The 70715-nt window shown below is 41.8% G+C and overlaps 6 protein-coding genes across 19 annotated transcripts in view; 3 read left to right on the top strand and 3 right to left on the bottom strand.

Annotated features, from left to right (window-relative positions):
* The first annotated feature begins 12585 nt into the window (after window positions 1-12585).
* LOC103703723 lies at window positions 12586-13658 on the top strand. The gene has a single exon (XM_008786669.3). The coding sequence runs from the start codon at window positions 12730-12732 to the stop codon at window positions 13231-13233; it is 504 nt and encodes a 167-aa protein (XP_008784891.2). The 5' UTR covers window positions 12586-12729; the 3' UTR covers window positions 13234-13658.
* A 6638-nt stretch (window positions 13659-20296) lies between these two features.
* LOC103703691 (glutaredoxin-C9-like) lies at window positions 20297-20844 on the top strand. The gene has a single exon (XM_008786633.4). The coding sequence runs from the start codon at window positions 20316-20318 to the stop codon at window positions 20697-20699; it is 384 nt and encodes a 127-aa protein (XP_008784855.1). The 5' UTR covers window positions 20297-20315; the 3' UTR covers window positions 20700-20844.
* A 931-nt stretch (window positions 20845-21775) lies between these two features.
* Window positions 21776-28992, bottom strand: LOC113462512 (ALA-interacting subunit 5-like). Of its 9 annotated transcripts, XR_005506573.1 has the most exons (7): window positions 28735-28992; window positions 27403-27482; window positions 25739-25800; window positions 25585-25646; window positions 23105-23349; window positions 22736-22791; window positions 21776-22644 (listed from the first exon to the last, which is right to left on the bottom strand). XR_005506573.1 is itself a non-coding variant. In XM_039114550.1 (5 exons), the coding sequence occupies exons 1-4, from the start codon at window positions 28811-28813 to the stop codon at window positions 22737-22739; spliced, it is 258 nt and encodes an 85-aa protein (XP_038970478.1). In that variant the 5' UTR covers window positions 28814-28992; the 3' UTR covers window positions 21776-22644; window position 22736. The 9 variants fall into 9 exon arrangements, 3 of the variants coding, with proteins under 3 accessions (XP_038970478.1, XP_038970479.1, XP_038970477.1); XR_005506570.1 differs by having other exon boundaries at window positions 22736-23349; XR_005506569.1 differs by having other exon boundaries at window positions 21776-22639; window positions 22736-23349.
* Window positions 28993-46418: 17426 nt separating this feature from the next.
* LOC103703692 (transcription factor PCF6-like) lies at window positions 46419-57579 on the top strand. 3 transcript variants are annotated; one of them, XR_003384971.2, is made up of 5 exons: window positions 46419-47084; window positions 47320-47541; window positions 47673-49217; window positions 56388-56685; window positions 57273-57579. XR_003384971.2 is itself a non-coding variant. In XM_039114548.1 (4 exons), the coding sequence occupies exon 3, from the start codon at window positions 47847-47849 to the stop codon at window positions 49188-49190; it is 1344 nt and encodes a 447-aa protein (XP_038970476.1). In that variant the 5' UTR covers window positions 46419-47084; window positions 47320-47541; window positions 47678-47846; the 3' UTR covers window positions 49191-49217; window positions 57273-57579. The 3 variants fall into 3 exon arrangements, 2 of the variants coding, with proteins under 2 accessions (XP_038970476.1, XP_008784856.1); XM_039114548.1 differs by lacking the exon at window positions 56388-56685 and having other exon boundaries at window positions 47678-49217; XM_008786634.4 differs by lacking the exon at window positions 56388-56685.
* Window positions 57580-59447: 1868 nt separating this feature from the next.
* Window positions 59448-63255, bottom strand: LOC103703693 (F-box protein At5g46170-like). 4 transcript variants are annotated; one of them, XR_001879229.3, is made up of 3 exons: window positions 61723-63255; window positions 61407-61520; window positions 59448-59957 (listed from the first exon to the last, which is right to left on the bottom strand). XR_001879229.3 is itself a non-coding variant. In XM_008786636.4 (2 exons), the coding sequence occupies exon 1, from the start codon at window positions 62991-62993 to the stop codon at window positions 61761-61763; it is 1233 nt and encodes a 410-aa protein (XP_008784858.2). In that variant the 5' UTR covers window positions 62994-63255; the 3' UTR covers window positions 59448-59957; window positions 61723-61760. The 4 variants fall into 4 exon arrangements, 1 of the variants encoding a protein (XP_008784858.2); XR_603471.4 differs by having other exon boundaries at window positions 61426-61520; XR_603472.4 differs by having other exon boundaries at window positions 61429-61520.
* Window positions 63256-66348: 3093 nt separating this feature from the next.
* LOC103703725 (ornithine aminotransferase, mitochondrial) overlaps window positions 66349-70715 on the bottom strand; it is a 15253-nt gene continuing 10886 nt past the window's right edge. The window contains exons 6-10 of the mRNA XM_039114547.1: window positions 70629-70715; window positions 70295-70392; window positions 69905-69985; window positions 67713-67946; window positions 66349-66725 (exon numbers count right to left, since the gene is read on the bottom strand). The exon at window positions 70629-70715 is cut by the window's right edge and continues 66 nt beyond it. Of these exons, the coding sequence (XP_038970475.1) occupies window positions 66563-66725; window positions 67713-67946; window positions 69905-69985; window positions 70295-70392; window positions 70629-70715 (663 nt within the window). The 3' untranslated portion in view covers window positions 66349-66562. The remainder of the gene's footprint in view (window positions 66726-67712; window positions 67947-69904; window positions 69986-70294; window positions 70393-70628) is intronic.

Below are 70715 nucleotides of genomic sequence, written 5' to 3'. Positions count from 1 at the left end.
CTTGGGGGCTAGGTCCTTGGCGCACAAGATCATGAGGCAAGGCTATTATTGGCCTACCTTGTTGGAGGACTCAAAGGATCATGTACGGAAATGCGACGCCTGCCAGCGCCACGCCAACGTCCAGAGAGTCCCTTCTGTCCCCTTGGCACCAATCACTGCACCCTGGCCCTTCGCCCAGTGGGGAATGGATATCCTCGGACCATTCCCCGTCGCTTCAGCTCAGCGGAAATTTTTGATTGTTGCAATCGACTACTTCACCAAGTGGGTGGAGGCAGAGCCGTTGGCCACTATCACGGAGGCGCAAGTCCGGAAGTTCGTGAAGAAGAACATCATTGTCCGATTTGGGGTACCTCGGGTCCTCATCTCGGATAATGGCCGACAGTTCGACAACAAGCATTTCCGTGACTTCTGCGAGGAGTTCGGGATCGAGCATCGGTTCACATCTGTGTCGCATCCCCAAACCAACGGCGAGGCCGAGGTCACAAATCGGACAATCCTCCAAGGAATCAAAGCGCGAATCGGTCGGACGGGGCAAGCTTGGGTCGAAGAACTCGAGAATGTCCTTTGGGCGTATCGGACTACGCATCGGACCCCTACCGGGGAGACGCCTTTCAGCCTAACCTATGGCACGGAAGCCGTTGTCCCCGTGGAGCTCGGACTCCCCTCACCTCGGGTGGCCGCGCACCGACCCGAGGCCAATTCGGAGCAACTCCGAGGGAACCTGGATCTCTTGGAAGAAGCGAGGGAAATGGCGCAGGTTCGGATAGCGATGTATCAGCGGAGGGTGGCCCGATATTACAACTCCAAGGTCCGACCGAAGCTTTTCAGAATCGGAGATCTGGTGCTAAGGCGAGCTAAAGCATATCAACCTGCGGAAGGTGGGAAGCTAGCGCCAAATTGGGAAGGCCCGTATAGGGTTCGCTGGGTAAACCGACCTGGCTCCTACCAGTTGGAGGCCCTAGATGGTCGAGAAATTCCAAGGAGCTGGAATTCCGCTAACCTGCGGATGTATTACCAGTAGAACGACAATGCCAGAAAGACAGTTCAAAAATGTATAACACTTTTCATTTCAATAATTTCTGGTTACAACGGCGTGCTCGTGTGATTACAAGGAATTCCCAAAGGGGAATTAGGATGTAAAGAAAGTAAAGAAGAGGTGGAGACTCCGAGGAGCTGGAGATCTGGGATCCCGAAACCTCCATCCGAAGCGGCTGCAATCCCACCGGAAGTGGGTGCCTCCAACCGGAGGCGCCATCGACGTCTCACAAAAAAGACGAAGAGCCAGCGCGGATGAAGAAGAAGTGGACGAAGGAGAAGTCCACACTGCTCCTACCCAGAGGCGCCATCCACGCCTCACGAAAAAGACGAGGAGCCGCCGCAGACGAAGCTCCCGCTGCCTCCAGGGGAACGCCACCTCCAAGGGATATTCCGGTCCTCCCCAGTGTTAGGGGAGAGAAGGAATACAAGGGAGAAGAGCATATGGAGGCGCGGTCCCGGATCAAGCGCCTGGTGCGGAGCTCAATCGGGAGGCCGAACTTCAAGGAGGGGAGACGTGATCCCGGATGAAACGCCTAGAGCGGAGTTCCGCCGGGGAGAACCTCCTTGTTGATCCCAGATGAAACGGCTAGTTGGCGGAAGTCGCGAAGGGCGCGCCTCCCGTTCCTTCGGTAGGGGTCTCTCAACCATGCGCCGGAGAGGAGGCCCACGATCCATGGCAACCTGAACAGCTCCGGCTTGGCAGGCTCCATCGCACCTGCACCTATATTTATAGCCAAACTGCGGCCCCCCGGTCGTTCCGATGCGGGTGGCTCCAATAAATGCGGGCGCATTGAATCCGGAGCCGATCCGGCTCTCGAGGCGTATCTTTCCGCGGTTTCCTAAGCGTTATTCTTCTTAATCGCATTCTTTGTGCAGGACACTCCGGGTGGCCTGTACCCCTAGGTCCACATATCTCCGCTCGCGCCCAGGCCGCATCCGCCTCGAAGAACGCGCGTATCGCGGCCGCTTAACTGACACTCCTCGCAAGCAGCAACTGGCGATCCGATTTCCCAGGTAACCCCTCAATTAGCATTTAATGCCCATCTGGTGTTCCCCAGGCGACGCTTGGAGAGGAGGAGAAACACAATCGCAGCTGGCCACGGAGAAATCCCGTCGGGCGGCAAGCGACAGGCGCACGACCAACGAGCGGAATTTCCCGAGGCTCGGCCCTCGGATGCCAGGCTAACCCGATGATCATCCCGGGAGCAGACTAGCCTGAAGCCCCGACCGGTCGCCTCGGCTTGCGCCAGCCTTGGCCGACCAACGAGCGGAATTTCCCGAGGCTCGGCCCTCGGATGCCAGGCTACCCGATGATCATCCCGGGAGCAGACTAGCCTGAAGCCCCGACCGGTCGCCTCGGCTTGCGCCAGCCTTGGCCGACCAACGAGCGGAATTTTCCGAGGCTCGGCCCTCGGATGCCAGGCTAACCCGATGATCATCCCGGGAGCAGACTAGCCTGAAGCCCCGACCGGTCGCCTCGGCTTGCGCCAGCCTTGGCCGACCAACGAGCGGAATTTCCCGAGGCTCGGCCCTCGGATGCCAGGCTACCCGATGATCATCCCGGGAGCAGACTAGCCTGAAGCCCCGACCGGTCGCCTCGGCTTGCGCCAGCCTTGGCCGACCAACGAGCGGAATTTCTCGAGGCTCGGCCCTCGGATGCCAGGCTAACCCGATGATCATCCCGGGAGCAGACTAGCCTGAAGCCCCGACCGGTCGCCTCGGCTTGCGCCAGCCTTGGCCGACCAACGAGCGGAATTTCCCGAGGCTCGGCCCTCGGATGCCAGGCTAACCCGATGATCATCCCGGGAGCAGACTAGCCTGAAGCCCCGACCGGTCGCCTCGGCTTGCGCCAGCCTTGGCCGACCAACGAGCGGAATTTTCCGAGGCTCGGCCCTCGGATACCAGGCTACCCGATGATCATCTCGGGAGCAGACTAGCCTGAAGCCCCGACCGGTCGCCTCGGCTTGCGCCAGCCTTGGCCGACCAACGAGCGAAATTTCCCGAGGCTCGGCCCTCGGATGCCAGGCTAACCCGATGATCATCCCGGGAGCAGACTAGCCTGAAGCCCCGACCGGTCGCCTCGGCTTGCGCCAGCCTTGGCCGACCAACGGGCGGAATCTCCCGAGGCTCGGCCCTCGGATGCCAGGCTAACCCGATGGTCATCCCGGGAGCAGACTAGCCTGAAGCCCCGACCGGTCGCCTCGGCTTGCGCCAGCCTTGGCCGACCAACGAGCGGAATCTCCCGAGGCTCGGCCCTCGGATGCCAGGCTAACCCGATGGTCATCCCGGGAGCAGACTAGCCTGAAGCCCCGACCGGTCGCCTCGGCTTGCGCCAGCCTTGGCCGACCAACGAGCGGAATCTCCCGAGGCTCGGCCCTCGGATGCCAGGCTAACCCGATGATCATCCCGGGAGCAAACTAGCCTGAAGCTTCGACCGGTCGCCTCGGCTTGCGCCAGCCTTGGCCGACCAACGAGCGGAATTTCCTGAGGCCTAACCCTCGGATGCCTGGCTTAGCGCCGGAAGAAGTTCCTGAGGCCTAACCCTCGGATGCCTGGCTTAGCGCCGGAAGAAGTTCCTGAGGCCTAACCCTCGGATGCCTGGCTTAGCGCCGGAAGAAGTTCCTGAGGCCTAACCCTCGGATGCCTGGCTTAGCGCCGGAAGAAGTTCCTGAGGCCTAACCCTCGGATGCCTGGCCTAGCGCCGGAAGAATTTCCTGAGGCCTAACCCTCGGATGCCTGGCCTAGCGCCGGAAGAAGTTCCTGAGGCCTAACCCTCGGATGCCTGGCTTAGCGCCGGAAGAAGTTCCTGAGGCCTAACCCTCGGATGCCTGGCCTAGCGCCGGAAGAATTTCCTGAGGCCTAACCCTCGGATGCCTGGCTTAGCGCCGGAAGAAGTTTCTGAGGCCTAACCCTCGGATGCCTGGCTTAGCGCCGGAAGAAGTTCCTGAGGCCTAACCCTCGGATGTCTGGCCTAGCGCCGGAAGAATTTTCTGAGGCCTAACCCTCGGATGCCTGGCGTAGTGCCGGAAGAAGTTCCTGAGGCCTAACCCTCGGATGCCTGGCCTAGCGCCGGAAGAATTTCCTGAGGCCTAACCCTCGGATGCCTGGCTTAGTGCCGGAAGAATTTTCTGAGGCCTAACCCTCGGATGCCTGGCCTAGTGCCGGAAGAATTTCCTGAGGCCTAACCCTCGGATGCCTGGCCTAGTGCCGGAAGAATTTTCTGAGGCCTAACCCTCGGATGCCCGGCTTAGCGCCGGAAGAAGTTCCTGAGGCCTAACCCTCGGATGCCTGGCTTAGCGCCGGAAGAATTTCCTGAGGCCTAACCCTCAGATACCTGGCTTAGCGCCGGAAGAATTCCCTGAGGCCTAACCCTCAGATACCTGGCCTAGCGCCAGAAGAATTTCAAGAGTCGGGAGTCAGCGAGACGCTACCAAGAGTTAAAAAGAGGAAGGACGAAAGTGAAATGAAGAAACTCTATTTGCATTAACTTTCATTGTTTCAGGGCCGAGACCCATACAACTTGGCAAAACGCCAACACATAAAGAAAAGAACAAAAATACAGAAGGTCAGCTTGGAGGAACCCCCGGGTCGGGAACGCCGGGCACGTCCGCAGGGGGTAGGGAGACGGTTGGAGAATCAGCAGGCAATGGCGCCGGAGGGGAGTCGAGAAGGGAGATCCCACTCAGGTCAATTTCGGGGTACTTAGCCGACACCCTTGCCAGGCCTTCCTCGAAGCCTAAGACAAAGGAGTCGGACCCCGCGTCCGACATGTCACGGACGAACTCGTCAGACTGACGATAGGCCTGTACCGCCTCCGACATATCACGGGTGAACTCGGCGGACTGACGATAAGCCTGTACCGCCTGACGCCCGATCTCCGCACTCTTCTCGGCCAGCGCCGCCTCTGCCCGCTCCATAATCTGAGCCTTCGCCTCCAAGACCTTCGCCACAATCCGGTCATCCGCCTCGGAGGAGACCCTCAGCAGATCAGCCTGAGCCTCCTTGTGCTTCGCCTCGGCAGCAATGCGAGCAGCCTCAGCCTCCTCCAGGCACGAATGAAGCTCCTGGTCGCTCGCGCGGAACTTCTCCAAGGCCGACTCCAATTCGCCCAGCTTGGCTTCAAGAGACCGGGTTCGGTTGCGGGCGTTGTCGGCTGACCGCTGGGCCTTCTCCCACCTCTCCCGGTAGTCGGCAGCCTTCCGGGACTGCTTCTCGGCCCGCTCCTCCGCCTTCTTGATCTCGCCCTCGAGACCCGAGGCAACCTTGAGTTGCTCCTGAGCCTCCAACAGTTGCTTCTCGAGGGTGACGAAGCCGAGTGCCCGCTCTTCGGCCACCTGGAGCCTCGTCTCGAGGTCCCTGGTCGTCCTCCCCGCCGCAGCCTGACCTCCCTCCTCTACTGCCTTCAGTCGGCTCTCGGCCCTCGCCAGAAGCCTCGCCTGTTCCACGTAGCACTCCTCCAGGCGGATCATGTACTGGGCGAGCTAAGAGATAAGAAAAACGAGGGCGTCAGGCGGGGATCAACAAAGCCTATAAATGATGAAAGCGACCAAAAGAACACTCACCGACATGAGACAGACGCAGCTGGCAGCCCCAACGTCAGGGACCCTCATCTCCCGGACCCGCCTGCGGTCCTTCTCCAGCAGCACCGTCTCGATGAGGTTTCGGGCGCCGGCAAAAGTGAAGGCCGACCCCGACTTCTCCCCGGAGTCGGACGGTGGTTCTGCAGCCTTACCCTTACCCATCGCTTGGGGAAGAGTCATGCTGACCATGCTCGGGGCGGGGACCGCCCCTGGAATTGACAGGGTCCCGCTCGGCCGGGGCCTCGGCGCGTCCCTCCTCGTATCATCCGGAGCCGACCGAGTCGAAGGCTGGGCTGGTGACCGATCACGTCCGACCCGTCCATCTCGGGCGCGCCCGGGTGATGCCTCCGGAGAAACGGTAGTCTCGGCATCGGAGGGCTGATACAGCGTCAACTGCCGGTCCGGACCCGTCTGTCGGCGTCGGAGTCACCTGCCGGCGGGACTTCTTCGCCGGTGGGGCCCCGCTCGGAGGAGCTCGTTTCTTCCTCCGGACTGCTTCCAGTAGGGACGTCCTACCAACAGCCGTTGCCTTGTCCGACCGCATGACGTCGTCGATCTCTGCAAAAAGGACGAGGTGGTCGGAGGTTGAGAAACTGAAGGAGAGAACGAGACGAAAGAGGAGAAAAGAGCTAAAAAAGAAATGGTGGCGGGCTCACGGTCAGCGGGGACCGAGCTCAGACCGACGTTCACCAAGGTATCCTCGGAAATAAGGCGAGCCACCGGGGGGAGCCGGCCCTCGGCAACCAACCCCTTCAAGACGGCGACGCCATCGGATTCCTCCCTCGACAACCTCGATAGGCCAATCGGGGACTTCATCGGCGTCTCCCAGGTTGCCCTGATTCCCCAAGAGGGATCTACGTCAATGAAAAAGAAACGCTCCTTCCAGCCGTGAATGGAGGAAGGAGCCTCCTTGACGAGGCCGCACCCTCGCCGCGCCGCAAAGCACCACCACCCTCTGTCCTGGGGGTGGCCGTTCAGGCCGTAGCATTCCCAAAAGACATTCAGGGTGGCGGGAACCTCGTGCATGCGGCAGAGAACCTGGAAGGCCGTCAGGGCGCGCCATGAGTTCGGCACCAGTTGCGTCGGCGCCACTCTTAAACCCCGAAGCACCTGTACAACTAAGTCCGGAGGGGGAAAGCGGAACCCGGCCTGAAGAATGCCCTCATTGATGGCAACCTTTCCTGGAGGAGGATGGGACATCCTCTCCTCAGGCCCCGGGAGCGTAACATTGCAGGCCTCGGGAAGGTGGTATCGAGCCACGAACCTATCTAGGTCTTCGACGACCAGCTCCGACTTAATGCGGTCTGCTCTCACTTCACCCATCCCTAATGGCCAGTGAATCTACGGTCAGGACGGGGTCAAGAAGGGGGAAAGGACCGGAACGACTGGAGTACACTAATACAAAAGGAGAAAGTATGGAGAGCCTTAAATTGAAGAATGGGGCAACTCACCGGAAAAGAAGGAAGAACGGCTCCGAGAGCGTCAAAGGAGGAGCAAGCGAACAGTCCGACGGCAATGACGGCAGCGCAAAGGAGAAACTCGAAGATGTCTGTAAAGAGAAAGGCGGACGGAGAAGGGCCCCCGGTTAAATAGGCGGAAAGGTGGGTGACGCCTCGGTGACGCCAGAGGACGCCTGGCTGCCGAAGGGTCGCTCGCGCCCCAAAGGCGAATCGACGCCATTAAGGAAGGATGTCCGCCGAAATCCTCAGACTGCCAGGTCAGCAACAACCGCCATACGCCATAAAGAAGGCGGGGAGCTCGAAGCGCGCGCGCCTCTCCGAGGGATGGCGGCAATCTCGAAGCATCACTCCCTTCATCTGTTCCCCTTCTGGTTCCGGGCTCGGAAGTGGGGGGCTACTGTTACGGGGGAACTTAGCCACCATGCCCCACGTGACCGGCTCGCGCGCCCAGGAAGACTACGGCAGCCCCTTGATCCAGCAATCCGACCCCGAGTCGGACATCTTCGGCTCCGCAGCCCGACCCCGAGTCGGCAGCCCCTTGATCCAGCAATCCGACCCCGAGTCGGACATCTTCGGCTCCGCAGCCCGACCCCGAGTCGGCTGCCCCTTGATCCAGCAATCCGACCCCGAGTCGGACATCTTCGTCTCCGCAGCCCGACCCCGAGTCGGACATCTCTCGACAACGACAGGCTATTCCCCAGAGGCACGCCGCAGCCTCCTGCTCCACTACTCCCTGCAACGGTTGTATCTGGCGCTGCTCCACGATCCCCTGTAACAGCCGTACAAGGCGGAGCTCCACTACGCCCTGTCATGGCCGTACCCAGCGCTGCCCCACGACGCCCTGTAACGGCCGTGTCAGTGGCAGCTCCATCGTGCCCCACGATGACGAACCCCCCTGAAAGACCCCCCAGCCTGGTATATATGCAGCTGGGGGGAGGAGGGGGGTAAGCAAGAACTTCCAGTGCATTCTCTTACTTGCTACTATTATCTCTCCTTCTCCTCCAATCTCCTCTGACTTGATCGTCGGAGGGCCCCCACTACCCCAGTGGCGGTGCGAGGCTTGCTTGCAGGTTTCCCGGTGGAAGGTGGAGCGCAATCAACACCAACCAAGGCAACTCAAACGGAACCCCGTTCACACCGCTGTGCCAATCGTTCTCGGTTTGGACCACCAGCAACAGTTTCATTTTCCAATAAATTTTGGTCTCTTTTGCTCCATTATCCTCCAAAATGAAACTAATTATAGTCATTTATTTGACTATCACTTTTCAACAAGACATTGATTAATTTCTAATTAGTGTTTGGTTGTTTTTCAATAAATATTTAATTCTACGTTTCATGTTTAGCTTCTAATTAATATGCATATAATCCTTTTTTTATATGGCATACTAGCAATTTCTATATACAATTATGTTTGTTTTTTTCTCTAAACTTGTATGTAGAAAAAAATAAAATATCCACCGACATATTAACGGTTGGGGATAAAATGCTCAACCAATTTATATTACTGTTAAAAGCAAATAGAACTAGACTTTGACCATTCTTTAGTACTTTTCTAAAATATCTCTAGCAATTTGATTAAATTTAAGGTCCACTTGATTAAACTTCTAACATATTCATTCATCCATTTACTTGTGTTTTAGAGTCACCAAAATACATGCAATTACAAATGTAAAATTGTCTGAAATTTGGATCGAGCCATTAGTGGTTCAACATTCAATACTACTCTCCCCACTTTTCTCCTTATCCTTTTCCATTGAGAAATCCCTCCATTCTCATATTTCCATCTAATGAAAGCTAGATATTAGAAAATATATATGAGGGTTTGGATAGAATGGTTGGGTTACTGGAAGAATAGTGATAGAGGGCTTTGTGATTCATATTACTAATGGACCAGATTGGGTGATCACATGCGAGATTTATTTTCATATAGCTCATGGAGTGATATTCATGGTAAAAATATTAATGTGACTTTATTGATGTAACAAAAAGAAACATTATTAATGGATTAGATTGGATGACCGCATGCGGGATTTATTTCCATATAGCTCATCGATTGATGTGCATGGTAAAATTGATTTCTAGCCCTTTGGTTTGATGTTTTTATGATTACTCCTTGGCCAAGTTTTTTAAGTTTGTTGTATATGGCCAGCCACTAGCCTTTTATTTTAAACAATTACACTTGTTTCCATTTATACACACTCGTGCTCAAGATATGGACTAAAAAACATAAAATGGTCACCGAAACCAATGGTCATGAATGAATGTTCAATCAACAAGGCTTAAATGATAGGCTAACTTCCTAACAAGAATTGTACACCTCTAATTAAAATGGACGTAAGTTAATAGACCAAACTCCATAAATATTATGTGCTCTTATTCTTCTCTTGTTATTCTCTTTTTTCTTCTTGGCTCGTTATTCTTCCTACCCATCATAATAGTAGGTAACATAAATAAACTCCAATGCTTGCTTTAATTGCCATACCCCATCTCTCTAGCAACCAGAGGTTCGAGTTTGAACCCTGAGTGGTGCAACTCCAAGTATTAAGATTTAGATAATGACTAGTATATAACACGTCCGATGCACGGATATAATTTATTTACCTATTTTAAAATTATTATTGAAATGTAATATACAAGTTTAATAAGTTATATGTAAAATATTATTTAGTCTTGTCAAAACCATCATTGCACCATTATAATTGTTAGTTAAAGCCATAAAGTAAATTACAAATGTGTAGGCTAGGGTACATATCATAGTATATTTCAAGGTCATAGATGGGCCGATTGACTTGAATTTGAGTTAAGACTAAATTATTAATATGTAATTGTTAAATAAATTATGAATGTTAGAAGTATTTATTTTAGTTGTTATAATTTTTTTTCTATACTAGTTATGATATTTACATAATATATTAAAAACCATTATTTTATAGCCTGCAATTAATTAATACCTAGTTCTAATTAATATATTGATTTAATTAATACACAACTTTCAACTTATTAAATTCTGTCATTAACATTAGTGTCGGTGTGGTAAGAGGAGAGCACATGAAGCAAAGCCTCTATTTTAGTGTATATATTAGATAGTGCATATGAATCTACCTCTAGCTCTTTCTCTTATAAAGAAGAATTACATATAATCTCTTATGGCAAAAAAATATTACAAATAAGTATCTTATCATCTCCTTGCATGCTCCATTCACTTCATTTTGGAATGTGATAGGTCTCAAATATTTATACATTCCCTAGCTAGAAGTGTAACTATCATTTAATATCTTTGTGTTATTTAAAATTATTTTTTTTAAGGACTAGGATGTCCAGCCGAATACCAACAATGAGGACAAAATCACACCCAGGTCTCCCATATCAATTAATATAAGAGAATTTACTAACTCAATTAATTAACACTCTCATAATCACATGAATATTGTTAATATTATTATTTTTGTTTCAATTTAAATTAGACAAAGTGATAAAAGAAAAATATGTGCATTTCCTTAAAAAGTTGAAAATAGTAAAAGTGCAAAAAAGATAAATGCCTAACTCAGGTTTGTTTTATCTAATAGTAAGAGTTATGAAAAAGATCCTCATAGTTGAACTTAGCAAATCAAGCGAGGCTTGGTGTTTGGATAATAAAGGTGGGATTAGGTATGGCTACCAATGTGATTGTTGCATTGTGACAACTCTTTGAAATGCTTCGTATTTAGAACCAAATGATAGAAAAAAGTCTACCACACATTTCATTTGAGATATAATAAGTTCAAAAGTAGACTCCACCAAGTGCATGCTTGAATGGAATCACCTTCTGTCACTTGTGCAAGTGGTCAGGGGTTTGATGATGCAGGCTAGGACTAAGAGGATTAGAAATCTTGTTGCACGAGGCTAGAATGAGTATGTGGAAGCCGAAGGGTCAATCTAATCAGGTTGCGGAAGTGATAAATTAGGTATTTCCTACAATTAAAATACAACTATGGGTGCCATACCACTAGAATAAACTCGGTAGAAATTGAACAAAGCCTCTTCCAACCTTGGATGGTAATTAATTAAAATTTTCTAGAGTTGAAAAATATGTGAAATATTTTTAGATTTTATAATAATTATGAAATAAGAAAAGAAAGAAAATAACTAGCAAAATAATTCCAACGAGAGAAGGCTTTGAATCTAAGCTAGAATTAAAAAGTAAGAAATAATGAAAAAGTACAACGATAGATTTAAACTAGAAGGCAAAATCTAAGAAAGATAATTAAGATAACTACTTGGGATCCCACAAGCGATTCACTTGATCCAAGCACAAATTCTGGTTTGTGCTCGGGTTTTCCATGTTCCGCCGATGTCGCACCAGCCCGGTTCAGGGCTTTCCGAAGTCATACCAGAAGTAGAAGAGCCTTCGAGTCACATGAAGGTTGCTATAGAGTCGCACCACAACAAGATGGAGCCATATCACCAAGAAATACTTGCTTCAAAACTTAATAATATTCACCATGATTCCAAAAAGAGGAACACAAGGAGGTAGAAAAGAGGAGGGGAAAGGGACAAAAGAGAAACAGGTAAGCTCAACAACCAGACAGAGCAAGGCCCAGTTCAAGGAACACAAAAATGCAGCCATCTGCCATCATACAGAGCATTCCTGGCCTAACTAAAGACTGATCCAACTCCAGAACCCAGAACCAAGCGGCCCGCTTGGTCTTCAGTGGTTAAGCTGGCCTTATACATGGACTCCCTACGAGCCTATCTCCCATTTTTCAAAACAAACGCGAGGATACAAGACAATCAAGCAGGCTGCTGAAGCCAGTTTATTTAAACGTACGCACGCGACTGTGAGAAGAGTGCAAATGAGATGAGCAGATCATGCCAAGTTAAGCATATATATAAAAAGAAAGGCATTCAATCTCGAACTAAGCATGCATGATAAGAATTTTTCTTTATCCATATAAAGCAGCTTGATAACAGATATTCAAGCTTTGCATTTTGCTAATTAAAAAAGCTAGCTTGAAGGCTACCAAAAAATAATGAAACAAGTTTGAATCTAAAAGAAAAGAGAGGGGAAAAAAAACAAAGCTTGTCATCAAGCCAGCGTGCTGCTTTCATATATTTTCGCAAAACAAAAGTAATAAACTTTGGCATGTTTTCAGTCAAGCATCAAATGATGTTAGATTTTGGCTCATTTTCTAACTGAATGACCTCCATTGTCGTCGAACTGAGCTCGAGCTGTTCATGCACAGCTTGGGTACATATATATTCACCCCTACGTGAGCTGGAACAAAGAACACCCTACCCATATTCCTAACGGGTACAATAGCCACGTATCGCTCTAGATTTTTCCGGGTCAAGATCCCCATATTTAGGAATCTCCCATATATATATACACCCATATTGAGGAACCTACCATTTGTTCCAAAGTCCCTCCTTTCCCTCTCCTCCCTCCCTTCCTCTCTCTCAAATTAGTTAGCCAAACAACAAAAAGAAATAAACGGAGATCCCATGATAGGTACGTACCTCCCTTTTCTCCCAGCTCCCCTCACTTCAACCCACGCAGTAACTCTTTTTTTCGATGATAAAAAAAGAGGAGAGAAGAAGAGAACAAGGAAAGAAAACTATTGCCAATCTATACGTCTCCACCATTGTCTCTCAACTGTGAATGGATAATAGGGATGGAAACAGAGATGCAGCGCCTGGAGGTCACCCCGATAACGAAGAGGTCGAGTAGCCAGGCCAGCATTGACGGCTCCAGCAGAGAGCTCAGGTACACCAGCCTCAAGGACATCCTCCAGCTCGACTCCCCCACCTACCGCCCCTCCAACGCCGGCGGCACCGCCATCAACGGTGGCGGAAGCGGCGGCGGCCGCGCTTCGATCCACGAGGAGTACACCTTCAATTCTTCAACCATCGGCATCCGCAACCAGCTGGTGAAGCACGCAGCATCGGCCTACCTCCAGTCGGCGGCGATCCTCGCCACCCGCAACCAGAACTGCCTCACCCGGCTGTGGCGGCGCCTCCAGCGGCGGCAGGTGTCGGCGAGCTGGCGTGGGTGCATGCGGGACCCCTTCGAGGTGTGCGTCGGGTTCGTGGCGCGGTCGGTGAGGCGGGCGCTGGCCTGCATCGCCGGCTACGTCGGCGGGGTCCGGGCCTGGGGCGGGTGCACGTCCATCCCCTGAAGATTTTAACGTCATGAAAGAGGGGCATGGTTTACTATTTTGCTGCAATGCTCTTAGCGTGAGTTACTGCAACGCCTCCCTCGCGATGGACGTCTATCCCCTAAAAAAGAGTATAACGTCATAAAAGAGAGGCGTGGACTGCTATTTTGTTGCAACGCTTTGAACGTGAGATGGTGCAACCCCTCCGTCGCAATGCCCGGCTGCTTTTTCTTATACACGTCACTGCATTTTATATTGTCCTCTTTTTCTTTCTTACTACATTTTCTATTTTTGTGTTCTAGGATTGCCTTGATGTGTTATATTTTGTTGTGATATAAGTTTTGAACAAAACTAACATCTATATGTAAGAAGAAGGTTGGTTGGCATGTTGGCAAACGTGTCCGACATTTAAGTTATAATAGATGATCTATGAAGCTAGAGCTGGATATGTGGATTTGATTTCTAAATTTTAGAAAGCCGGCACAAAGAGAGTGAACCTTGGTATCATGGTAAGATTATTTCATATAACTTATATATCACATGTTTGAAACACGAAAAAAGTATCTCTACATGTGGGGTAAGACTACATACATCTGACCCTCCACAAACCCTGCAATATAGCTAGAGTCATGTGTATGCACTGAGCAATCTTTTTATAAAGGTATGATCTAGGTTACATTTTATAAAATTTAATTAGCATATGATAGCAATAGATTCGTGGTTACCCGATTGGTTGCTCGGAAAGGATGTGGGTAATGGTTGGCATGTCCATGTTACCCTATTTAGGGCATGTTGATGCAAAACATTTGCCAGTGATATGAACTTAAAAGGCAGGTATCTTCTATATAGTGTCCATATAGTACTAGGGTTGAAGGGGCACCATCTATAGAGAGATTTCTAAGGCAGTATAGATGCATACCATGTGCCAATATCATGGTCCAAGGTCAATGGCAATGTGGCATCTTATTTTAGTTTTGAATATAAGAGGTCCATGTAGCTAATGTGCTATACAACCGAAAATAACCCTCTCATGTATATCCTTAACTCTCCAAATCTTCCTGAAAGCAAGATTTGAAATCAGATCTTCTCCTACAATCACTAGAAATTATAAGCTTCCTATGGGACATGTCAGTTTTTTCTTGGTTAACTAACATGTTTAATTTTGAATAATTAGTACAAAGTAAATCAAGTATAGACAAGTTCCTCTAGGGAAAGAAATGCATTATTTTCCTTAATAAACTTGCTTAATTCTCCTCCATTTCTCCTATAATATCTTTCTTTGCGTCTAAATCATTATTATCTGTAATTTCTTAGATTTAAATTTAGAAAAATTACTTAGACATACATTCAACTTAGAACCAATTTTGCTTTATGTTCTTGAGTTTAAAATATTTCAAAGTTGTCCTTGAAGTTAATTAAATAGTTCAATATAATATCGTCATCTATCTTCATTTACGTGAGTTCACAAGCTTTCGTTATATAATGGTCAAGTGAGACTTTTAGAACCAAAATATACTTATTTTAGCGGCTTCATACTGGTGCCATGGTCGAAGATGGTGGGATCGAAGCTGGTGTTGTAGTCCATGATCTCCATGCAACTCATGACCATGGAGATGGAGCCAGAGATGGAGAGAATGACAATGATGGAAAGAGTGTGGTAGGGGGATGCCGCGGACAAGGTCGAAGGTGACAGCAGGGCAATGGATGTGGCAAGTAGATAAGAGGAAGTCAACGAGTAGGAGAGGGGGGTGGGAAAGGCGACAATGAGGCAAAGGTCGATGAGGAAGAGGGATAAGAAGAAGAATGGGTATGGCTCAAGACCATGTTAGCTAGACAGGAGGGATAGGTACAACAATAAAGTTTAGAGAAGAGGAGGAGGTAATGTTGGAAAAGAAGGAGATGCTGGGATTGTGTGGGGCTCGGGACTGGGTCAAATGGAGAAGAGAGATGAGATGGTGGCAAGATATGGAGAAGAAGAGAAGGAGGTGTTGTAAGAGGAGGTGGTGGAAATGGGTGGAGCTTGTGTACGGCTCGAGACCAGGTTAGATGGAGAGAAGGAATGGACAAGAGAGATGAGAACAATTATATAGTTTAGAGAGGAGGAGGAGGTGTTGAAAAAGGAGGTAGTGGGAGCGGGTGAAGCGAGATCGAGAGGAGTGATGGAGAGGAGGAATAAAGATAGTAGCAAGGTGTAGAGAGGAGGAGGAGGAGGACGTGTTGGAAGAAGAGAAGATGATGGGAGTGGGGCTCACGTGGGGCCATATTAGATGGAGAGGAGGGATGAGAACGGTGGTAAGGTTTGAGAGGAGGATGAGATGGTGTTAGAAGAGGAGGAGGTGGTAAAAATGAGAAGGTTAGATGGAGAACTAGTGACTGCCCTGAAGAGAAACTAGAGAGGTTATGTGATGACATGGTGTCTTAACAATGTTGGATGTAGGATGGGGCTTGAGGATCATGTTAATTACTTGACTAACTTCATAAACCACTTTGAAACTTTTTAAACTTGAGTGATATTTAATTGAACTAACCTCACACATAATTCTAAATATTTTCTCCCTTCATATGGAAGCCTATTCAACTCCTTCTCGAGTCTAATCCATTACTCTTTCATTAGGCTCTATGCCCAATTATTCTTCTTGAGTGCACCATATGTTATAACTCCAGTCTAAGAGCCTACTCTCAAAGAACCACACTTTATGGCAGTGTATTAAGCTTAAGCCTAAGAATCACCTATTCTCCAAAGAGACATATTTCATTGTACCTTTATAGGGATTCACTCTTCTAAGAACTATGCCCAACTCACATCCAATAGCCGGCTTTATCGAGTCCACTTGCTACATCCACTTGGTATACTATGATTTCCATAACACCTTTCATTAATCACATATTATTGTTCTTCACAAGAACCACCAATGTGTATGTATATAACCATGTAAGTATTGTATGCCAACCAAACATAATAAAACCCAGCCATACTTTTATATACTTTATGATGCAGTAGGCATGTCATTGGTTACCACCCAAAGTGTTCGTTACTACATGCAAATATACTAACAAATAACATGACTAACGCTCCAGTGACATTGAACAAACTGTAACAATGGATGACCTTTTTAAAAATGATGCGGGCGCCTAAACTAGGGTCCGAAGAAGGTTGGCATAAAATTTATTTGAAATTAAATATTATAATACATTCACTTAACACAGCTGATCATTATTCTGAAATATTTCCTTTGTATCATGCATGTAATTATGGAGTATGTGATTGTTTATTGCCTGATGGACTGCAAAATCAGTTGATGCCAAGTCATGCATAGGTTTTTTTATTTTTTCTTAGTGCTTGTTCAGCTTAGCCTTTTAATCGTACAATTTGGATAATCATGACATATCTCTATCATTTATATAGTTTGACTGATCACTATGATGATTCATAGTGATCAGTCAAACATTCTCTACTCAATAATATCATGAGATTTTTCTATCGAAATGGCACGAAAAAAAAAGAGATGATTCGTAAAAATTCACAGCATCTATGACAGATACATCAAATCACTACATGCCAAACAACAATCATGCTAGTTAAACAAATTGACAAATAGCTAGATTGCTTGCACTCTATAACATAAGCCTGAGATATGAACTCAGATATATAGTGCAAAATTAATTTATGCTATCAAAATTTATTTTGTATCATATGCTAAAATCATACAGATATGGACAACTGAAGGACCGCTCTACTGGTCCTGGGACCAGGATCCCCAACGAAAAGTCCCTTTTAGTAGTGTATCTTCGTACAACACTCCATAACATAAAATTTGACATCATGCACACATAGAGGATAAATTGGATAGCAATGTAGCAGAAATAAAATGTTACACACACTCAGAATCCTTGTTTCTTTTAGTTTTCCTTCTTCCCCTAGAACCAATTACATGTTGGCGCATCCTAATTAACTGCAATATTATTAATCAGGTTTATCTAAATGTAAATTTTGTTTTTTTTTTGTTTTTTGCATACCACCTGATTGCTATCATATCTTATTATACTCTTTTCTCTCTTCTTTTTTTTTTTAATTGTAAGAGGTTAGACTGGGAGCCATGATCATTAGAACAATGTAACCATTGGATACCATTTCCTAAAACTAACTAATAATTGCATATAATAAATTTAAAATAATTATAAAGTTAGATAATAAAAGGAATCAGGGAGATGTGCCTAGAACTAGGCATGTGCACACCACGGCACAGCCGGTTGATCCAACCAATATGGAATCCAACAACCCTAAAAAAAATATTTGTAAATTGAATCTAAAGTATACAAATGGTTAAGGAGAAGAGGCGCCGGCGAGGAGAGAGGAGAAGAAAGAAACCTTGGGCGGAGGTGAAGCTCGATAGGAGATTGTGGTTGGTCAGTTGGCACCGGAGAGGAGAAAGGAGGAGAAATATTACTCGGGTAGAGACGGAGCTCGATCCGGGGTTAGGGTTGGTCGGTCGGCGCCGGAGAGGAGGAAAAGGAGGCTAGAGCTGGTAGGAAATGAGGGCTGGTGTGGGTTGGGCGCTGGGGTTTTGGTGATGTGGGAGTTGGCCTCTGATGACATTTGTAATCGTCGTCTTATGTCTAAGCCTTCGACGACGCTTGTAAGCGTCGTTTTAAGCACTACCTTATGAAGCCCAGGACTCTGACGACGCTTATAAGTGTCATCCTTAGTTCTAGCTCATTTGGACTCTGACGACCCTTTTAAGCGTAGTCTAATCTCTTCCCTTCTTTTCCATTTGGTCTCCGACAACACTATATAGCGTTGTAATTATTGTCTGCCGATGCTATTTAGAAGCGTCGGCAAATTTTGGCGCTGGAGCCAGAATTACCGATGCTTCTACCTAGCGTCAGCATGTAAATATTGGCATACACAACTTTTCCTGTAGTGCAGGAATCGTAAGATCTAAACCCTAGCCCTCTTCCTCTTGCATCGCATTAGAAGTTCAAGAAGTCAATATATGAACACCATGCTCGCTTTCTGACGACTACTTCTGTAGAACTTGATAGATGGTGTCCTGAAAGCTGTTGTCCTCCCCCAACCCTGACCTTATAACCTCATACCTATTCTTTGAAAGAGAAAAGGGAAGCTCTAGGAGTTTACTGACGCGGTGGAGCACCTAACGAGAGCCCTCAATCCACTGTTTCTTTACATTTCTGTGAGAAAATTAAGCTAGTTAATAGATGTAAAACATGTGTACATAACAATGAAAGTCTTCTATGCCAACCAAACATAATAAAACCCAGCCATACTTTTATATACTTTATGATGCAATAGGCATGTCATCGGTTACCACCCAATTAAAGTGTTCGTTATTACATGCAAATACACTAACAAACAGCATGACTAATTAATGCTCCAGTGACATTGAACAAACTGTAACAATGGATGACCTTTTTAAAAATGATGCGGGCCTCTAAACTATTAAACAATCATCCAGTTCTTCCCTAAGCATGTTCGCACTGACACCCGCACTGCATCACATCCTTACACATACATTAACATAACCTTGCCAGCAAAACAAGCCCAAAGGCTTTTGCAGAAAGGTTTCCATGCAGGTGCCGCGATCTGCATGCCTTGTATGAATGGCAAATTGATACATCATGCCATCAAATTCTCGGCAGGAGATTTTTTTTAATAAAAACGGCATTTTATATTGCTCTAACATGGATACAGCCTGTCAAATCAAAAGAAAATAAGGAGTACGGAAAAGAGGGTTTATCTGCCGTAGTCATCCAGATGAATTCTTCGGAATGCCTGGCAACAAAAAAGGCAACTCATTCAGCTGCTCTGTTCGTCTTTCAAAACACATGAGATTGGTTCGATGGCATCTTCCAAAGACATGTTTGGCTAGCCTGCATGTGGGATTATAGCAACCCAGGTCTAACCCATGCACCCAGTACTCGTCCTTTCGGGACCAGGAGCGGACCACAAAGGAACCTTCTACAGTCCGGATCCTACCAAAAGGGCCAGCCAGACACGGCTTTCAAAGCAGTGCATGCCTTTCTGCACTCCATTGCTCCGTCCTCCCAGGGAGAGGAGAGTAAGACCGGCGAGAAAAAACCAACAGAACCCACCGCATGCGGGAAAAGAGAGGCGGACCGAATCACGTCCATGTCGCCACCCGCCGAAGCGCATACAAACGGCAGGGCGTGGAACAGAGAAGAGGCGTGATCTTTGACTTGTTGACCCTCCCCGCTTTGACCGACCGACGCTAGCCACCAAACAAGCCCGTCCAATCCTGTCCTCACACCCCGAGTCAACTCGCTCGACTCGGTCCTGACGGGCCGACTCGCGTGACGTTTCACGCCTTTTGGATTCTCAACCGAAACCGCTTCTTGCGCGCCTTTTGGGCTCACCGATCCGCGCCGTCGAAGATGATTCCAACGGTCGATGGGGGGGGACCATCCGATCGACCAGTACGGCGGATACGCCCTGGGGACCGAGGAAATCGAATCACGTGAAATGCTAAATGACGGGAATGCCCCTTACGTTAGGGAAGGGTCCGCATCCGGCGTCCATGGGGCCGTTGGAAGCGGACGGCAATGTGACGACGTTAGAAGTCTCCGTCCGAGTCCCGAGGAAGAAGGGTCAAACGGCGGCGGGAGAAGGTTGCATGTCGGGCTGTCGGTTGCTCTTCCGTGACGGACGTTTCCCAAACGTGGAAACCGTTGTCTCCCTCCGTTTTGGCACCGTACAGCACCCGGCCTCTCCTATATATAATAAATCAAAAGAAACGAGAACCCTCGTCTCTCTCTCGGGGTGGGGTGCAGAGATTGCCGGGTTCCAGAGACGGCCTCTGCCTAAAAAGGCTACCAAACCGTGTCGCTTTGGCTCCTTTTCTCTCCTCATATAGATAACATCCAAAAACCAGAGGCACTCCCATATATACTAGGCCAAATCACTTGCTGTTCTAAAGTGCAGTGTCTCTGGCCTTCTCCCTCCATCTCTCTCAAACGTCTATCTTAACGTTCAAACTCTGTACTTTATAGTGGAAGCTGCTTTTCTAGCTTGAGAGAGGGATAGGATGAGGGTGGTGGAAGAGGAGGAGGAGGAGGAAGGGGTGGTGATGGTGGGGAGGAGTCCGTACGAGAGGGTGGCGAGGATGGCGAGCGGGAACGCGGTGGTGGTGTTCAGCCTGAGCGGCTGCTGCATGTGCCACGTGGTGAAGCGACTGCTGCTGGGGCTGGGGGTGGGGCCGACCGTTTACGAGCTCGACCAGGAGCGCGGTGGCCGCGAGATCCAGGCCGTCCTCGCCCAGCTCCTCTCCTCGCCCTCGTCTTCTTCTCCTTCTCCGTCGACGACGACGTCCGCCGCCGCGCAGCTGAACGCGGCCGTGCCGGCGGTGTTCGTGGGAGGGAAGCTGCTGGGCGGGGTTGAGAAGGTGATGTCGTGCCACATCAACGGCTCCCTCGTCCCACTCCTCAAACAAGCCGGTGCTCTCTGGCTCTAATTAAGCTACATCAAAACTCTCTCTCTCTATTTTCTTCTTGCTCCTGTACAGAGAAAATGTCTACTACCCTTTGGCAGTGCGACCGAGAGATGTTGTTAAAAAAGGGTTTCTTATCTTAGTAACGTTGCAGGCATTTCATCATTCATAACCCCGTTTCTGTGGAATCGATTTTTATGATCTTCATCAGTTTTTGTTCTTGAATTGGATATGATTCATCCTCTCCCGTCGTGATTCGCGAATAGTGATGTTGGATACGGACATACGAAGGTGGAAGAGTTACCTATCCTCTGCAACCGTAACTCTGGCTTGCACCTAATTCACGGAGAAGGCTAGGTTTGTTCTAACTCTTTTCTTTATTAACAAGGACCGTGAATAACGTTATCCGGACCTGAATAGGGATGTCGGATAGGATAACGTCATGCATGTGGTGCACTCACTACTCACTGCAAGAAGACAAGTTATTAAAAGCTGAAGCGCGGTCAATGAGACGAGGAGGAGGAGGAGCGGTTGCAGCGTCCGCCGTGCTATTTCCGGAAACAAAGCTCCATGCCATTCACGGTGAGGCCGGGACAGTCCCAAAAGGGAGTGACCAGAATTAGAAGGGGAGCCCGTACAGTCCAGGCCATGTGATCAGTGTGCTACCTATCGAGAGAGAACACACACACACACACACACCCACAAAAAAAAAAAAAAACTCAGGTCCGACCGTACGACCACTATGGCATCGACAGCCTGCAAGTTTTTTCCTTAAAAAAAAAATATAAAGGTTTAAAGACAAGAGAATGAAGTTAGTTAAGAAAACACCGCATTATTGCTTAAGGATATCTACAGGATAGTGAAAAATTGGAGCTTATTTTAGACTGTTCATATATATTAGGAGGCAAATAAGGCTGCAGACTAGATGGAGCTCACCACTTGAAAGAAGTCTTTTGGACATATTTTGTAGCCGCTTCTCTATTATTACGTCATCTTCTTTCTCTTTATTATGTCGACTGTACTCACACTAAAAGCTGTGTAAGCTACCATTGTACCAAAAAAAAATAAAAACTATACTAGATTTGATAGTTTATACATACATAAGTATATATATAATCACGAATATGAAAGTACTGCTGACCACGAGGTACCATACGGAGATGGAAACAAAAGGGCAAAATTCTCTAAAGATGATAGAACACCAAATACTTCTCTAGGTTGTAGTCTGATGGCACAACAACTAGCACATTATCTCTCACCCCACCCACCTACCAGACACATGGATCAACAGAGTACTGGTAGATCAAATGTATGTCTCTTTCCACCAACTCAGCAGGCATTTCATCTCCCTAGCTGAAAATAGAGCTCACAATGTTGAGATGCCTTTTCCAGAAGGATTCCCAAAATACTATGATGTTCTCATTACTCAACTAACCAAGAACAAGGCTCCAAAAAAAACCTTATACCTGTTATAACACCCAAAAGCACACAACATACTTGGTTAGAATTGGCATTTGGGAGATGAACAGAAGGAACACCTTGGCTTCGGTTAGACTATGGTTAAGGATTTAAGCATATTAACTTGCAGCAGCTCCACTAATCAGTAAAACCACCTTCAACCTTTAATTTGTAAGAGCTTTACCTGAAACTATACACCAAAATAATACTTTTGTCGAGCTGAGAATAGCCCGGCAGGTAGATATATGAATTGGAGCATTTCGGGAAAATTACAGGAAAAAAGCCAAGATGCTCGAAATCTGTCACCCTTGATTGCGCCAGCACTAAAACATCATATATATATGGCCTGTAATTGGGATGCTAAGCTTAAATGGCGCCATAACTTCTCCGGATGATCTCCAGCAACCGATCGGCCACATGAAACTGAAAGGTTTCTGACAGTAAGCCACCTTAGTGGCTCAGTAAAACACCAATTGTCTGGGACCAGATTAACGAAAGAAAATAACCTGTTCTGGAACCAAGATTTCAATCATAAAGCTAGTGCGTTGAGGACAAATATAAATGAGGTTGAAACTATCAAGATGTTGTTCCAGAAAACTCACATTAGCCTGCGTTGCTTTTCCTGGTCCAAGATAAATAAGTTGGATCGCCATAGGGCCTGTAAACAGCAACCACAAAAAAAGGTGACAACATAAACATAAACTCAGTTTTAAGGGGAAAGGTAAGATTTAATGTATTGCTACATAGCGGTCCTGCATTAGTTAGAAAGTCACTGCTGCAAAGCCGACAATTGTCAATCTGGAAAACTAATACATCATAACTGAGATTGATAATTACAGGAAAAAAAATAATGGATACAAATACAGATATCATCGTGATATGCAGCTTTTACCAACACTTTTGTAATATGCAATCTATCAAGACACCTTATTATGTTACAGGGAACACAATCATGCAACACAGAAATTTACTTTGGATATTTCACATGAATCGATGCAAACAAGACTTTAGATCGGAATGAAGGTATGCTTGTGGCAATATAGTCCATCCCAAGGAAATTGAATGCTGTAAGAACAAGCTCTTTCTTTCCCCCAAAGCACTAAGTGTTGTAGTTGCTAAAGCATCTAGATCCTCTTCAATTATACCATTGACTTGCCTGAAGGAGGGCAGAGCAGCAGCGTGCATCCAGACACACCATGAGACCCTATTGGTCACTCTGCTACTTGCAGTTAACAAAATGTAAGTTAGCAAATTTTCTTGATGCCAAACAAACATATGCATACATCACATTGCTTGGTATGTGAATGAAAGCACTCACAGAACTGGAACGTCTATGAAAGCAACAAATCTAATAATGAGATGATTTCTTATTTGATATGAAACATGTATATTATTGCATCTCTCTAATGAGAACCTAAGGAAAACGATGGCAAAATCATATCTTCTCTACTGATCGTAAGCTGTTTTATGCTAGGTTTTAAAACTTGGTTTCAGTTTCCGTGGTTTCAGTAGTTTCACTCCAACTTTCGGAGCTTCAGTCAAAAAAGTCAAAGAAAATCAAAAAATAGAAAAAAAAATAAAGACAAGTTATTTCATAGCATATGATTGCATTTTAAATAATCTGGGATCTATAATATATATAGATCAGCTAGTTTCAAGCTGAAATTAACCTAAGTTGAAGCCTAATAGCTTTAATATATCATATGAATCTACTAATCTCCTAATTAAAATACTAATATCACTCAGTCAAGCATAAACGAATAAGACAAGGTGGATCACATAAATAACAGTGGCCTTCCTTATCATCATATGGGTGAGAAAACTAATGAGGATGAGCATATAATGAGATAGCTTGCCACCAATCCATTTAGTTATGAAATGTTATATCTATTATTTATAAGAAAAAGTATTTTTGTAAAATGTATTGTCCTAGTTATTGTCAACAATCCTTGTAAAGTACACTAATAAGGACTATTTTAGCAACCTTAGCCTGTCAAATATTATATTTATTATATATCACTCTTTAACAGCAAGAAATAAAAAAGAAATTTCATTGGAAATTGGTACGAGATAGCCAAAGGACTTAAATAAATAAAGAAATGACTAAAATATGATAATAAACAATAAAACAAATATTTAAAAAGGCATATATGGCTAGTTTATGTTGGTTTTGGAAGAAGCTGAATGAAAAAAAAATTGGGAGTCAGTTTCCATTTGCTCTCAGCCAAAATTGATCAGTTCCAGTCGAAAATGATTGGTTTCAGCCGAAACGGAAACATTCATTTTATGAATGTAAGATCCTCTGTTAAATCATATCATACCAAAAAATAGCATTTAATAATATGGAAATACCCATTGGAATGCTCGGGTCAAGCTTTCCTCCACCAATTAAGGTTCTATTTTGAAGATTAAAGGGGTGCACATGTTTCCCAAACATTAAAATTGGATAGCAGTAACAAGAAATTTCGTCTATATGATCTTGCCAAGCAGGATTATGAAATAATATGTTAGAAAAAGAAAAGGTAATATTAAGAACTTTCTCTCGCCATCAATGGTTCTGGTAGCAATACCAAGTTCATAATATATATAAATTGGTGCTTTCATATGGTTCTGAACCTGCAGCAAATGTTCAATCTCAGCATCCATGTACAGAAGAGAATAATGTTGTGAACAAAATACTTTTGTTCTATGCAAGTATTAAGAGAATATTTGATGAGGGAGCTTCTTTGGATTCATATTTGAGTTCCGGGCACAAGGTCAATGGGCATCGAAGCTCTAAATTCCATCTGGTGGCACATGCTTTCAACAGCTTGATGATCCCAGCAGTTCAGGTTCTTTGAAAGAGTTTTAACTTTTAACGATGTCAGAAGTCTTTAATGTCAAGTCACTATAGAAGTAGTGCATCCTGGAACTGTTCATGACACTGTAGTAATAACTAGTTTGGGGTTTTGGGGTCTTTTAGGGCTTGTTTTCTTATTTTATAATTGATGGTTAGGATTTAGATTAAACAAGGGTAAATATTTAATGTTACTAAGGGTTTTAACTTTTGAGACTACATCAAGGTTGTAATCATCTCTTTTCAGCGTGGTTTGACTTTACGTGATTGAAAGAAGTAAAACAGGTTTAGATATTCTCCATTCTCTTCTCTTGTTCTTCTCATTTTTTTTCTTCTCTCTTCTGATTATTCTCTCTTTATTCCATGTAATTCTACTTTGCTTCCTATTATTTGTTCTTCTCTACTATTTATTTTTTGCAGTTACTAACTGAGTGCAAATGTGATTTGCAATTTGTCCTAGCATTCCCATCTGCAAGCCACTTTATTGCTTCTATAAGCCTTAGGTATGCATTCAACATCATAACGATCCATCATTTCCACAACTTATGGAAAAACATGTTATCAGCCTAACAAAGACCAACTCCAATGCTAAAGCAATATACGAGATCTACTCACCAGCAAGCAGTGGCAAGTGTAATTACACTTTCTGATGCCCATGACCAGAAAGTCATCATTACCTACAAGTGAGCAAGCAAACACGGAAATTAAATAAGAAAATCAACATGAAAGTAAATAGAACATAAGAGGCTTATTGTCAGTGTCAGCTTACCCATCCTAGTGTAAGAACAGGTTTACAAGCTGGAAGGTTATGCTGGGTAAATCTACACAACGCTGCAAAACCATCAAAGTTTTCCTTACAAAATCAGAAGACAGTACTTAGGAAGTAACATTTCTTCGCATGAAAAACCATTAGAATGCTAAAACAAAGCTGATTGGCAAAAAATTTAACAATAACTTGAAAATGGTATACTCACGAAAATTTCCCTTATACTTAATGTAGCACAACCATGTACAAGAAAGCAAGGTTTGCAAAATCAACTTGAACCACCCAATTCAGGGTGTACCATGCCAAACTAGTGCAGAACTAGGTCATGAGGGGGTTTGGTTTGGGAACTAGCAAAAACCATCCCAAACCAATTTGAATTGAGCAGAATCGCCCAGTTTTGCACAGTTTGACTCAGTTCATATCAGTTCGGGCTGATTCCAATCAAATCATGAAGAGAGAGGAGAAAGAGCCTTCCCGATCATTTTCTCCTCTCCATTTGAATTTGGAAAGGCTTGGGAATATAGGAGAATGAAGAAAAGAAGGGAGTGGGGGGATTTTGCAGGCCAGCAGCTCAGATCAAAAAAAAAAAGGTAAAATGTTCGTCCTCTCTTCTTTTCTTTTTTATCCAAAAATTGCTAAAATGAGGGGAGTCATGCCATTTTTTATTTTGGCATGATTTTGTGATATTTTGTAAATTTAAGGATGATGCACACACTAAAGAAGAAATCAGCTTGAGGAAAAATTGTAGAGAGGGTCGATGCAGAATGCATTCATTTATATTTCAAGACCATTGAGCTATCGGATGATCGGTTGTCTAGATTATCTCGCAATATAAACAATGATGCTATGGCAATCCGAGCAATGATGCATTTGGAGACGAGGGAGGTGGCAGCGGACACAGTGGGTCTGCGCATAACTCGCAGCCACATGGTTTGAGTCCATTTACCAGCGAGTCTCATTTCACTCATACCATATAGAATAAGGACCATGGTATACGATTTAAGATTCACGAGGATACAATAGCATATAGGAGACAGGCCCCTCGAGGTGATTCAGGATCCAATATTAATGCAGCCGATGATATAGCAAGCAGAGTAGGGTCTTTAGATGTCTCTAAATCGTCATTGTACCCAGAATCCTATTATCCACAACCAACAGATGTTCCATATGCATATCCTTTGCCTGAGCATCTTATTCGGGTGGCTACTACCCGCCAAAGCCTCAGCCAAAATATGGGTCAAATTTCAATATCGTGACTCTTTCAAATAGGACGGTCAACCTAATATTAGTATCAAAATAACTATCCAGGAGGCTTAGATTATCGTATGCAGAAGTAGTCATGGTCTCTAAGTTGGTGTTAAGTCCAAGACCTCAACTGTGAACGAGAGATATATGTCTACAAGCGACATAGATACTCCACAAGAAACTAGACACAGTTAAATATTTTATAATTCAAAATCAATTTGACGTATATCTTCAGGCTGGAAATTATGCATTGTCTATTTTTTTTACTATTGCAACTATCAAGCATCGGAACCAATATGAAATAAAATAAACAATAAACAATCTTAAAATCACAATTAAAAGATCCCCAAGCCTTAAAATAATCATAAACAAAAATATTTAAAATTTAAAAATGAAAAATGTACTAGTACACCTCTGCATACCAAGTCTCGGTATGGTACGACTCGGTACTGTATGGTCCCACTACCAGACTTGTATAGTGCCTAGCGCCAAGATTGTGAACCTTGCAAAAAACAAAGGTAGGTGAGGTGCAGTGCTCAGCTCTATGAAGGCAGTAGGAGCCACTTTTGTATAAAGGATGAGATTATATTAGAGCTTCAGGAAACAATAATTAACTAACTGTATGTTCACAAAATAGTTGTCTTCTAACAGAGTCAAGTCTGCAGTTCTTAACTTTTTAAGGTCAAATAAAAAAAATTCCATTAACATCTAGGGCTGTTGAGCATCAATTAGTCAGAACTCAGGTGGCTTCCTGTATGGATCTGCATCAGAACTGTTTCAGTAGGACCAGAACATAGATCTGGTTTTAAAATAGAAAGGTGCATCATCTGTAAATGATATTGGATCCTGGAAATTGGGTGTCAGTTTAAACTTGGATGGCTATCCAATACCTCATCAGGCTTCTTTAGGACCAAGTTTTCTTGTTTTCCCCAAAGTTTCTACAACTATTCAAGAAGTTTCTTGACCCTATCTCATTAGCTTTTCCAGATCCACTTAGTTGGGCTTTCCTTCATGTTTGGCTGCCAAATTTCTTACACTTTCGCAGACCATTTGTTTCTTCCCATGAATATTCCCTTTCAGGCATTTCATCAAGAATCTCCTTCACAGCTATTTGAGTTCTGCCCGGCTGTTTATAGTCTACAAGTTTACATGGCAAAGGACAGAAACAGATTCAGAACAATCAGTGAATAGGTTAAATCTCCCTCCAACTTCATAGCCCTGACCATTAATTCAATTTAAAACACTTCAAAATTTCGAATGGAAAGATAAGATTAAACAATATGACACTTTGATCTGAGCATATGATTCAACATCTAGTCCAAATGTACTTGGTTAGTCCAATACAAACATCTTAGATATTTCATCAAACAGTACCAAGACAAAGCAGCTTTGCTTCGTTTTTTGGCTGCTATTCCCTATTAATCCAATTCCTTCCTTTCTATCCCTTTACTTTGTGCCCCTCCATTTCAATCACCTCTCTTCCATCTAGCTATTAAAGGCCTCCTATTGATGCAATCATATCACCAGTCTCCATGATCATTAACTCTCTCTCTCTCTCTCTCTCTCTCGGCCTTGCATCGATATCACTGAACACTCCACTTCTGAAAACATTGACACAAGTCCAAGTGGACAGAGCAGGGTTCAATCCCCAGTCCCCACCATGTGTCATTAGGAAATTGGAGACAAGACATTGATTGACACCAGTGGATAATTAAAGTTCCATGAAGAGAGGAAATGAGAGAGAATACTCTTACCTCCGACCACCACAGTCAACGTCTCAACTGAGATCCGAGTCCAAATTCCACCTCCACAAGCACCACCTACTGCTCCCATAGGAATTGGAAGAATCTGGGAATCAGATGTCTAAGCCCAGGCCATACACTGCATACTTTAAAAAAATAACAAACAAACAAATTCTGACTTTTTATTGGGTTAAGGGGTTCTACTGTAGGACCCAATTCTGACTTTTTAATGGCATAGATATTAAAAAATAAATAAATGCATAATATAGATTAGCAGTTGATAGATGGAGGACTGGGGTTAGGATCCACATGTACATGGCACTGAACCAATAAGTTTTCAGATCCAACATGAGGACCAAATCCAATTTGACATTTATTCTGATCCCATTTTAAGGATGTGAAACCAAGATCGCAGGATTGATTTGGATCAGGTAAAATAAACTATTGCATTATTGAACTTGAGTAAGTGAATGCCACATTCTGCACAGTTTAACATGATCCCCACAGTGAGGAGCAAAAAATATGTGCTACCATGTTGTTGCCATAGCCAAGAGAGAGCCCGACAATTGATAAACCTAAAATAAGCGATACTCACTGGGCCGATAACACCTCCTTAAGCAAAGGCTTCTATAGCTGGTTGACCAAAATGAGGATCCTAAATTGCATGGGCAATATGTCCTACATGTAAAGAGTCCTACGTCCGTGACTCAAAATTTTCTTGTCCAACTATATGAAATATATTCCTAGGCATCCATACAAAGATTATTGCTAGCTGCCCAAAATGAAAAGAAAAAATATTCTGATAAAAACGCTCCTCAGTAATATCATCATAACTCCCGATGTCATGTGCAGTCTATTGCATGATTTGGTTATAGAGCCAACATAATTCTCAGTAAAAAACTCAATAATGAAACATGTTTACCTTTATACTTGAATAATAGACTCAAGAAAGTAAACATCCAGGCCTAATAGGAAAACTATCTAGTTTAATTAATTGCTTCCACATCATATTATGAAATATGGTTTGCCTCTAATTAAGCCTTCATGCAGGAAGATTTCGGGCCAAGTAAATATTATATAAAATGTCCTCACCTTTCTCATCTAATTCCCATCGCACTTTTTAAGTAATATTGTAGGATTAATCTTAGAACTTGATCAGGTACCATCTTGATATTTAATGACGCTTATCATATGGTAAAGTTTCCTCAAGGAGTGTTTGGTCCACTGCACATCTTCTAATTATTTTAGGAAAAAAGATCTTCGATTCTGATTTTAATTTCCAGAAAAATTAATATATAATCCAGTTCAAAGTTATTAACCATGGTTAAAATATTATAAAGGTCTACATTGATAATTTAATGAAGCAAGTCATATGGTAAAGTTTCTTCAAGGAGTGTTTGGTCCACCACACATCTTCTAATTATTTTAGGAAAAAAGGAGTGTTTGGTCCACCACACATCTTCTAATTATCTTCGATTCTGATTTTAATTTCCAGAAAAATTAATATATAATCCAGTTCAAGGTTATTAACCATGGTTAAAATATTATAAAGGTCTATGTTAGTAGTGGTCTACATGCTTTCACAAGTCACAACCTTGGCATTTGCATAAAGACTGATGTCACGATCATGGTTAGGACATTGTCACCAGCCAGACAACTTGAGTGCCCATACTTTTTGGGGCTTGGCATGCCCTAATTCGGCCGAATGGGCTCAAACCGCCTAGCTCACACTAGATTGAACCAAGTTGAGCCCAAACCGCTTAGTGCCACTCAATGTCAAGAAGAACTCTTCACTAAAGCCGTTTTCTCTCTCTTTTCCCCTTCACTTGTTTTTAAGTACTTCTTCCATTCCTGAAATTCTTCCCATTCTTCCCATAAGACAAACACTCAAGAGGGAAATGGATAGGTCTGATGGCACAGATAAAAAGTCAGGAATATATAGCATAGCAGTTTGCAACTGAAGAAAGTATATCAAGGCTTCACGATCAAAGTGGATATGACAGAGGGCATGAACATGCATCGACTAAAATGTAATGATCTAGTAGTGAGCAAAGCATAAATGGCAGTAAATGAGATAATTTTTATGAAAGACAACCTACACTTTTCCAACCAAGTTCCATTTAAGTCTTATTAACAACTTCTATGTGGGCATTGTTCCAAGGCTAAGAATGCCATAGAACAAGATTACTTAATTCAATCCCCCAAGAAATGTTGCTCAACAGTAATTTGGGTAGAGATGATGAGATCACCATATTTGATTACATCATGGTGATCCTATATAGCTGTAATCCCAAATCATCCTCACTTCTCAAATCACCACCCAGCCTAGTAATGGAATACCCATCCTTAAAGTCGGAAATCAAAGATCACCCCAGGACAGTAATCTTGGGCTGAAATTTAAGAACAAAAATATCTCTCAGTTCCATAAAAAAATCAGGATCAGTATACCGTCAATATAATATCAATATTATATATATGATTTAATATTATATATTGTATTTATGATATATTATATTATAATATAATATTAATCATATTATTGTTATATTATTATTCCATGATAATTTTAAATTATAGTAGAAATACATCATTGTACTTTATATTTATATAATGAAATTGTTTAATATATTACTTCTATTTGCCCTATTTTTCTAACCAAAATAAATATTTGTATTAAAAATAATATATTATAAGTATAATATATATTTTTGGGATTAATAATTTTGGATTTCCATATAATACTAAACAGATTACTCGTGGATACCTGAAAATTTTTAAGTACCAAATGCGGTAATCTTAGATCAATGAGGATCAGATTACCATGGGATAAAAATCATCAGTGATCTAAGATCATCTTGGTGATCCCATTTGGGTCACGAATCGCAACCTAAAAGTGTAAAGCTACCAACTGAGGATAACAAATTGAAATGCTAAAGCACTGTGGATGATCCCACAAGGGACAGATAGGTCCGACGTTTGTAATTCCAGCAGATCCTCAAGAGACACTACGACATGCTCTCACATTCCATGTTTGATTTATCCGTATATTCATGAATATCAGTCCACATGAATGGTCCAAACGAAACATGTCCATGAGCGTATAACTCTGCATTAGCTTCGCAAAGGACAAGAGCATCATCACATGTTTCTCATAGGACACATCCTTGTCCAACCAAGACAACGAAATACTCAATCCAAAAAAAAAGAGAAAAAATTGAGTAATAATCTACATACCTAGCTCTATTCTCACTTGGTTACCAATTATATATCTCTGATCAGGACTTGTGATCATGTTGCTCGTCTTCATCTTCTTAAAGAAAAGGCTTGACATCTTAGTCAGTAAGTTATGTGCATATTAATTCAAGAAGTACCAGCTTTTCAAGATTAAGAATGAAAAGTTGGAAGAAAGGGGAAAACGGAAAAGATGGATAGAATCAGAAGAGAAAAGAAAAATCTACACAGTGTTTTAATTCATTCATTATAAAAGAGTGAAAAAAAGAAGAGAAGAAGAAGAAGAAATACTTGCCTGGGATCTTCTTTCCGTCTCCCAAAGCGACGTTCCGGCCTGGTTGTCGTCTGCTGTTACCGTTTGTTCTTTGCCCAAGAAGTGCGATCCCACGCAAGACCAGCTTCGAGGTCAAACGGGATTGGGAAACGGATGGCGAGGGGAATTCGGGTTGCACCACTTAGCGAGAGATGCCGGTCCAACCAGGGTGAGTTGGGGAATGGTTTCGTCTGGAATTTAATTTCCTTGGCAATGTCAGAAATCTAAGCTATTGGCCTTCAAACAAGTATCATTCCTTGCTTCTTTTCATGCATGTAAGACTATCTTTTCATGCATGTAAGACTAAAGAAGAAATTTAGAGAGAGAGAGAGAGAGAGAGAGAGAGAGAGAGAGAGAGAGAGAGAGAGCTTTTCGGACTGGAACTCATGGCTTCCCTCTCCTTGAATGGATGTATCATCCCCTGGCTCACTCCTACTTCATCCGTAGCCTCTTGATTTGACTGATCTCGCTGTCAATCCTGGGTAAGAGTCTTTTCAAAGAAGAAAGATTTTTTTTATGCAATGCAATGCATAATGGAAAAGTATTTTTTATGCAACGCATAACGGAAAAGACTCCTGTGGATTCAAAGTTTCTTTTATGCAATGCATAATGTACGGGCCTCTCATAGATTCCTCATTCCTCTTTGCTAACCAAAAAAAGATATCACAGACAAGACGTGCTTCGAATCTACGAGGCATGCATCAAGGCGTTATTAGCCTATTAGGCATGGTCCATTAAAGCCTATGTCACTTATTTTTAAAGACATGTTACTTCTACTTAGATAGCCTTCATAGATCTGATGTTCAACCATCTATAGATCACAATCATCGGTTTGAATGTATCGTAAACAATGCTCCTCGCATCTCATTAATCGACGATAAGAAAAGTGATGGGATGTATCTGACACCATATTCATATGCTGATTTTGGACTTGGCGGTCATCGAACTAAGCCAATTTGAAAAAAAAATTGATCGAGATCTCACTGACCCATCACTTTGTTTCACTTATTAAGAAGATTGATAGGTTTACATCTTAGAAAAGATGAACTCGAGGCAACAAGTACAGACCATAGAGCATGGAGGTGAGACCCAAACTTGAGCACAAATAAAAACTATAGAAGACCTAGTGGAGGTAACACTTATCACCATGCTTGCCTCCCTATCTTGTAGGTATGGTAGATATGGCTGATTTAGAGGGGGAGGTATCCAAGATGGTTGATGCCTCCAGCTCTTAGATTTGGAGCAATATAAGCCATTCTCTGGTTAACAACTCGCCCCCTAGCAGTCATATTAAGAGTGCAACTAACTTCTTGTTTCTCAGATTTTCAGACCAAAATGGGTGATGCCAAGTCAATGGTAGAGCAAGGAGATTTGCGCCGTGTGCCACTCTCCTACGACTGGAACTTGAAGAAGATAAGATCGGGTCAAGTGCCTTGAACCTTCAAAAAATTTTAAGATCATGGAATGCTACCTAAATCTATTATAAAACTAAAGCAAAGTGAAGAAGAAAACATAAAAGATATTTTATTCATTTGAAAAAATTGTATCTCTTTATGTTACAATCTGATATTTATAGGTGTTATTAACTAACAAGATGAGTGCTAATACTTAGCTTTAGACATTTGTCCTCAATATTGTATGTCATATGGGCCACTATTGCTAAAGTAGGTAGTGCTTCCTTTTCTCTCATGTCATAGGTAGTAAAAAGATGAGAACTACTATTCATTTTGGATACATATATTTACTATAGTATGCTACATGGAGTATTTTTACCATAATTGATGGGTAGTGTGACCCTCCTCTCTCATCATGGATACTGGAGAGATCGGCACCACTATTTATTTTGGACACTTGTCCTTTCTATTGTATGCCATATAGACCACTATTTCTATCCATAGTAGGTAATATGGCCGCTTCTCCCTCATCATGGCTAGTGGTAAAAGTTGGCTAGCCACCATTCTAAAACTCTTCTTTATTAAGGCCTCATCCTAGGCCAATAACTCTCGTCCTCTAGGTATACAACCCAGTTACTTAGCCCACATACTTAGTATACCAACCTGCACCTATAGCATATCGGTTGCACTCTTGGCCTATTGGCCTACACTCTTGGCGTATCGACCTACACCTAGACCGATAGACATCTCGATTTGCACCCTTAGCATATCGATCTATACCCTTGGTGTATCAACCTACATTCTTAGTATTTCAGCCTACTTTTCTAATACTTGATGTAAGATTGGCATCTTTCTAGTAGTAATCGGCCTAGTAACCGTATATATCGTCCTGCGATCCAAGTACTTCGGCCTATTGATCAAGTATAGATCAGCCTACATCCATATATTTTGACTTATTGGCCGAGTAATTCAGCCTACTGGTTATGTGGCAACAACTAAGCGTATATGAATTAGGTTATCAAGTCAAATCAAGTGGAAGGGGTCGGATCTGGATTAGATCTAGATCCCCTTGGGATGGGCATGATTTGATCTGTCTGTCTTCCTTCCTCGCAAGGCATTCACTTCAAAACCCTAGACAGTAAGCAAGGTGTCTCGACCAGGCAATGGTGGGATCAAGGAGTCTTGACAGTGGAGTTGATGGTGGATTGCGGTGTTGCAGTAGGGGGAGGTCTGATGGTTGTCGTTCCTCACAGTAGAGACAGTAGGTAGTGGTAGATGGAATTAGAAAGGCGGGAGTGGAAAAGGAAACAAGGGAGGCCAGCACGATCATGAAGATCGATGAGACTGGCAAGAAGCAAGAGGGCTCTGGTAAACTCGATTTGGGCATGAATCTAATGATTTGAGGATGGAGAAATTAAGCTACCAAATGGAGAAGATGGAAAAGCTAGGAGGATACAGGGGTTGGCACCTTCATGAGGGAGCGAAAGGACTTTGGCAAAGGGTGCAGTCTGCTGGTAGCTGGAATGAAGATAAGGACTAAGGGAAAACATAAGATCAATAAAAAAAATAAGGCAACAAATTTGTTTTCTTTCTTTTTTTCTCTCTTTTTGGCATTAATGTGGTGGGGTGGACAATGATAGTAATATCGGTGGATCCGGCTGAGTGGTGCATTGGGTTGCTAGGGCTATGGTAATGGTACAACGGACATGCTATAATAGTGGTGGTGGATTGAAGTTTGCTCTGATACCAACTGATGCAGGACAGACTTAAGAGGCAAGGAGAATAAGATGCTCTGAAACCAAATTAGCGCATGATAGAACAAGCTTTGATACCAATTGATGCAAGATATAACAGAGAAAGAGAGAGAGGAAGAAGGAAGAGAAGAAAGTGGAGGAAGAGGAAAACTCACTATTCTGTATTCTCTAATCTTAGTAATGCAAACTGTATTTTGAATTGATATACTAATAGATTTATATAGGCAACTCATAACTCTAATATGAGTCCTCATAAAAATAAAATATTGGAGTCCGCATAAAAATAAAATACTTAAGTCCACATAAAATTCTTATTCTTAAATCTATATAATTTTCATCCTAAAGTCTACATAAAAATAAAATTCTCTAATTTCTAAATAAATAAAATGTTCAAAGTTCTATGTTTTTGCCTAACAAAAGTGTGCCTAGATTTTTTATTGGACGGTCCTCTGCCAATAATTCTCACACCATTTTTTTGAAATGATTGGTGTTACTCTTATTATTATTCTCCAAAAAAGTAAAACAAAACATTATCGCACTTCTTATTGGAGTAAAGACACAAAACATTTCATAGTTAGGTTCTATCCTTTTCGCAAATTAGTTAGTTTAGATAAGCAAATACTTACTAAGATAACATTAAAATGAATTGATTGTGCAACTATTTAGGAACTGTTTAAAAAATAGTTAAAAACAATTGAAAGAAAAAGAGAGTGATGGTAAATCTAGTTGATGAAAAATAAGGTTAGTAGCATATAACCTTTTGAAGAGATACTATTCTTAAATACTAAGCCTTTAAAATAGAGATGATGGGACAATAGCCATCTTGTAAAACATATAAATAATTTATCATAATTGGTAAAGAAGATAAGGCTATGAACATAATTTGGACGTAAGATGTTCAAAAGACATTTATATGTTCCTAGTCATAGTTTTTATCTCAACCAATATCTAGGTTTGTATTAGTATCAGATGTTGCCCGGCGGATATGTATGAAAATCTTAGCCCTATTATCTTGGCAAATATTAATCGATAAAATCCAAAACTTTGGCTTCTACGAAAATATTCATATTGATGAATATTGTTAATATTGATCTCTCGATCCTAAAATATTGGTCAAGATCTTAGAAAATCTTGGTTTTCTCCAAATCTCCCCTCGAACTATATTGGTTGTGTTTTTGGCCTGGTCACTCACTAAGGTAACTAATATCTTGAAATTTTAAATCCTGATTTCTAGTTAGGTAAGTAACTAACAATGTGATGGGTTAAGCATGATGGAAGATGAACATGATGAATGATAAAGTGAGAGATTCCAAATGGAAATATCTATACATCTATGGGCTGGCCCTCCAAAGAATCACTCAACACATATTGTAATAAAGATGTCTAAAGAATATCACTACCATTTGAGGGAAAACTACTATTATGAGTTGTGGTAGCAGCATCAACAATAATAGAACTAACACTAAAATGGTTGGTATAGAGAAAGGTGCAATTTAGCCATGCCATTTGTATATACAAAATAAAAAGCCTGTACTGCTATGTAACGATAGGCTGCTGGGGCCTTAAACTTATGGAAACATGAGGTAAAGTCAATGGACTTTGTGGATGCTTAATGATTTTTTTCATAGTTTTGTCATTACATATCTCTAGGCCTTTTCTATCTATCACACATTTAGCCACCAATAATAGCTTTACATACATAGTTTGTATTTATCCTCACAATAGCATACTCTAAAATAAAAATAAGTCTTTTAAATATGTATATGAGCACTATACATATAGCCTTACATACATAGTTTGTATTTATCCTCACAATAGCATACTCTAAAATAAAAATAAGTCTTTTAAATATGTATATGAGCACTATACATATAGCCTTACATACATAGTTTGTATTTATCCTCACAATAGCATACTCTAAAATAAAAATAAGTCTTTTAAATATGTATATGAGCAGTATTAAACTGACACGAATTATGTTGAAGAATGGAAGGTGCCAATGTGGATTTGACAAAGTATCAATAGTTGTTACCATGGGACAAAATTGTATCTTTCGCATGAAAGAAGGAGCTGTCTTTTTTCGTACGAATATACCATTGGTTAATCAGATGCATAGAAAGGTTATAGAGAAAAATTTAAAAATACTTTAAATTTTTTTCAGAGAATATTGTGACTGTAAATAACAAGTAAGGAATTCTAAAAATTAATGCTCTCTGGATGCCATCTAATTCACTAGTTCACATGCATGAAAGTTCATAAAGCCGATCAATTTCTTATTTATCCTTCAATATATCAAAATCCTCTGCAGCCAAGACTAACATTAACACTTAGCTCTCATGCATGCATGGCGACATCTATGTGTATCGATAACTAAGCTCACATTTTGTAGGCCAAATTCACATCGAGATAAGATCTTACGTACACGAACGATCCACTCATGCTGCGAAACGTGTCCCCACGAAAACTACGAGAATTAGACAAGTGGCAAGCACAAGGAAATTAATTAAACAAAGACTAGTCCCACATGCCATTGATTAGTGCCAAGCAAGCTCTTTTGCCTTTTGATTTATCTATCCACGAGCTCTCCTCCTTCCTCTTTTTTTTTCCCCCCCTCACTTTAGTCGCTCTTTCCAATGCCTGGATTTCATGGTTCTTTCTACCACCCTCTCCTATTTTTTTTCTTTTTTAAGCCCTAGGCATCACACTTTGGCCTCTTTTTCTCCGGCAAGGGGCCGGGCATCGAGCGACGCTGCAACGCGTCGATCTCGAAGGGCGCTCGCTCTCGCGCGCTTGGCTGGCCGGCGAGAGACAGCGCTGTGCCGTGGATTAGAATCAGGGCGCAAAGCCAAGCAACGACCCCAAGGTTTAGAGGTCTATTGCCTATAAAAAAATGAGGCTGAGGGGCCGAGACATCGGTGCTCCAATTCCTCGGCAACTACCAAGGGCTAGGCCAAGGTTCACCGCATGGTACAAGGATGCTGAAATATATATATTATCCCTAAAGCCAACTCCCCATGTTTCAAAGGCTAGGAGCAGGCTCTGATAATTTAGAGCTCTAGACTTCTTATTTTGATATTGATGACACCACTAATTCAACAGTTTGATTAGCGTTGAAATGGGATGAGTTGGAGCTTAGAAATGTGTTTTGGAGATTATATTATTGTTGTACCTTAGGTCACTAGACAGACAAGGTGCCTTAAAGACTCCAAGACATGCATGCTTTGTTAATGGAAATGCAAAGGTTGCATCTAGTATGTGGATCTGCTCATGGGGGTTCAGGTTGTAGCGAGAATTAAGTTGCCTAGCACTGAGCTAGGGCCAGATTAAAGTGGTTCTTATATTGGATTTATATAAATTGAGCAAACCTATGTTGGAAGCTTTGATGATTGCTTCTTCAACTTCTATTCGATCAAAATAATTATTGCATCTTGCAGGTAAACAGTCACTTAGAAATACTCTTTGCGTCGCTCTTTCTTTTCTGAAATCATGCAGAGGGGATCGCTTTTGATCGATTATGAAAAGAGCATATAGCTTAGCATTCAGATTTTTGGAGGGGGAAAACTAGTTAATTATAGGAGCCAACAAAAAGAATAACAAGTTAATGTTTGTTACATTCACCACCAGATACACATTGCTTGTCTTGAGATATGCAAATCTCAAGATAACTTAACATGAAACTCAAGACAAGTTAAATACCAAGTATGTCTAGGTAAATGGATAATAGTAGCAGCAATGCTTAAATCAGCTTTAATTTATAAATGTGTAAATTGATGTGCTGATTTAACCTAGATATCCATCTACAAACATGGCACATCTTGGTGCCAATCCTAACCCACCGGTCGACGCACGCATGCATCAAGATTATGCAAATATGCATTCGAGAAACATAATAAAGATCATAATGCCTATATTATGCGCTGCGATGAAGGCACGCCACTATCAACAACATATGGCCTAGATCATGAATTCACAAGACCTAGTCCGCTTATGGCATAGGCATTCATTCATGCCAGGAAAAATGCATCACATTTCAAGATCTGTATCCTCATCAGCTCCAGAGATAAATGGAGACAGTACACCAACGCATCCACAACACATGACACACATACCAAACATCAGATCAATCACCCTGCAATGAAGTAAATTGAATCTCATCTAAAAGGATAGGAAGGAGCATTAGATGCAAGAGGATCCAAGCACAAGGGAACAGTGAATCCTACTGTTTTTAAGCGTGGGAACGGGAGCACTGCATGGCCACTGTACACTGGCTTTAAAGTGGTGGTGAAGTACAGAGTTATGCTGTGGGAGCCCCCTCGGGGCTTTGAGAGAGGAGAGCAGCAGACACGGTGGGAACAAGATGCCGCGGTATCGCTGAATCGAGAGTGGCAGGGCCCCAACGGCCACCCAAAGCGAGGGTTGATGATTAAAGAGGGGGAGACAGAGAGACACGTAGAGTGCCCTCTCGGATGCCCATCATTGTAGAGAAATTATTTCGTTGTTTTAGAGCACAGAAGCTGGCGCACACGCATACGTCAAAAGCCTCTACCGTATTTTAAGGCAACAAAATATAGACTTTTGCAACTACTGCAGCTCGTGATCAGACGTGAATGTGCTCCGCTCGCTTCCCTACATGGCAAATGGGTGGGGGGATTGTCAGCTATTAAATTAAAGGGGAACAGTGCTTGTGCAGTTGTGCCCCCCCTGCCTTTTCACCACGGCCACCGAGGAAGGTAACATGCTCCTTCTACTTCACTACAATGTTGAGCTGCAAACTATATATGTACACATATACACACATATATACATACATATGTATGTATGTATCCATGCATGCATGCGTATGTGTGTGTATATATATATGTTGTGGTTCAAATTTGGTCCGAGGGTGACAGCGTCGGAGGAGCTGCTGGTTGAGTCGGTGAAGGAAATCCACCTGCTGGACGCCGACGTACCTGCACAAAGCCTCACCGGTGATTCCGATGAGGACCCTCCAATGTTTAAGTTAGCGTGGAGTTTTTGTTGGCCAAAAGATCCTCAGGTGTTACTTGATGGGGCTATTTATAGCCCCCGCAGAGGTGCCCAGGTGGTGGAGGTATGGCTCATCCTCATCATGGAAGGAGATGGCACTGGCCAGATGGCGCGCAGCCACAGCGCTGGCCAGGTAGCGCTGGCGTATACCGCAGGATACGACCTTTGTCAGTAGGCATGGCTGGGACAACAAGGTGTAGTCCTTTGTTGACGTGTCTTGGCAGGGTCATCAAGCGAAGCATTATGCGGTGAGGTTGCTGCAGGGCATGGCCGTAGCATGTACTGGACGAGATTAGCTCGGCCTTTGGTGGGGATCGAGGTTAGCTCAGCCTTCGACAGGGGCCGAGGTCGGCCTTGCCCGCTTAGCAGGGCACTGAGGTCAGGCCGATATGAGGGCCACGACAAAAATTCAGTGAGGTTGGCTTGGCGGGTTCTGAGATCAGCCTAGCCTCCTTGACGTTGAAGTCTGCTCGGTAGGGTGCCCCGAGCTCGGGTCAGGACATCATTGCCTGCGATCGATGGGGCCTCTTCGGCTTTTGATCAGCACTACAGGACGCCCTAACCTCGGGCCGGGGTGCATCGCCATTATAGATTCCAAAGGAGGTTGCTGCAGGTCGTAACAGCGGAGAGATCTGGCCGAGATCAACTTGGCCTTCGGTGAGATCCAAAGTAGGACTAGCTCTCAGCGGGATCGAGGTCTAGCCTGATCGGCGCTGAGGTCTGCTTGGCCAGAATGAGGTGGTCCCCTGTCATAAGCATGACGATCCATTTTGCCGCCCATCAATATACATATACAGTACGGACACATATATGTACGCTCGCTCGCGCGCGAACGTTATCGCTAAAAATCCAGCTCGGGCAAGCCTAGTGGCCGAGAAAGATGACGAGTTGCCTATGCAGATCGGTAAGGCCGGTTTGAGCTTGCTATTGAACTTCGAACTGGGTTGGAAGGATTGGATACGACGATTGCGTTCGAATAGGGACTTCCACTCAGTTCCAATCTGAAGTAACAAAAATATGGAAGTATGCATGCTGAAGAGTATCCGACGAGGGTTCTCTGATCTTTAAGTTGATCTTAGAGAAAAGTGGAGGTTTGGAAATGGCGGAGTGACAACGTGGTAATGAAGTCAGATATAATTTATCCAAGGATCTCTAGCATGTGCTTTATATAGATAAAGATCAACATTGACATTAATTAAATTAGGCATGTACAGTAGCCGTTACAGTAATAGTCCATATATCTTGTTGGGGCATAACGCTCATACATCTTGCCCATGAGGATCATTCATGCATTCCGGGCGTTAAGAAAATCGCATGCTATTGTGAGTACAGTTATCTCCAAACTTGAATGGCTTTACAAGTGCTTGTACTGTTGGCCATATGGCGAGCTTTTATTAATCGATCTGTCATATCAGCTGTATCCGGAGGTTACCAATAGTATGTTTGTATCCATCATGCTTTTTGAAACTAGACTCGTTGATAAAGAAATAGGAAGGGTGACACCATAAAGTGACGTCCCATGTTTTCTTTCTTTTTTTTTTAGCAGTGAGAAGGTGGTGGTTTCAGGGTTACTACTTGCTCGTGTCTTGAGGTGTGTGCACTTCATGCATAAAGCCAGAAGGTGGTGGGTTGAGTTCATCTTAGCAGGATAAGGGTGTTTGCTAGTGGAGCTCAATATTCAAGCCATGTTGTTTGGGTGGAGAGCATGTGAGTATTGAATCTTACAAATAAATGGACGCTCTGAGAATTGGGATTAGTATATTAGAGAAGAGAAGGAGAGTAGATGCATAAATATAGCATTAGTATAAGTCTGGAATGAGTGTTAATCCCCTGTAACCTCAGTTGGAGGAAATTCTTACAATCAATTGCACGACTGATTAGAATATTTTCTTAGCAGACGCTACAATCCATCCCAGTCAATCCATGCTTCTTGGTTTAAAGTGGAGAGTAAGGCTCAGCTAGATTTTTTCTTTAGCCTGAGTTAGTTCATGATTAGGCTTGGTCAAGTCATTTTTCAAGTTTAGAATCAAATTTTAATGTGACTTGGATGGATATATGGAAAGAATTCATTTTGGAGAAAAAGAGGGAAGGAAAGAGAGAGAGAGAAAAAAAAAGAGAGATTTGCGGGTGGCAGCACCAACAAACAGAACCTTATGAGATTTAGTTGTTAAACAAAAATGCGCGATCACGAAGCCAACCTCCAATTCCTAAGAAAAGAAACATTAACTTAAGTAGGCCAATTATACGGCTCAAATGATCCAGGGAAGTTGGATAAAAACTTGCTTAGTTAATTAACTTCAAATTTAAATAGTTAGGACTTAATGCATCAAGCTTGTATTATTCGTACTATTCTTATTTTCTATATTTTTACAATTTTGATTCTATTGAATCCTCTCGTGATTTGATTGCAAGATTTTTGATTGCTATCTTGCATGGCGACATAGGTTCATGTGTAATCAATAGTGAAGCAGACAAAATTTTCGATGAGATCATTTTATTTTGTGATCTCTAAATGGTACTTCTATCAGCATAAATTTTAGTAGCTTAACTTTATATTTAATATTTATTTTAATATTTATGGGTCATTGAGTTGATCGATTAGGAGGGGATGACTTGAGCCTGACTCACGAGTTCGACCGAGGACCTATGAGTTATATTGCAGATTATTTATTACTATTGATATCCTATCATGTCAATTAAAGAATTTTCTCAAAGCAGGGAACATCATTTAATCATAACATGTAGATCATTCTATAAAAGTTTAAAAAATGACATGCATGGGATATAATCTATTACCTGATATAATCGTGATACCCAGAGCAAGAATCGAATTATGTTATTCATAGTTTTAAAATTAATTTCTCAAATTAAGTTTAAGCATGGCTATTTTAATACCTATCCTTCAAATCATGGGTTTTTTAAATAGCATATATGGTAAACATTTCTGCATATATTCATCAACCTAATCTTAGCAACTGACTGAAATGATGGCTTCAATTGCTAGTCTTAGCAACCAACTAAGACTAGCAATAAGAAATGTTGACCTCGATGTTTGCTGAGGTGTCGACTGGGACTATCAAGCCAATCAAAATGAGCTAACCGACCAACAACAATAACCCATGTATCTCCAATTCAAGCATATTTAAAATAATTAATTGCTATTAAAGGCACAATCACAATTTCACTTATAACTCTTTCCGACTGGATCAATCATTACAACTCTTCCCTATGTGCGTAACGTGGAGACTCTTATCGAGTAATTAAGGCCTACTTCCACCTTGATCGGTAATAGACGCCAACCACTTCTATATAAAGGGCCATGGAAAGAGATATATGATTTCAGTTCGGATTTTACTGGCAACAATTTAAAAAGTTGACCACTATATTTAGGTTTGGTTGAGAAAACAATATGCATTAACATTATATAATTTCAATATACACTATGTATCTTCAGCAAGAATTTTTTTTTTTATATATACATATACATATATTCTAAGGACTTGGTTGAAAATCATAATGGTAAGATGGCAATATTTTCTATTTTTACACATTAATCAAGCTATCAAAACTCTTAGTGTGGGCTAGAGACACAAGGCAAGCATGCATAAAAATATACTTTTTTAGGACATGATGTTGTTAACGGTGCAATCGAAACAGCCACTTCAACAGATTTAAGATGCACAAAGTTTTTAGTGGTTTAATTTTTTTATTCACTTTAGTTAACCATAGAGTAACACAAAAATATTTGCCGGAAAAGATCTTAGACTTTATTTCCCTGCATGATGACTGATGAGAGGTTATTTGATAGCTTTATGGTGCATCCATCATTCTATCAGAAGTATCAAATGAAGTAAAAGTATGATACCTGTGCAATGCGAAGATAATGATATTATAAATAATAATTTATATGATAAATGAATAAGTAATTTGTAGAGGAAAATATTTCTGAAAGGAAATTGTTTTCCCTCCTTTAGAAAAAAAAAATCATAAATTCATTATTTTTTGTACGCAAACTTTAAATAGCCAACCATTTTTTCTAAAATAATTAAAAAGAATTCCACTTAAATTTGAACTTATTTCAATTTTTTTCGAAGTTTTGTTATTTTACGAATTTTGTGTACATGGAATTAGTTAAATGTTTTCTAAGATAACTCTAGATTCAAATTTTCTCTAAATAATTAAGAACAGTTGCTCTATGTGTGTGGAGAAGACTTATTTTTTAATTCATTTTTTTTGTTCATGGGCTCTAAATATCCAATAATTTTTTTAAAATAATCTAAATTTGATTTTTTTTCAAATAATTAGGAAGAGCCCCACAAAATTTATTTTGAATTTTTTCCTCTATGTGCATGGAAGGAAATATTTTTGAAAGGAACACAGCTTCCTAAAATATTTTTTTTCTGTGTGTGGTGCTTTCTAACATATTTTTTTAATTTTTTTTATTATGTGTGGAATTAGTTAATGGCTTTCTAAAATAACTTTAAATTATTTTTTAAAAAATAATTAAGATGAATCTTTACGTCTGCAAGCATGGTGAGAAATATTCCTGAAAGGACTATAACATTCTAAAATATATTTTCTATGTGCGATGATATCTAATATATTTAAATATATGTATATCACTTCACAAAATCACCAAATTTATTTTGAGTCTTGTTTTTTCCTTTGCGTGTGTGGAGGGAAATATTTTCGAAAGGAGCACAATGGTAATTTCTAATATATTTAGATATATATGGCTTCCTACATAATAAAATTTATTTCAATTATTTTCTCTATGTGTAGAGTGAAATATTTTTGAATAGAACACAATTTCTTGAAATATTTTTTTTCTATGCATGCTGATTTTTAACATATTTAGATATACATGTTTTTCCAAAATATTGATTTTTTATAATTTTGTTTTCTATTTTTTCTGAATTTTGGAGAAGGGTTGAGTTTTTTCTCTCATTTCCATTGTTTAAATATAAAGATATCTTTTCAAAATACAAATAGCAAAAATATCTTGAAGCAAAAAATCAACAAAGTTTATTGAAAGTTTGAAACATAATTACCATAATAATAATGAGTTCATCGGAAAATGTCATCCATAGATATGGTCCCTTGATTCTCCAAAGAAGTGACACCTATGTAGAGGGGTAAGAATATTTTATCTCGGAAGAAATTTACTTTGGTTTCATCAAATTAAGGAAACATTTGATTTAATCTAGGAAATAAAATTATAGAAATTCTTTCAAAGTTTAGAAACATAAATTTAATCATCTTTAGTATCCATTTTGGTCCATTATGAAAAAAATAGTCCACTTTTTTCTTCTCCTTGTATTTAATAAAAAATTAAATTTAAAAAAAGAAAAAGATTTGCAAAACATGAGATATAGAGTGTATACGAAAAAAATGGAAATTAATATGAGTGCAATATATATATATATATATATATAAAATAAAAGATAGAGAGAGAGAGGAGGGTTGTATTTTTCGCGCGAAAGAAGGGTTGGATCGCATCAAAGCATTCTGAGCTGATTCCTCCGCCGCTAGAACAGATCTCGAAACGACTGCTGGACGATCCAACGGTGGATTGTCTCGGAGGAAGGCGAATCCTTCTTTGGTGCGAAAAATACAATCCCCGTCCGGCTTAATACAGACAAGGCAAAAGAAAAAATCCACAGTAACAAGGCAAGCAGGGGGCCAACTTCGTAATTCCCTCAAATGCCAGCCCCAATTCAGACCCACCTCATCCGCCCGGTTCCCTCACTTCCACACTACCAGCCCCGGCACACCAAACATCATATTTGGTCCAACAAAAGCCGAAATTAACATAATTTATTGCCACGTGGCGAGTTAGGAGTGGGATAACTCGGTGTGTGCTGGATGGGAAGGGGATGGGATGGGAAGGAGATGGAGGGCAATTAAGTGAATAAGAGGGAAGGGAAGGGGTAAAAAGGAGGAGATTCCACTATATAAAGTAGGGGGAGGGGACGGCGGAGTGTCTGACCTTTCCCGATAAGCTCGGTGATTGCTCGAATGGGAGCGCCTAGGGCATCGAAGCACGAGCTCGTCCTCCGCTCTCCCTCCCCTCGGATATATTAATCTACTCCTCAAAATCCCTCCTCTCCGATTCCCCCTCCTCTCCTCCTCTTCTCGCGCAAAACTCCAAGCCCTCGGCGTTTTGGCGGGCTCGTCTCTCCTGTTTCTTAGGTTTTTCTCGAGGGGATCACGGAGTGGCGGGGAGGAAGGGATCGAGGTCCGATAATGGCGGTGGCGTGTCCGAAGCGGGCGTAGCGAGGGGGGCGGAAGGCCGGCGTGGGGGGATCTTGGGTGGTGGCTTCATCTGGAGGGGACCGCTCTGGGAGGCGGAGCCGAGGGAGGCACGAGGCCGGCATTCGTGAGCGGAATCTCGGGCACACGAGCGCGGTGCTGGGCGGCGGAGCGATCGAGGTCCGTTGCCGAGGAATGCAGCTGGATCGGAGCTCGTCTGCCTCCAATCGGTAGAGAAACAGCCGTCGTAGTGTCTCAAGAACCTCGAATTCTTGGTTTCTAGAGTGGAGCCGCAGATCCGGAGAGGACAAGGAGAGCAGATTATAGATCTGAAAGCTGAAGACTTAGATCGAAGCGGAAAGGAAAGATTAGAACTTTTATGCTCTCAAGGTGAGCCTTTCTTTTTTTTTTTGCTTATGTGTAGTATAAGAATTGGAGGACGAGAAGGTGAGTTTGGGACTGAGATTTGAGTAGGTTTTTTTTAACCGAGCAAGTTTAGAGCTTAGAGTTGCTTGTCTTGTTTTCTGTATTTTGCCTTTTTGTGGTTTTGAGGTCGTCGTCGTTTGGCTTTAAAGCTGCGAGGATTAAAGGCGCTGGCTGCTTTTGTGTTTGTATTTTTATGTAGAAAGAAAAACGTCCGAATTCGAGACCTGTTGCTGCTGCTGCGGTGCGTACAGGCGGCAGTGCTGATCTCTGTCCGCCTGGCGAGCGAGTAGCGAAAGGGATAGAAAGAGGGAGCGACCGGAGACCAGCGCGTCTCTCTAGATGTTGCTATGACATCGCTGTGGAAAAGCTGAGGCTAAGAGCTGACATCTCCGGCCACCAACGCCATTTCCAGCGTCCAAAGGTGCCTTCTTTTCTCTCTCTCTCTCTCTCTCTCTCTCTCTCTCTCTCTCGAGTCTTGTTAGCTATTTCTTTGTTTCTCTCTTTTATCCCATCCACTAGTAATGCTGGGTGAATTCGTCATCAATGCTAAAGGACAGCGCCACCGACTCCTAGAAACGCTAGCCCGAGCCCAGCTCAGCTTCCTGCGACAGTCTCTCCCTCTTCCCCAAACCGAGAACTTGGGATAAGGACGGAGCGGGCGCGGAGGTGATAAGGACGAGCCCAACCCATCCACCCCGTCTCGGCCCGGCGAGGCATGAAAGCGGGATGGAGATGGAGGAGAACCACGCCTGCAAGCGATCCCGGGTTGGAAACGGCACCGCCACCAGCAGCAGTCAGGCGGCCAAGATAGGCCGCAAGACCCAGCACCAGGACGACGACGACGAGGATGGAGAAGGGAGGGGCGGTGGCGGCGGCGGCGCCGAGAGCCGCGTCATGTCTTGGCACCACCCTTCCTCTAGGATCTTCAGAGTCTCTCGGGCCTCCGGCGGCAAGGACCGCCACAGCAAGGTGTACACCGCCAAGGGCCTCCGGGACCGGAGGGTCCGCCTCTCGGTCTCCACCGCTATCCAGTTCTATGACCTCCAGGACCGCCTCGGCTACGACCAGCCCAGCAAGGCCATCGAGTGGCTGATCAAAGCCGCCGCTGCCGCAATCAACGAGCTCCCCGCTCTCGACGGCACCTTTCCGGAGGCTCCAAAACCTCATCACCCTGAAGAAAAGCCGCCGCCGGAGGAGCCTGATGCCGAGGCCGAGCCCAGCTACAACCAGCAGCAGCATCTTTCGCTCTCGAAGTCCGGCTGCAGCAGCACCTCCGAAACGAGCAAGGGCTCGGTCCTCTCCCTCTCCCGCTCCGAGATCCGCGTCAAGGCGCGTGAACGCGCCCGGGTAAGGGTGAAGGACAAGGAGAAAGACCGAGACGATGGCCATGTCGCCGTCTCTCATCACCAGAATGCGAACCCTTGTCTCAACTCTCAGACCTCCTTCACTGAGCTTCTCACCGGCGGCGGCAGCAGCAATGGCGCTGACGTTGCCACAGCACAGGCGAACAGCGTTAATTGTCTCCAGAAGCAAATGCGGCACCTGCCGACTGTCACGACCACCGCCGATTACTTTGGCCAAGCAGGTCTCTTTCCCCAGGCACAGAAGTCCCACCAGCTGCCATCAGGGTTCTCATCCCAACCCAACTTTGGGAACAGCTCTCCCATGGGAATGGCACCGCTCAACATTGCCGCCACAGCAGCGGGAGCAGGAGACCATCCGGAGATGCAGCAGTTTTATTTCCTGCAGGACCATCTCATGTCCGCCTCAGCCATGGGAGCGGGGCCGGGAGACTATAACCTCAACTTCCCCATCTCTTCAGGTCTTGCAGGTTTCAACAGGGGGACCCTTCAGTCCAATTCACCATCTCAGTTGCCTCACCACCACCTCCATAGGCTCTCCTCTCCGGTAGACGGATCGAACCTGCCCTTCTTCTTTGGCTCCGCTGCGCCAGCTGCGGCCGCCACCTCCGCGGAGAACCAGTTCTCTGCTGGATTTGATGGCCGCCTGCAACTCTGCTATGGGGATGGCTACCGGCATTCAGACCTGAAGGGGAAGGGGAAGAGCTGAGGCCTCCTGTGCACCTTCTCCTCGCTGGTAAGAGGTTTCACCTGTTAACTATAGCCTCCTCAATGACAAGTGCTTGCGCTTTTTCTGCGAAATGGACTGTTAAACAAATAGTTTAATTGAAAGCACTTGTCTGCTTTCAATTTAATCTAGGTTTCTTGGAGTGCTTTTTGGCTTTTTGTGTTTTATGGTTCCTTCATCAAAATCCTCATATTGGGTTGCCATTAGGCATATGCTTGTTTTTCTCAAGGGTGCATGTCCTTGATTCCCTAGCTTTTCTAACTGAATGAGCGATGTCCACTACCAGTAATCACCTCCATCTTGGGTTTCCATCCATCTTGGGTCACGTTATCTTGTTCATTAGACCAGGTGTCAAATAGCGCATGCAAGCAGCCTATCTATACGGAAAATGCTGAAGAAAAAGTTATCATGTGCGTAAACTATGCTACCCCAAAAATTTTAAATAATGATCACATTTAATGCTCTGAATTTTTTAAACTGAGGTCACAGTATGAAATTTATGTGACCGTTGTATGATATAGTATTTAAAATTATTTGAACAACAAAATAGGGAAACTGAATAATGGTTGATATTTTACATATGATATGGGTCTGTTCAAATTATTTAATGCTAACTGACTGTGGTGGTTTGCATTAGTTGACAGTAGCTGTGTTTTGAGCCACTGAGGCAAAGGGCCATGTCCCTACTTAGGTGGTCTTAAATAATATCCCTCACAACTAGGATGTGTTAAGAGTCCATGTATAAAAAGAAAAAAAGAAATGCAAAGAATTTAGTATTAAGTTTGGGGAGTCTAATTGAAATCTTTGGACGAAGATAGTTTTGAGACACTGAAACGATAATTTTCTACTATATTTATTAGCTGTGTTTATATGTTTAATAAAAAAAGATTTATTTGAAGAATCCCTATCTCTAATTCCTAAAGTATCTCTAACTCTCTCTCTATTCTTCTTATCTTTCAGCATCAGCTGCCACGAACTTCTCTTTCCCTCTCTTTTCTCTCAGGAAGTTGCTCCTGAAACAGTTGACTATTTGTCTTTCCTATTCTTTGGTTCTTCTACTTCTTGCCTGAACAAAACGAATTGTTTCATATATGTACGGTGATATGCTTGATCTCTGAATCTAGGTTGAGATAAAAGTGAGCTCTATAAGATGTTTGGAAATCAAAAGAACACTATGTTCTTTGCAAGTAGGTCGTGAAATTGTTTTTTGTGGCATTCCTGTCTAAATATTGTAATTCATAGAAAAGTTAATTTGAGTGGGGTCTAGTAATGATAGTTCAACTTTGCAACTTCTGTTCGAAGTAGAATCTAACAGTCATTTGAGAGCAATGTGTGAGCATCAAATTCCTTCTTAAATCTTCTTTGGGTGACTTTTAGGAAGCAGCAGCTACGGATCGATAAGGTGCTTACCATTCCATTTTTTTCAAACATAATAGACAACCACCAATTTCCTTAACAGATCTCCTATGTTGAATCTCTAGATGCAAATAGTTAAGGTAATAAAGTACTTGCTTGAGCAGTTTGTTTTGTTTGCAAGTAGGCATTGTGCAATGCACTCGACAGGGCTATGGATTAGATCAAATGGCCCGTATGAATTGTGCGCGCCTCCACTCTTGTGCAGAGTGATTAATAGGGGCCTTTGGATCTAGTCCACATCCCCCATGGCCTGCGTCTCATGGTTCTTACTTTGGCAGATACTTTCAAACTAAACACAATCAAGAAAAGGAGCTTCCTGAAGGTGAGGTTTTGCACCGGCAGCCTGATTCACTAATCAATTCAAAACATGAATGGCCAATATGAGCATGTGCGCGCATATGGGTTGTCTATTCGTCTTATTGTTGTGGAAGAAGGGTGTCAATGTGGAGTTTAGGATTAGCTATGGAGCTACGTGGCCTACTATTCCTTATTGTCTTGATTTTGGGTTTACTTTCATTACTAGGAATTATCTTACCACTCGGGTTTTTCAACATCTTTTTCACTTGAGCCTGCATCTTTAGATGAGACTTCTTTGATGGTTAATCTTGATCCCTTGTGAAAGTTCCAATTATCTTGTTGTGCAAAACAGTCACTCCACCCATTAGATTCAGCACCTATTAAGAATCCAGTTTGTTGTTTTCCAACAAGAATCTCTTCATATGAGATTTCAAATTTTAGCAGCTGAAATCTTTTATATGAAATGCCTATCATGCTTTCTAACCGCTTCAAAATCTTGGTCCTTGCACTCACTCCTTAGGCATTCTTTACCCTAAATTTTTAACAGCTTTGGTTCCTCTTCACCAAAGATGAACTAGGTTTCCTTTTGCACTTTAGTTTCAATGGGGCTGAACAGGTATGAATTTTGGCAAGTCCAGGTCAACTCTGAAAGTTTTTCCCAAGAAAAGGGAAAAAACGAATTTACATTGAGAATGCTGGATATTTTTTCAGCATGTGTTTTACGCATCATAATGATTTGATGCTTTTTATAATCCAAAAGAATTATTAAAGCCGAGCACAAGAGACTATAGAAAGTAGATAGCAAAAAATATTATACAACATATATTTTATGTTCATCTTGACTGGTCGAATCATGATTCTTCCGAAGAGTAAGCAAGTTTTATGGATTTTTATAAAAATAATCTTCTGAACAAGTATGTGTACCTTAAATATTTTGCAAATCAAAATCGACATGCTTTCCAATCTACTTAAAACTTGCAATATTCCAATTTAATCCGGTGAAAATGCTTTCTAGTGGCTAAGTTTATCACCTATGAGCAAACTTTAACTCAAAAAATGTGAATAAAAATAAGGCTTTCTGCTTTCTGCTTGTTAGTTTTGTTTTGAACTTTTCATTGATGCTAAATTTCAATGACAACTGATATGAACTGCTAAAATTATTAAAGCTGAGATATTTTTCAGGTTGGTCCGGGCCAAAATGTTTCTATCATGACCAAAACTTGAAATCTTGATTCAAACATGAATATAGAACACTCATGGGCATATTTTGGATGTTATTCATGGTAGTCAAGTTGCTGCATGGCTATCTGTTTTGCAAGTTAATATCTTTAGAACTGATATGCTAAACAGATTGCACTCGGACAAAAGATGTAGTTTCTGTGTAGAGATATGGTTTAAAAGACCACCTGTTTTGGGCAAACCAATTGGAAGCAATAATGATGGAAAGGTATGAGAGGATAGAGTCCAATTTGGATGTGTGTGTCAGAAGTTGAGTCCCATCCGAAAGCCAACAATATATGCTAAATGACTGCGGTAGGTAGAAAAGATTTCAAATCTTAGGTGTTGGACTCAAAATATTAATTCTGCCCATGAGTTTCAGAAATCAAGGAATGTCGTGCAAGAGTAGTGTAGAAGTCCATGAGTCTAATTAAATGTTAGTTTGAAGAGTATACAAGTTGTGCAAGAGTTACATCGTGGAAGATGAAGTGTATATGCAATCAACATTGTGAAAGAAGTGTCGCAACAAGTCTATGTAAGGATGGACATGGTTGTGTGCTGATGCAAGAAATGGTGTATGAAGTGTACATATAATCAACATTATGAAAGTCAGAAATGTCATGACAAGGCTATATAAGGATGGCATGGATGTGGTGCAGAAAGGAGAGCAAATAAGACATAAGGTTAGTCGGAAGTTTCGAGGCTCGATGTTTAAAACATGCCCAGGATGTTGATGTGGTTCTGTTTGTCTCAGTATATTTTGAAAGTTTTCTACTTTTAAATTGAGCTTTAATTTGTTCCTCTCCCCTCATAATAAATTTGCTTCCAATGATGCATGAGAGATTCTAGAATATATAAGAGCATAACTTCGTGCATGCTTAATTCTAACATTGGGTGGGTACCAAGAAGACTTCATCAGCAAGATTTGGAGGTTGAGACTGCGAGGCATTTTATGGGTGCTGATGACACTTTCTGAAATGGAAGAGGCACCTGAGATGGATTTGCAATTAAAAATCTGGAATGTTATTGGAGAGGACACAGAGCAAAAGGGTGTAAAAGATCGAGGAGAACCTATGAAATCCCTGAAACTCTTCACTTCTTCCATGCTGATCTATAGCTTCTGTAAAATTAAATGGTGAATTGTCCTAAAATTACACACAGACACCTGTTAACCATATGGATCAGACCAATATAGTAGAAAGTTCAAGTCAGCTGATTCTCTCATTTAGATTTGAAAAAAAAAAAATAATAATCCACTGGCCAAAGAATCAATGACTTTACCCATACTTGATCAGTTAATGTGATAGATAATTATTCTCTTTCCAATATTTAAATCAATGTTCTGCTATTTACCTTGTAAAAATATCACCCTAGCACGAGCCACTTAAATATAAAAAAAATGTAAAAGCCATCTTTTCTAAATGTTGAACATGAGTGACTCATATAAGCTTTTGGGTGAACCCAAAATCTGTATAATAAGGGAACATGAAGGAGAAAAAAAATAATGGATTACAAAGGTGGTGAATTTCGAATGATGAGCACAAACTTGAACTAACCAACCAACCTTGTAATTTAGATTCCTATGAACTTAACAACCAGGGGAATTCTAAATACCTTGTTTTCATGTAATAATCCTGATTGGGATTTGAAAGTAAATGGGGTGCACTAGGAACCTGAACATAGCATGAAAGAGGCATTGTACACATTTAATTGTATATGATAAATTGTGGGTGGGCCAATCGGCAAAATATTTTTTATTTAGCCTATCATTTAGAGTACATGCCCCCTTCGCTCTCTCTGTGTGTGGTTTTGTTTGTCTCTCACATATCTAGCATGGAGTAGGGGGGCAACTGACATCCTCATAGATGACATCACAAATTATATGCTTGAACTTGAAATTTGTCGATGATGTTAGGTTGGCCTGCCATAATATTGAAAAGACTTGTCATTGACCTTCCAGTAGTGATCAATGTTCCTTTGCACAATTTGAAAGAAGATGCCTGATTATGCATACACGAGAATTGTTAATTTTCTTGTTACATCCTTATTACAATTCTTTCTATCCTTCTCACGCAATTGTCGGTGGACCACAAGTGACTCTCAATCATTACAGTGGTTGCTTCTAGAAGCCATCAGGTTCTTAGGGTCAGTTATTTTAGTCTTAACTTGTGATAGATACTTGCCACTGACAGAAATATTTGTTGCCCACAAACATTGCAGCTTTTTGCAAAATTCTCATGCCAGCACCCATTGAATATTTATACAAGTTATTTTTTGTAACTTTTCATCCTCAATACTCACAAATAGGGTTCGCTGAATTGTACTTTTTTTGGGGGGGGGGGGGGTATTGTACCAACCGACTACCAATTTGGTACATTAGTACCAATTTGAAGCGTACCAAAACCAAGGGGAGGGAGAGGGAGGGAGAGGGAGGGAGAGGGAGGGACGAGAGAGAAAGAGGGAGATAGAGAGGACTAGGGTTCCCCTCACCTGGAGTCGGGGATCTTGGGAGAAGCAAGGGTTGCAGAGAGGGGGGGGGGGGGGGGGCTTTGGGGGAGGAGACAGCTAGCATGTTGAGGGCCATGGTGTAGGATGTTCTTGAACAGAGAGGGGGAGAGAGAGACGAAGGGATAGATGCATATTAGTGATCTGTGGTCGTTGTCGATGGTGACGGCTATGGTGGCCTTGAGGCAGATCAGGAGAGAGGGGAGATGACTTGAGGAGTTGCAACTCACGACTTGATATAAATTATTGAACAACCTAGTTTTCTTTGAAACAGTCCCAAACGGCTTGAAATCGGGTGGAACCAAATGGTTCATCCTGGTTCTCAATTGGGACCAAATTGGGTGGCTAAGCTTTCTCGGTTCTTGACCGGTCTGATTTGTTATGCCTCGAACCGCTCTGTTCGGGATGGTTTGGCGGTCCTTGCTCACAAGAGCATTATAAAATATTATAGTAAAGATCTTTTGTTTGTCGAGATTAGTAGATGGTTTCAGAACACTTGAAATGAATGCATGCTTATTTAATGGATCTGTTTTTTTGTTAAACGCACGGTATGCAATTTGACATTTGCGAATAGACACTATTCTTACAAAAGGGTACATCCTTAACCATTGTATAAAAGTAGAAACCATTTCTGAACATCATCTAACTTTATACAAAGGCAGTATAACTTTTCTTAAAATGTTTTTATGCGTAAGCTTGCTACATAAGATTATTCATGATATTCGGTAATAAATTAAATTGTTTTATTGTTTCGACAAACAATTCATATGCTAGTGGCATTTAATTCATGACACATCTCAATGGAATTGTCCATTCTATTACCTCTCTTGACCCATATGTGCATAAGCTATCCATAGGAGTTTCCTTATCTTATCTCAACAACGCAATCCTAAAAAATATTTCACATAGTATGGTAGCCATCCCAAGTAGGATGTCAATCCAGAACCGAACCTGATGAGTAGTTAGACCAGTGCAGATCTTTCTTTGTTGTACAGGAGCTGCTTAACTCTGCATTTTGGTTGATTGGTGAAATTCTGAATATAAATGATTTTGGAACATAGTGAATAATGACACAGCATTGATGCAATGCATGCCAGAACTATGGTCTAAATGTTTGAAAGGAGTGGCACTTTAACATGGAGGAGCTTTTTATGATTGGGGCATGTATCTAAGTGATGAAGTGGTTAAATTAGTTGTAATAGTAATATTTGAAAAGGACCAATATTGCTTAAGGTGACTTTTATGCGATTAGATTTAAGAATGACTGGCTGTTTGTAATGGTGCTAGTAAGATGCTTTTCTGAACCCAATTACAGTTAAAATGTATCAGAATTCTGATGATTTGGGACTTCTCAAGATCTTGGTTTTCAGACTTCATTTGTTGCTTAAAATTTTTGGCACTTGTTACCATCCCATCACAACAAGAATATGTTTGCAAGTTTGTTTTTAAGATATTTGCGGCAGAGAAATTGTTTGAGTTTCTTTGTCAACTAACTGTAGGATTTGACAAATTGTACATTGGGGAATGCTATCTTAGGAATGTGTGACTTGCACTGTGCATCTGTATTATGAGGAATTAGTGTAGTTCTGATGTCATGCTTTTTTTTGGGGCTAAAGTTATCGTCTGTTAAAGACCGATCCTTCTATAGATCAATGATTATTTTTGATGCATCTCTATGTTTGTAAAACACCACTTAGATTATAATCCTTGTTTCCCTAACATTTGCATATATGTTCTTAACAGATGCATTGCCTCAGCTTGCTAATTTTATATGTCATGATTCAAATAATATTGTAATAAGAATGGAGCACCATACTGGAGGTTAAAAGTGTATTGTTCTTGATCACATCCCCCACGGTTGCTACCATTTCCTCATAAAAGAAGGCGTTGCAACAGGTTCTGGAAGAACAGATACCTTAGTTCAGATCTTATGATTGTCCGATGCCTCATTTTTATATTGCTCCACCTACTATTGAAAAGATTCCTTGGTTCATCTTTTTTGTGTGGATGATTCTGTGGATAGGGTTGTAATAAACGAGCGGTATGATCCCCTGACTTCTCTCTGTTTCTGAAAGTTCCTAAATAGATATGCGTTGCAGCTTGCTCTTCTATGCTGGCCAGTGATTTTGTCAATTTTTCTTTGCATGTGCTATTTACCCAAGCACTCAACTACAACGCAGTACCTATATCATTGATACAATTGCTAAACGGAACAATTGAAAGCAACCATCTTTGTGAGCCCTACAAAATTATAGGGATGAAACTGTACTGTAGACACCCAACATAATGTAGCATGCAAACAATGTAGTATATAAAGCACAATCATGCATTAGATACCAGTCCAATGCAAGTAATTAATCTGGACTTTTCATAATTTCATCTTTCTTACAGTTCATTCTTCTAATTGTTAAGCATGGCATCTAGAACTTCAAGAATATTCAGAATCATAGCTTTCATTTCTTTGAAGTTGTGCCACAACATTTTGCAATAATATATAAATGACACGTCCCATAACGTCCACCAAGATGTGTACATTTATTATCTGTATCAGGTTATTAATTTGTTCGAATTTCCTTCAATGACAATCTACTACAGCTGTATTAACTTGTACCCAATTGACGGTTGCAGGAACTGAAGACAGCAGCCATGATGAACTCAAGTCCTTCGCAAACAAGGCATCTGAAATGTGATATTATTCATATTATTGGTGTTATTGTAACTAACATTGCTGTTTTATTTATGTTCCTTGCTGTTCTCAGGAATGCCATTTTGTAATTTATGAGTCGGATGATTTTTATCTGTGTGGTTCTAGGTTTAGACCTCATTATCAGAACCATAAACATTTTCTTAAATTTTTATTGCTGTCTTGAGTTCAACAAGCTGTAGATCTGAGATCTTTGAAGCAAACAGAGTTGGCCGAGGGTTTGTTCGTTCATGTTGCTCTAAAACCTTGCTGTAAATGATTTTTAGGCTATTCCAGTGAAAGTTTCTCTCATGGGACTCATGGCATTGAATTCGTCCCACAAGAAACCCGAACAGGATGTCAAATGCGGCTGCCATCCTGGTGGATAATGATGCCCCTGAGGAATGTTCATTGTCTGTGTTTTTGCAGGCTTTGCTCCTGAAGACTACGGTTTGCTGAATGGTGCTATACCCTATCCAGGCAAGTGTTTCAGATGCCTTGCCCCCCTGTAAGTTTGGAATTTGGCTGGTGGTCTATTATCAGTGCTGACTGCAATTTTGGAAAAATTGTTCCATTTGCTGTTTTTTTAGATGATATTGAATAACTGTTTTCCTAATTAACTTGGAGTTATGCCGGTGTGGTTAATATTGATTTCATGCGCATAGTTGGTTTCAAGTGTTTCTTTGCAGAATGTTTTCTGGTTATGCAATTTCATATGTTTCATATTATGATGATTGCCGGCTGGACCTTTCTTGGCGATTGAGTTCAATCAATTCTACACGAACTTGTTATTTCAATTCTTTAAGGTTTTGAGCAAGGCATCATACAGTTACAAAGACCGCCACTGAAACCATTATCGACCGATGTAACGATCATAATAGCCTCCTTTTTAAAAATCTAGGTATTTCAAACTTTAATATTTAAATATAATTATTACAGCAGCTGCTGGAACATAATGATGTTATTTCTCTTCAATTTTTATTAAATAAAAATTATTTTTGCTATAAAAACACTTTTGGGGAAAATTTAATAAAAAAATAATTTTAAAATTAAAGTTTTATTTTGAGAAAGGAACGTGCAAAAAGGATGATTTATTTATGTTATAATAGAGGATAATAATAATTGTAAAAAAGGGTACCATACTAGCTGTTATTAAATAATGTAACTGGAGGTGGCTGAAACTATCTTCATGGCCGTCATAATGGTTATAACATTGTCATTTGAAAACCTTTCCCGAATTTCTAATCTATGGTTTCTGTCCGAAGTCTAAAAGCTTCCCGTTACTTCGAACTTTTAGCTTCCTTGACAAATTGGAGCGATTTAACGTTGCCTCCAATTCGTAACAGGAACTACTGATGAACAACTGATAATTAGCAACAGCAACTAGTGATGAAAAAGTGATAAAAACCACATCGCAGTTCAATGATAGAACACAATAACGAGTGATTCAGGTACATGCTCGTCATAGCTTAAGAATGAATTATTTGGAACAATCAAGCAATGGTAGAAACAAATAAAGTACTGTAAACCATATTACAGATCAGAAAAAGAGAAGTCTGGATGTTAAGGTAGTCTGAGATCAGATTAAGCCTCAGCTTTGTTAATTATTACGTATTTTTTGCAAACAAGCTCATCTGCAATACTTTGGAAGTCCAAGCTTTCAATTAGATTCCCAGATTATGAAAGTCAAAATAAGATAAAGGGGACCAAGCACATGCTTAATACCAGCCATTTTATTGGATGCCTCGCATGCAAAATATGACCAGAAAGCATACTTCTATTAAATGTTTGAGGGTAGGTACCTTGACACATCGACTTGGTCTGAAGCTTCTTTCTTTGACAGGGAGGGAGACCCCTACGCCCAATGGCACTCCAAAATAGAATCTCAAGTGCTAACATGATGCCACCGATTTCTTAAAAGAAAGAAAAGCCGCCACCAGAAAAGGAAAAAGAACCACCACCAGGAGATCCTTCCATAGCATCTGGAGTACTCTTCTAAATCTTAAGTTTCTCATACGTCGACTTATCCAAGTAATTCCATCCAGAAGCATTAAAAAGAATCACAGCCAGCAGGAATGTAACACTTCAGTTCTACACCCACAAATCTATTTGCTGGTTTATAAAGCAACATAATGCTGCTAAGATATCAAAGCGAACAGACAACTACCATCTTGCGAATTAATAGGTCATGTGTTAGTTCTGTGTGGCGGTCACAAACCGAAAATTCAGACTGCTTGTACATGAGGTTACAAGAACACAGACAATTATGAAAAATTACAACTTGATCCAAGTTCAACAGCAGAATAACTGATAGATTGATTGATCAGTGCAATTATGCTAATGCACCAAATACAACACATATGTTCACTAAAGACCATACCCAGAAGGTACCATATTGACATTGCAAGGATCGGCGGGGTTGGGCATAGAGCTTGCTCTAACTGCCCCTATATATTCTTAAAGAGGGGGGCCCAAAAAAACAGGAGCATGCTACTTGTCAGCTCATGAAGGTGATGTTGCAACTCATCATCATTGCAGCAGAAAAATGTGAGTTATCGCGCCGTGGAGGAGTTGGTTACAAACAGATCTGAATCCTTCATCTGCCTCTTCTCTCTAGAACATCTAAAACCCTGAAAATTCAAATGATAAAATGGGTAAGTTACTCATACTTAACAGGAAAATTTGTTTATGAACCCTAAATATATCAGCCAGAAAAAGAATAGAACACAGTATATAAAATTGAAATTCTTGCACGCTATGATTTTTTATTTAAAAAACAAATAACATCAAAAAAATGCATTCACCATACATTGACCAAAATCAGAAACTAGTAGAAAAATAGTTAATAACCAGAGTGAATATCATTCCTCAGCAAGAAATTAGAATATCCAAATTTGGCAATTCATTGAAGAAGATAATAAGACAGAATATCAACAAATAGCACGAAAGTTTCAACTTCTATTTCTAGGTAGATGAGGGGCATAGGCAATTCGACTTAGGCTACCCCTTCCAAGTTCCAACCTTGATGAAGGGGGAAGTTGATGGTAGATATATGGTACAACCATGGAGAAATTTAGCAGCAGGTTACCTGGTAGCTTCATTAAGTGTTGATGAAAAAGACCCTCATGGTGCTGTGTTCAACACTTCGCTGAGGTCATTGAAAAGAAATTCCAAAGAACACTGATACAACCAAATCTTCATATAGAGAAAATTAACCATTGTTTTATGAAGACCATTTAACATATTTTAAGAAGGAAACATAGTAGTGCAAGAATTTATGATGGGTAAAGGTAAACTAAGGATGATAAATTATAGTAGCACTTAGGTAGAAGGATTATAGTCTTTTAGGAGCTTGTTTGGATATTCCTATAGGCCCGAGCTGAAAATCCTGCAGGAATCAGGCCTGTCCGCCCATCTAGCTTGTATCTTTGAAGGGCCTGCCCAAATCCCAGCCTTTGGGCTGTAAGAAGGAAAAAAGGACCCATGGAGGTTTTTTTTTCTTTCTACAAGATTTAGGCCGAAATGTGTTTGGTTGACAAAGCCATGCTCTAAGGGGCTCCCCAATCTACAATCCTGCAAGATTTCCAGCCCAATCTTATAGGAAAAATCCAAACAAGCTCTAAGTATCATCCCCATCCATTTAATTATATGCAGTCTATAGCGAAATTTGGAAGTTGAATAAATTATAACTTATATAACTCACTATTTATGTGCTTCTGGAAAACACAAAACATTCCGATATTCCACTCAAATAGGGCTAAAATATATGCACCAATTTCCTTTTTATGCCAAACTTTTTGATAACACAGTTTAGTCCGGATGATCTTCAATTACGAAACTGTGATTCTGTGAAGAATTACATGCATTTCAAGGAATGCAAGAAGTCAGTAAAGCGTAAGATTTCTTTTCCTGCACAAGTAAGACCTATAAAACCTAATGTCAGCAGTCCCCGCCCCCTCTCCCCCCGCACTCTGCAAACCAAAAAAAAACAAAAAAACAAAAAAAAACAAGAAGAAACACAACTAAAAGCAACAAATTTAGTAATATGCAACATATAAATTAAATTTCAACCCGATGACCTCAGAAGGGATCACATACTACCAGGCCTTCAGCATATGGAAATAAACAATCAACCCCAAACAGATTCCGCATACAATTCCACATCCCAGTCTCCTTCGCCTTCATCCAATCTTCTGCTCATCACAGGGGAACAAATGAGACAACCATTTAAAATTCCACGGTATCATAGAGTGCTCGCTAACCTACAAACTGTTGCCATATAACATAAAGAAGGAAACTTTGCATCTCCACAAGCTAATGTTTTATCCCCAGCTAATCAAAAAAGAAAAATTCTTAAGCTGGAAACAGAATCATCAAACAAAAGTTAAAATTCACCTTTGGGGGATGGATTTTCTGGGCAGCTTGTTCTGAGATCAGAAGGAATTCATCTCCAGGCAGTAACTTCTCCTCTTCACGAGCAACTTAGCTGCGGTCCTGTATGGCTCTTCAAAGGCATTCAAGACCCAGCATCCATCAGAGGACCCAATACCACCACCACCGCCTCCAGGTGTCTCGCTCGGCCGAATGGCCACCAGTGTTGCTCCCTCGAGGACCACCCCACCAGGCAGTTCCAGGTGGGGGGCGTACCAGAGCCGCATGCTGAGGGCCGGCACGAGCGTCCTCTGCGACATCCCCGACGCCGAGACCGGCTTCACCCGCAGCTCCTGCAGCTGCCCCTTGCTCAGGGTTAACACCCCCTGTCCATCAGCGTCTGTGAGATCCAAGCTCTCCAGCGTCTCGTGGTTGGCGATGATCGGCTGGAGGAGGTAATGGCGGGCGGAGGCGGCGATGAGGGAGCTGATGGTCCACACGACCCTAAGCTTCAGTCTTCCATTGGTGTAGAAGGACTCCGGGATGTTCCCGCTGTCATCTCCACCGCAGGCATCCTGGAAGCTAGGGTTAGGGTCAGGGTTGGAAGATTTAGGGGAGAGGAGCGAGGAGGAGGAGAGGACAGAGGAGGCGCAAAGGATGACGCAGTTGTCGAGGGTGGAGCCGAAGTCGGCCTTCCACTTGAGGAAGACACCGTCTTCGACACGGATCTCGCCGGAGGGGAGCTCTATCCGGAGGCGGCGGATCTCCTTGAAGTTCTTTAGGACCTCGGTCGGGGAGTGGTGGGAGACCTCAGAGGAGGAGGAGGAAGACGAAGAAGACGACGAAGAGGAGACCGAGGATCTTCGGGAAGCAGCGGAGGCGGCGGGGGCGAGGATTTGGCCGAGGGCCTGGAGGGGCTTGACGAGGCTGCCAAAGACGAGGCGGGTGAGATGAGAGAAGACGCCCCGACCCTTGTCCGGCCCGGCGCCTCCGCCCCCGCATCCGGCGGCGGTGGTGGAGGAGGAGGACGGGGCAGGGTCGTCGGAGATGACGCAGTCGACGTGGACGACAACGTAGTCGACGAGAGGGACAAGGGAGTGGAAGCGGTGGGAGACGACGCAGCACCGGCCAAGGGCCTTAACATCCCCGATCCGGTTGAAGACGTCGAGGAGCAACGAGTCCGGCAACCGGTCGAAGTAGTCGATCCCCTCCGCCTCCTCTTCCTCCGCCCGATCGCCGCGCCACGGCCTCGACCCCTCCAGATCCAACTCTCCCCGGCCGGCGAACGACGCCATCGGATCCCAATACTTCGTTAAATACCAATAAATATCAAAACAAGCAGAGGAGAAGAGCGTAGAATCCCTTCCGTGGAAGCAAGGATGGAATCCGGCTTTTTTCTTCTTTTTTCTGGAGGGGGAGGAGAAACCCTAACTCCAAAGAAGTGCGGAAAAGATGAGGAAGGGATTGGGGAATTTGGGAGCGAGACGGAAGTGGAGGGGGGGACGAGATTGAGCCATGGCTTAATGCGGTGGCGACGAAGAAGATGAGAGACAAAGAGGGGGCAGCCAACCTAATTTAGTTATTTAATTATTTTTTTAATATTTATTTATGCTATTTAAAATAAAAAAAGGAAAAGAAATTGAATTGGGAGTACCTCGGCGGGCTTGAGAGAGCGATGGGCAGCGGGAAGCGAAAGAAAACCTCCCTTCTCCTTCTTCGTTGCTTTATTATTTTTTTATTAATTTTTTTCATTTATTTGATCGGACTTTGCCGGCCATTTTTAAATTTTTTATTATATATATATATATATATATATATATATATATATATATATATATATATATATATATATATATATATTGGTACGTGAGCGAGTCACATTAACCTTAAATAAGCACTGCTACGAAAGTTCTGCTAGACAATATACCTCAAAGAAGGTAAGAAACAGATACAAAACTCGTCCACCGAAGTGGTAAGTCGTAAAAAAGTCAACCCAATTTTCAGCTCTATTACTCTTTCGATAGACATGTATAGCCAGAAAAACAACACACTCCTCCAATAATATTGGGATGTAAAGCAGATGGTCTGCCCTCAACCCCACTTATTATTATTATTTTTTTAGTGTAAAGGCCACAATGCGGAAGAAAGATACATAGGGAGGGATCGATAAGCTTTTTTTTTTTTTTTTATTGACAACTATGTTTTTGGTCGTTGTAGTTTTTAAAATATTTTTAAATAAGTTATATAATTTAAAATTTATGAATTAGGTTTCTAAATTTTTATATGTCATTTAACGTAGTTCTTTCGGTGGATTCCTGCTAATTTCTAGTGCCGTAAAATTGCGTGTCATGCCCACTTGAGGTGCTTTTTCTTGCTGGCACCAATGTTAGCGTATTGATGCATAAAGTTCGAATTTTTTTTAATGATGTGGTACATAGATAATGATGGAGAAATTATTGCATTAAAGATCGAACCAATGATTCCCTACCATCTTGTTTGGTCGACGGGACGCTAGTGGTGGAGTTCGATGCGGTCCACGTCCCACAGCTCCAGAAGACCACGGCGGCGCCATCTACGACGCCCGCCCACCGGGGCCCTTCCCCACGAGGAGGGAATAGAGAGAGATTACATGGAGGGAGAGTGAGGAGATGTAGTCTAGCTGGATGGAGGGATTGCCGGAATAGATATGTACGGAATAAAAAAATTTTACCTACGTAAGTAAAGAACTGTTACAAATAATGAAAAAAAGTAATAGATTTAGGCTCTAGCCTGCTTCAATCTTCACTGTTGGCTAGGTTGCTTCGATTTTCACCACCATCGAGGCTCCCAGCCTCCCTTGCTAAGGAAGGGAGGGTGGCAACGAGATCATGCAGAGGGACTGGATGAAGTAGCTCGGAGGGTTTGTTTAACCCTATTTACTAGCCAGTTCATTTCTTATGATGATATAAGGCATAGGTAATGATGCGGCGTGATGATGTGGTTCTCAGTAATTGTAAACTTCCAGCAAAAATTCTAATGTAGCATAAACTTTTTGTTATCTTTATTTTTCTTTAAGGTGAATCTCAAGCATCTTTTTGTAAATTTATCTTTTTTTTTAATAGGAGCAAACTTATACTATCAAATATTATCAATATTATGAAAACCAGCTGTACCTTCATGTATTTTTCCTCAAATTTTGGCTATTTTTTTTCTTTAATATGGAGCCTAAGCATCCTTTTACAATTTTTTTTTCCCTAATAGGAGTAAATTTTTTCTATAAATTTTCAAAACTTACAACATTCTTGCGATGGACTGTACAAGCATGGCTGGAGTGGGTATGATAGGTAGAAGCCAAGGACATCCATGTTTTATGGTAAAAAGAATCTCCATTCTTGCAAAGAGGAAAAAATATATCAAACTTATAACAACCAACTCTATTTTCCTGCAAAATATTCTAAAAATCTCTCTCTCTCTCTCTCTCTCTCTCTCTCTCTCTCTATATGTATATATATATATATATATATATATATATATATATATATATATATTAAAGTGTAAACCTTAAGGCACCTGGTTCATTATCAGTGACAAGGAATGCCTACTTGCCTACTGCAGCGTCCTTCAAATGCACTCAATTGCCCCCAGGACTCCTATTCCTTCATGGGCTCCATCTGCATCACATCAAACAAAGTGGGGCCCTTCTGGACAAGGCAAGTAGTTTAGATGTTGTTGTAAGCAAGTCCATTCATCTTTCCTCTTTCAATGGCTGCTAAATGATCTTTTAGGTATCTTTTGGACTGTCTAACATGTCTCTTTCCTTTCCATTGCCATTTTTTTTTCAGTTGTTGGTCCTGCAAAAGGACTAGACATAGATTAGCTATATTACTTTTGATAGTGAATTATTGTGCAAGTTATATTTTTTGATTATCCATCAGGGTCATCAATGCAAGTAACCTAGCTTCTTTAGAGAAATCATACCATTATATGTAAATTTATACGCTACAGGAATAGCAATTAGTTATTATAGTTATAAATATTATAGCCACTCAAGCACATGGTTTAGAAAAGAGGAAGGAAGAGATTGCTCGAAAGCCATATGAAAGAAGAAAGAAAAAAAGATGGTTGGAGAAAAGATGGCATGCATCGGCACTAATGGGTAATATACTATTTAATGGATTGAGCAAACCTTAATAAAGCAAGACCATTGGGTTAACGGTCCTTTTGCAACATTTGATTGAGGAGCAGAAGCTGATTCATCGATTCGCAGGCTTGGACATTGGGAGAAAACAAGACAAAAAGAGTCTGGAAATCCATTCAATTGGCTCAAGTGGAACTTAAAGATACAATAATAGATGCCATCATGAGATCACTAGGATACCTAACTATATTATATTGTTGATGAGTGAGGAGGCAATTTTCTCGTACTCATCAATCAGAGACTATCAGAATATAGATTTGGTGACAAGTCCTTTCCTAGAGAACAAATGCAGCAATATAAAAACCAAGGCCTGTAGGCCAAGTTCGAAATGGCAGGTGAGTTGTTAATGTTGTCCATGATCACATTGTTTTCAGTTGACAAAGAGAGGCCCGTAACTCTATAATATCAAGATGATACTTTTTTTAAAATGAAGCAAAAAAAAAAAAAAAAAAGAGGGACCTCTCCGACGAGGCTCAAGAAAAATTCTCAACTTGACTAACATAAAAGAGGTGGAGTATAATAATAGATTGCAATTACAAGGGATGAACTTCTACAAGCAAATGGGATGATGAAAATGGTGGAACCATCATTGTATTATTCAACTATTTTTCAGCACAGGTAAGGTGAGAACTGCAATAGAATGTAATATTTCACTCATCCATCTCTCTCTCTCTGTGAAAAACGAAGCTAGTTTTCCATATCGGTGGTGTCGTACATTCGCCGCCCACATCTGTCGCATGCTTGCTCAACCGCTGGGCTTTCTAGTTTAGGCTTCTGCTTCTGCATCTTTGGCAAATCAATCTCGAATACATCATTCAAAGCCTTTGATGCTTCACTGAGCTCCTCCAAACTGGGGAAAAAAGATCAAAGATAGATGAAAGAGAAATAAAATGCCGAATTTCTGAATGTAGGAGTAACTCAGCCTTACAGAACAGAGATGATTCTTGTCATCAACAAGTACTGCATTTATACATTTAGCATGATCTCTTTTTCATCATACAACTGGACAGCGCTAGAAATTGGACCAAAAAACCTCATAAAGTTCAGCACCACTGTCAACTGTCAACTAAGTAGTGATTTCTTTTTTTATAAAGATAAGGGGCATAAAGGAAAAGAGAAGAAAAAAGGCAGATATCAATGAATCTAACAGAAAGAGCACAGGAGGAAAATATGTTCTCCAAACAGGGTCATGATCTAGTAGAGACCAACAAAAAATACAGCATATAATGAACTCATGGGTTTGAATCCTTGCCTGAAGACAAATATAGTGTGTGTCACTCCGCATACAACAAACAGGCACACCAGATTGACATGCCTAAGAAAATGCAAAATTTCAGGGGGAATCACTTATCGGTAATAGTAGTTAGCAGTTGGATATGCTCCTCCGTGAAAAATCAATCTATGATATTAGACCAAATGTAAGTTGATAGCATGTATTCACAATGGTGTTGCTAGTTTGCTGCTCCGTTTTCTCACTAAACAAAGATGGATCACTCACACATGTCGGCAACTGAAAGGGTTCATTAGTCGATTCTTCTATCACATTCGGCAAAATGATATTCAAGATTAAGCATATTTAGAATGTGGGGGAATTCATCAGTTAAAACATGGCCACAGATTCAAAAAGCTTCAATAGATATAAAAGAAACAAACAGCATCTGAAATGTAGAAATCATCAAGTGAGCCATAGCTGACAGGAGGGAGAAAAATAGAAGAAAGATGTCATAAAGCTGCTACCCATTTGTTTGAAAAAATCAGCTGTTCATTAACCATATTTTGGTACTTAAAAATCTTATGGAACTCCTAAATGAAAATAGAAGCTTTGACAGTTGCCTACCTTATGGAGAGTGGAGGAGCTAAACGAATTATAGTGTCATGTGTTGGCTTAGCAAGAATGCCCCTCTCCTTTAACTTAATGCATAAATCATAAGCAGAAACAGGAGACAGAGCTTTGTTGTTCAGGTCTATTGCATTGAGCAACCCTCTTCCCCGGACCTCTTTAATTATTTTGGGGAACTGGTGTTGAACCTTCTTTAACTGATCCCTGAATTCCTGGCCCATCTTGGCAGCCCTGCAGAGAGATCGGATTCACTTACAATTTCTTTTCCAAATTTATGCTCACTATAATGAGAAATAAAAGGAAAAACAATTGATATGTTGAATTTCACTCAAGCTTGTCAATGAAAATTTTACTGTTGTACAACAAAATTGTTGTATTAATAAAACAAGATCTTCCCAACATTTTATAAAACCACATATAGACTAGGTAAGAAAAGCCTCATTCGACAAGTTGTATTAGTAGTTCCAAGATTTTACAAGTTCTAGAGTATGCAGAATTTTTTGCATGATTCATAAGAAAATTCATAATAAGATTAATTATGCAGAGGAAATATGGTGATTCACTATATATAGTCAAATCTATCAGTATAGAAGGAGTTCTGGAGTTCATATATTAGAACTAAATAACCTACAGAAAAGTTTTTGGTATTCAGCATAAGCAAATGTAGAGGCACTGCTAGTGTTATAACTTGGTGTACTTAAAATGACGATAGCACCCCCCCCTCCTCCGACCCTCCCATCCCTATCTATCGACAGCTATAGAGGATATTTTGGTCAACTACTGATCTAATTGGCAGTCCATGAGGCTCTTCCTTCTCTTTTTCCTCCTATATCCTTTCTGACCTTTTAATCTCTCTTGAACCCTCTTTCACTGGATGCCCCCTTCTATTATATTAAAAATTGTTCTCTAAGGGACTGCATAATTCCAAATATATAGTTTCACAAAATTTGTCCCTTCAAGGTCTGCTTTTCGCTTGAGTTCAAGGCAAGATGCCCAAAAATGTTGTTCCTAACACAGTATTAGAGAACCTTTCAGAGTCATTTGACTTCCACCTTCTTATGCATTTGCTTTTGACATCTCTCACGATTTTGTGAGTAAACTAGCATAAGTACTTGCTGATTCCCACAACTTTCAGGATTCCTTTTCACAACATTTTGCACAATGTACATGGAATTCATTGTCTGTATCATGTGGGATGAACATTTCTTCCAGGTCCGGTGAGAACTGTGAATGCATGTGGCTACAGGTTACAAAAAAAGTTTATCCTTCCCACCCAACTCAACATCGAGCCTGGTTCATGACTGACACTCTGTAAAAAAGGCTTTTGTGAACATTCACACGGATTCCAACATCTAAATTGGGATTTGATGTGTCTCTTGATATGATTTATGAATCTAAAGTTAACTAATGAATCTACAGGAACTATTTTCCATTTTTAATTTTATTTTTGGATTGAAAGTTCACCTTGAAGAGATGAATTGCGCACTACTCAAGCAGTCACACCTTCTGCTGAATGGAGGATGTTCTGGGTTCAAAACTTAGGAGGTGTGTCCCCCAAGTGTTTTGGACCTGGGTAAATCCACCAGGTGGCTCTTCCCCCTCTTTCCCTCAAAAAAGGAAACTATCTCCACCATAAAATTAGCCAGACTACATGTTTTGGATTAACGGTCATCCAACGCAGCACATGCTGAAATGGGTATGCACCTGTCTGTGCCCATTTTGGATGAACTGTTCTATAAACTTCTTAACAAACTTAATGTAACATGTAGATACTTTATGAGGAAAAAATTCAATGCAAGAATTATTTATCAAAAGAAAGCAGACAAACAAGATTACCGATGCATCTCATTAGCTGGCATCCTGAACACAGTTTAAGAAGTCACAACATACATAGTAAAGGAAGGGGAAGAAGCATGCATCAGATCATTATATAATGTTGGGTAGAGAGAAAATCTGAACTGCACTTTTCCGGGTTCTTGCTTTTCCCAGAGACACTAAAAAGATTAAGCATATCTTAGATAATATAACTGACAATCAAAACAAGAATATCTTTTCAGAAGCAAAGAAGAATTAATACTGAATACTTTGTTCTTTCCTTAAAATGACAATGTTCTGTAAATAAGACTATTCATAATTAAGACGCGTCACAAAATGCACAATGCAAAGACTCATTTAAACAAATACAGTACCTCTCAACTAGTCCTTCATCTTTGATTACTTCAAGTGCAGCAATTGCCACTGCACTAGCCAAAGGATTCCCTCCAAATGTGCTGCCAAAATTTTAATATGAGTAATATAAGCTCTAGCAACGTTTAATAATAAATTAACCCCATAATGATGTAAAGTATCTTTTTTAGGTAGATGAGTTGATTGTCCAAGAGATGAAGGACAATTCTGGAAACTGTTGCAGTAAGTGTGATGGCAACATTCAGTTCATTTACTAGAATTTCATTATTCCATTGTTTTTCCCTTGAGGATTAGACAATTCATAACTCACCATCAGGATTAAGTTGGAAGAGGGGTGGAGAATGGATATGGTGGAACTCGTGGAAATAGGTAAGAACTATAAGAGTGTTTACCTTCCATGCTCTCCTGGCCTGATACATAGCATGACATCTTTGTCAGCAAGAACTGCACTAACAGGTATTACTCCAGCACCTAAAGCTTTTCCAAGGATCTGGTTATACATGAATAACTGATGTTAAGAACCGATGCAATGTGACAAGATAACTACAGGTACTCCTGAGATAGAAAAGAGGTATGTATTTATATCTGAACACTGACAGGTGTTTTCTAACATAAACAGAACAAAGAACCCATGCTTAGATGCATTTTCATGTGTTTGTATCACTACAATGAATTTTCAGCCTTGGAGTATAGATAGGTGATCATAAACTACAGACAAGAACCTACCACAACATCAGGTCGAACATCTTCCCAATCACATGCCAGCATCTTTCCAGTGCGGGCTATGCCAGTTTGAATTTCATCAGCAATCAT

The sequence above is a fragment of the Phoenix dactylifera genome, chromosome 16, assembly GCF_009389715.1.
Source record: "Phoenix dactylifera cultivar Barhee BC4 chromosome 16, palm_55x_up_171113_PBpolish2nd_filt_p, whole genome shotgun sequence".
NCBI lineage: Eukaryota > Viridiplantae > Streptophyta > Magnoliopsida > Arecales > Arecaceae > Phoenix > Phoenix dactylifera.
This window is presented reverse-complemented; position numbering and strand designations above follow the sequence as displayed.

Bases quoted from the DNA above. Each gene is read 5' to 3' on its own strand.
- LOC103703723 (XM_008786669.3), top strand. From the start codon at position 12,730: ATGGAAACAGAGATGCAGCGCCTGGAGGTCACCCCGATAACGAAGAGG.
- LOC103703691 (XM_008786633.4), top strand. From the start codon at position 20,316: ATGGTGGGGAGGAGTCCGTACGAGAGGGTGGCGAGGATGGCGAGCGGG.
- LOC113462512 (XM_039114549.1), bottom strand. From the start codon at position 28,813: ATGGGAGCAGTAGGTGGTGCTTGTGGAGGTGGAATTTGGACTCGGATC. The intron at 25,801-28,734 runs GTAAGAGTATTC...ATGGTTTTGCAG, and splicing joins GTTGACTGTGGTGGTCGGAG to CGTTGTGTAGATTTACCCAG. The intron at 25,647-25,738 runs GTAAGCTGACAC...GCTCACTTGTAG, and splicing joins CTGTTCTTACACTAGGATGG to GTAATGATGACTTTCTGGTC.
- LOC103703692 (XM_039114548.1), top strand. From the start codon at position 47,847: ATGGAGATGGAGGAGAACCACGCCTGCAAGCGATCCCGGGTTGGAAAC.
- LOC103703693 (XM_008786636.4), bottom strand. From the start codon at position 62,993: ATGGCGTCGTTCGCCGGCCGGGGAGAGTTGGATCTGGAGGGGTCGAGG.